This window comes from Sciurus vulgaris (assembly GCF_902686455.1).
Source record: "Sciurus vulgaris genome assembly, chromosome: 7".
Classification (NCBI taxonomy): domain Eukaryota; kingdom Metazoa; phylum Chordata; class Mammalia; order Rodentia; family Sciuridae; genus Sciurus; species Sciurus vulgaris.
The window spans coordinates 42,810,229-42,875,632 of record NC_136467.1 but is presented as its reverse complement, the minus strand read 5'-3'; the positions used below and the strand labels follow the sequence as shown (position 1 = coordinate 42,875,632).

General features: G+C 37.4%; 2 protein-coding genes across 3 annotated transcripts; both read left to right on the top strand.

Annotated features, from left to right (window-relative positions):
* Positions 1-37,189: 37,189 nt before the first annotated feature.
* FABP7 (fatty acid binding protein 7) lies at positions 37,190-41,216 on the top strand. Its single transcript, XM_079147611.1, has 4 exons — positions 37,190-37,440; positions 37,880-38,052; positions 38,655-38,756; positions 40,877-41,216. The coding sequence occupies exons 1-4, from the start codon at positions 37,368-37,370 to the stop codon at positions 40,925-40,927; spliced, it is 399 nt and encodes a 132-aa protein (XP_079003737.1). The 5' UTR covers positions 37,190-37,367; the 3' UTR covers positions 40,928-41,216.
* A 3,224-nt stretch (positions 41,217-44,440) lies between these two features.
* SMPDL3A (sphingomyelin phosphodiesterase acid like 3A) lies at positions 44,441-62,506 on the top strand. Of its 2 annotated transcripts, none has more exons than XM_079147609.1 (8): positions 44,441-44,578; positions 50,016-50,229; positions 51,349-51,493; positions 55,702-55,798; positions 57,749-57,918; positions 58,266-58,446; positions 59,990-60,114; positions 61,868-62,506. In XM_079147609.1, exons 1-8 carry the CDS (start codon positions 44,467-44,469, stop codon positions 62,183-62,185), a joined length of 1,362 nt encoding a protein of 453 aa, XP_079003735.1. In that variant the 5' UTR covers positions 44,441-44,466; the 3' UTR covers positions 62,186-62,506. The 2 variants fall into 2 exon arrangements, with proteins under 2 accessions (XP_079003735.1, XP_079003736.1); XM_079147610.1 differs by lacking the exon at positions 44,441-44,578 and adding an exon at positions 44,587-44,838.
* Positions 62,507-65,404: the final 2,898 nt, after the last annotated feature.

Here is a 65,404-nt window from a genome sequence, read left to right as displayed (position 1 = left end):
TTGCAGATTTCCTTTATTGACTTACAATGTCCCTGAAGATTTCTATATATATCCCCTCTTAGACTTCAGTAGGCTGAAGTCTTGGAGGAAGTTGATAATGCGGTGTTCCACAAGGAATCTGCCTCTCTAGGAGTGGTGGCCTTCAGGTGGGGTATATTCCCTGCTAGTGGGCAGAGGTGTATCCACTTGTTGACCAATGGTCATCCAAAGGGGAACTAGGCTGCGGGCTGAGGCAAGGTCTGTTTGGGCCTGAGTCTCTGGTTTTACTGTCCTTGTGGGGAATCCTCACCCGGCAGGGAAGACTCACCTGGTGGGGAGGTCTTGCTGGTCAGTTCCCTCCTAGAGGTTCCCCTCAATTTACAGCTACCGCCTGGGCTGGGCTGCCTTCCTCTGCAAAGTTCCCAGGGGCCCGGCCCTACCTCCTGAGCCTGGGAGCCTCACCCTTTCCAGATGAATCTCCTTAGGCTGCCCCTCCTCAGAGAATCTGCCCACAGGCCTGGAACCTTCGCTCCGCCCTAAGCCTGTCTCTGTGCGGCTCTTCCACCAAGAAGCCTCCTAGATCCTGGGACCCTGCTGTGCACCTAATCGCCTGGCTATGCGGCCCCTCCTCTGAGCAGCCACCTGGGGCCCCGTACAATCGCTCTGAGTCCCAGAGACCCGCCACACGCCTCTTCCTCTAGACAGCCGCCCAGTATTCTGGTGCGGTCACTAGGAGTCCAAGCAACTCACTGTGTGCCTCCTCCTCCCACCGACCACCCGTAGCTCGGGGCAATCAATCACTCCGAGTCAAAACAACCCTCCCTGTTCCTCCTCCTCCTCCAGGTAACCCCCCAGGTGTTCAGGAGCGGTCACTCTGAGTGGCTCTGAATCCACGTGACCCGCTGTACGCGTCCTCTGGGCAGCCGCCCGGAGCTCTGGTGCGGCCACTGGAGTCCAAGCGACCCACCACGCTTCCCCTCCAGGCAGCCCCCCTGTGTTCAGGAGCTGTCACTTTAAGTCCAAACAACTCACCACTCGCCTTCTCCTCTGAGCAGCAGCCTGGAGCGGTAATGCAGTCACTGCGAGTCCAAACGACCCACCTCGCTCCTCCTCCTCCTCCTCTTCATCCTCAGGGCAGGCCCTGGTGTTCAGAAGCGGTCGCTTAGAGTCCAAACAACTCGCTGCGCGGCTTCTCCTCTGGCAACCGTCTGTAGCTCTGGTGTAGTCACTCCGAATCCAAGCGGCCACGCTCCTCCTCCTCCTCCTCAGGGCAGGCCCTGGTGTCCTGAGTCCACACAGCCCTCCTCGCCGCTCCTCCCCTGGGCAGCCGCCGGAGCCCCAGTGGTTGCTCCGAGTCCCCGTGCTGTGCCCAGCGGCCTCCTTTACGGCGCTCCCAGTTGTCCGAGTTCACTGCTCCAGCGGGGGGGGGGAGGGGCGTCTCGCCGGCAGCTCTACTTCACAAAGTTCCCTGCATTCCGGGACTACCGCCCCATTTGGGACCCCTCCCCAATGGGAGAGACTCACCCGGCTGCTTTGAGTTGGTCCCAAGTCTCTCAATTTCTCCTCTTTTGAATTCTGAGTCCTGGAGCAACATGAAATGCAGCCACCCTCTAGGCCGCCATCTTGAACTCCTGGGGATGCTGTATTTTATCGAATGCTTTTTCTGCATCTATTGCATGTGATTCTTAACTTTTAGTCTGTTGATATGGTGAATGACATTTATTGATTTCCTGATGTTGAACCAACCTTGCATCCCTGGGATAAAACCCACTTGATCGTGGTGCACTATCTTTTTAATATGTTTTTGTATGTGATTTGCTAAAATTTTGTTGAGAATTTTTATGTCGATATTCATTAAGGATATTGGTCTGAAATTTTCTTTCCTCGATGTGTCTCTGTCTGGTTTAGGTATCAGGGTGATATTGGCTTCATAGAATGAGTTTGGGAGGGTTTCCTCCTCTTCTATTTCATGGAATACTTTAAGGAGTATTGGAATGAGCTCTTCTTTAAAGGTTTTGTAGAACTCGGCTGAGAACCCATCTGGTCCCGGACTTTTCTTTGTTGGTAGGCTTTTGATGACCTCTTCTATTTCATTGCTTGAAATGGATTTATTTACGTTGTGTATGTCCTCCTCGTTCAGTTTAGGTAGTTCATATGTCTCTAGAAACTTGTTGATGTCTTTGAGATTTTCTGTTTTGTTGGAGTATAGATTTTCAAAATAGCTTCTAATATGTTTTGTATTTCACTCGTGTCTGTTGTGATATTTCCTTGTTCATTCAGAATTCTAGTAATTTGAGTTTTCTCCCTCTTTCTCTTTGTTAGTGTGGCTAAGGGTTTATCAATTTTGTTTATTTTTTCAACGAACCAACTATTTATTTTGTTAATATTTCCAATTGTTTCTTTTGTTTCAGTTTCTTTGATTTTGGCTCTGATTTTAACTATTTCCTGTCTTCTACTACTTTTGGTTTTGGTCTGCTTTTCTTTTTCTAGGGCTTTGAGCTGTAGTGTTAAGTCGTTTATTTGTTGATTTCTACTTCTTTTGTTGAATGTGCCCCATGAAATAAATGTTCCTCTAAGTACTGCTTTCATAGTGTCCCAGAGATTTTGATATGATGTGTCTTTGTTCTTGTTTACTTCTAAGAATTTTTAAATTTCCCTCCTGATGTCTTCTGTTATCCATTCATCATATAATAGTGTATTATTTAATCTCCAGGTATTGGAGAAGTTTCTGTTTTTGTTCTGTCATTTATTTCTAATTTCAATCCATTATGATCTGATAGAGTACAAGGTAGTATCTCTATCTTCTTGTATTTGCTAACAGTAGCTTTGTGGCATAAAACATGGTCTATTTTAGAGAAGGATCCATGTGCTGCTGAGAAGAAAGTGTATTCGTTCTTTGTTGGATGGTATATTCTATATAAGTCGGTTAAGTCTAAATTGTTGATTGTGTTATTGAGATCTATGGTTTCTTTATTCAATTTTTGTTTGGACGATCTATCCATCAGTGAGAGAGGTGTGTTAAAATCACCTAGTATTATAGTGTTGTGGTCTATTTGATTTCTGGAATTGAGAAGGATTTGTTTGACGTACATGGATGAGCCAATGTTTGGGGCATAGATATTTATGATTGTTATATCTTGCTGATTTATGCTTCCCTTCAGCGGTATGTAATATCCTTCTTTATCCCTTCTGACTAGTTTTGGCTTGAAGTCCACATTATCTGAAATGAGGATGGATACTCCAGCTTTTTTGCTGTGTCCGTGTGCATGGTATGTTTTTTCCCATCCTTTCACCTTTAGTCTATGGGTATCTCTTTCAATGAGATGAATCTCTTGCAGGCAGCATATTGTTGGATTTTTCTTTTTAATCCAATCTGCCAGTCTATGTCTTTTGATTGATGAGTTCAGGCCATTAACATTCAGGGTTATTATTGAGATATGATTTGTATTCCCAGTCATTTGACTCATTTTTGTTTTTTGACATGATTTGGTTTCTCCTTTATTTGGCCATTCCTTTAGGCTAGTTCCTCCCGTTGCTGATTTGCATCGTTGTTTTTCATCTCTTCCTCATGGAATATTTTGCTGAGAATGTTCTGTAATGCCGACTTTCTTTTTGTAAATTCCTTTAGCTTTTGTTTATCATGGAAGGATCTTATTTCATCGTCAAATCTGAAAGTAAGTTTTGCTGGCTATAAGATTCTTGGTTGGCATCCGTTTTCTTTCAGGGTTGGTAAATGTTGTTCCAGGCCCTTCTAGCTTTTAGGGTCTGGATTGAAAAATCTGCTGATATCCATATTGGTTTCCCCCTGAATGTAATTTGGTTCTTTTCTCTCACAGCCTTTAAAATTCTGTCTTTATTTTGTATGTTAGGCATTTTCATTATAATATGTCTTGGGGTGGGTCTGTTGTAATTTTGTGTATTTGGAGTCCTATAAGCCTCTTGTACTTTTCCATTTCATTCTTGAGTTGGGAAATTTTCTGATATTATTTCATTGAATAGATTGTTCATTCCTTTGGTTTGTTTCTCTAAGCCTTCCTTAATCCCAATAATTCTTAAATTTGGCCTTTTCATGATATCCCATAATTCTTGTAGATTCTGTTCATGATTTTTTACCATCTTTTCTGTTTGGTCAACTTTGTTTTCAAGATTAAATATTTTGTCTTTAATGTCTGAGGTTCTGTCTTCCAGGTGTTCTATCCTATTGGTTATGCTTTCTATGGAGTTTTTAACTTGGTTTATTGTTTCCTTCATTTCAAGGATTTCTGTTTGTTTGTTTTTCAGTATCTCTAACTCTTTATTGAAATGATCTCTTGCTTCCCGTATTTGCTCCTTTAACTGTTGATTGGTGTGATCATTTAATGCCTGCATTTGCTCTTTCATCTCCTCCTTCAATGCCTGCATTTGCTCTTTCATCTCCCCATTTGCTTCCCTGATTGTTTTAATTATGTACATTCTGAACTCCCTTTCTGACATTTCTTCTGCTGTGCCGTCATTGGGTTTTATTGACATAATATCTAGGTTTGTTTGGGACATTTTCTTCCCTTGTTTTCTTATATTGGTCAGATGTCAGTGGGATTCTGTGATATTGCAGATTTCCTCTATTGGCTTATAGTGTCCCTGTAGATTTGCAGTGTATCACCTCCCAGCCTTCAGTAGCCTGAAGTCTTGGAGTAACTTGATAATGCAATACTTCCGAAGAAAGTTGCCCCTAGCCTGCTACTGGTTCCAGGGCTTGGAGCTGGCTCTGTGTGGAAAGGCTCTCACTGGGGCACCTGCTCCGAGAAGCTGCCCTTGTGGGAGGAGCCCACCGCCGGAGTGTGCAGGGCTGCCTGGGGAAGACTCTATCTCCCCTGCCCTACTCTAATAAGCCACCCGTATCCAGGCCTGCCGCCCGGGCTGAGCTTCACTGGGTGGGGGAGACTCACCCCATGGCTCTATTTTAGTCTGAGTCTCTCAATGCCTCCCCTTCTTAAATCCTGGGTTCTGGAGTGACTGGAGATGCAGTCACCCTCTAGTCTGCCATCTTGGATAACCCCATGGAAAAAGCCTAGGGCTGGAGGGGGCAGGTCCGCCTGGAGAGGTCTCTGGCTGCCCTGCCCTGGTCCCAGAGGCTGCTTGCAGGTCGGAGGTCTCCGCTGGCTTGGGGACTTGTGGCTGTCTCTGTGTAGAAAGGCTCTCACTGGGCTGTCTGCTCCGAGAAGCTAGCCTAGAAAGGTGCTTCCAGCCGGAGGGAGTCGGGCTGCTTGGGGAAGTCCCTGGCTGCCCTGTCCTGGTCCCTGAAGCAACCTGTCAGCCGGAGCTCACAGCGCTGGCTCAGGGACTTGGAGCTGGTTGTTTGCAGAAAGGCTTTCACTGGGGGGCCTGCTCCGAGAAGGTGGAGAATCTGGCCCTGTGGGAGAAGCCCACTGCTGGAGTGCGCAGGGATGCCTGGGGAAGACTCTCTCTGCCCTGCCCTACTCTAATAAGCCGCCCGTATCTGGACCTTCTGCCCAGGCCAAGCTTCACCGGGTGGGAGAGACTCACCCCATCCCTCTATTTTAGTCCAAGTCTCTCAATGCCTCCCCTTCTTGAATCCTGGGTTCTGGAGCGACTGGAGATGCAGTCACCCTCTAGTCCACCATCTTGGATCCTATATATTTTAAATTGGTGCTTTATGGATATATATAAGGATGGAATTCACTGTGGTATGTTTACACATGCACATGGCATAATTTTCTCAAATTCATTCTGTGTTCCCTCCCCTTTCCCATTTCTGTCCCCCTCAATATTCTACCACAGTAATCTTCCTTCTGTTTTTATCTTACATGCGTGTTATACTATGTTTTGCTTGGTAATGAACCTGCCCATTTCAGTGGACAGAGACCACAGACATTTCTCTCCTTTAACACTTTCAGTCTTAGAAATAATCTTCTTTACCCCATTCAGTTCCTATTCTTAGATTGCTCTAGAGTTACCATATTTGAAGGCTTCTTGGCCTTCAAATATGCTTCTGTTGGCCTTCAAATATGCAACTAGGGCCCCAAAGGGCTCTAGTTAGCTTCCCTTCTGGAGACTTTTGGTGGACTGTGTTATGTTTTTAGTGTGTATCCAGGGCTGAGAATTGGCTATGCTATGGTTAGTCAAGGCCAGAAACACTCCGATTCAGTGCATATGCTCAATATCATAAACATTAACTTGTGAGTATGTACCCCTTATGTAACCTGTTGTTAACATGCCTTCTTTGTTTGACCTGTATATAAAAAGAGCCTATGGGGGCAAAATGGAACTAGCTATGGGTTAAAGCTGAGGCTGGGGGCTGAAGGCTGTGGCCACCTCTAAATAAAGCATGTCTACTATCCTAACTGTCTTACATCCTCTTCTACCTGCTGGGATCCTGAAGCTGTTTCTTGGGGCTGAGTTCCCACATGACAGTGTCAAATATAACAAATAGTCAAAGAGAAAAGAGGAGACCATTAGTGGCTGTCTTGGTGGGGGCTCTTCTGAAGTCTTGCTCCCTCCTTGAGTGAGATGGGACATGCTTAGGTGAGATGGGACATTCTGTGAGGATGTCATGATAACGAGACATGCTAAGTGGGGGCACTTCTGGGTGTGGTTATCAGGGGTGGGGTCACAGAGGAGGAATGAACATAGGTTTTAAGGATAAAGAGATGGAAGGAATGGAGAGTTTCAGATGGGAGGAGAAACTAAAAGGAGTTAGCAATATACAAGGCCTATTTAGAGAGAAGAGCATTCCTTGTATTTCATTGAAGTGCAGAGAAGCAGAGGGAAATCGAGGTTGGAATGAGGTTCAGGGTAGATTCTAGAAACCCAAGAAAGGCTGATTAAAGCATCTGGACTTGATCCTGGAGGCAACAGAAAAATGAAAATATTATCTACCTTATTCTTAGTCAATAAATGTGAAATGGATGGCAACTTAAAACAAACAACCAACTCTGTGAAAGAGATCTCCACACCAGAGAACAGATGTGAAGCTGTAAGAAAACCTGATTCAAATTAAAAAACAAAACAATAAAACCCCTCAATTTACACAAGTGATTCTGCTGAGCCTTCACATATTCCCCTCCTGGAGGACTTCATATGTTTTCTGTATATCTTACTCGCTGTAGTTAGTAATCTAACAAAAGCAAGCTCTCCCCAGATGAAAGTTTCTTGTTCTCTATTTTTGGTATTGTTTAAGAAATACCACTTCAAATTCCCTCAGCTTTCAGAGAAAGGAGGTACAAGTGGAAATTAGATTCGGAACCATTGTTGGCTCTCCCAAAGACTTCTGCATTTGAATATGCTGGGATAAAACCAGGTCCTAGTAACAGAAGTGAGTGGAATTTCTCTATTCATGGAGGGTCTTCTGTGGATTTTTTAAAAAAGAGCAAACAGTAACCAGATGGTAGTTGACAGACCAACTCTAAAGGCAAGTGTTTGTTTGAATTTCTTTCCTAAGGAAAAGAAAGATAATTAAAAGAGGAGAACAAAAGAGAAAAGCAAGAGAATAAACACTAAAATATATAAAGAGACATGAATATGAATGGATATTGGAAACTAAGGAGCAAAATTAGCCAATTCTTGAAAAAATAGAAAATGAGGGAAAATAAAATATAACTGCACAAATTTTCCCAAATGGTTGCCTAGGATACTTAGCTAGGAGTGGTTCTCTCTCTGCTGAATAATTATTAAGGGTCACACTGAATTTAGTCTCTTGGTTCTATCAGTATCAACCAGAAAACAAACATAAATTTCAGGCATAGTAGTTATGAGCACCGTATTTTCTATATTATGCTTCTAACAGCAGAAGTGGCCAATTTCAAACAATTGTGAATGTAATTAAAAAGCATCAAAAAATGCCTTCCTGCTCCCATTTGAATTTCTTTTTCCTACAGTTTACTCTATTTGCAGAAATGTTAATATTAAGGTGTTATGAATAAATTCATTTCTAAAACTTTGTCCCCTTTGGGTTTCTCGGGCAGACTTCTTAGGTTTGTGTGTGGTGGGAATGACTGGGAGGGGACAAGGACCCCAGGAAGCAGGGGTTGTTTTCTGAAATGACTTACACCACTTCTTTTCATAAACAAAAATAGGACTTAAGAGTGTGAGAAGTTTTCTGTTGGTAGGACTAATACTTTGGTCTGTCTTTGTTTTTCTTCATGTTAAGCACAGAGAGGTTTTCTATAAGAGAGACTTGAAAGGCCATATCCTGTATAGTGGGATAGAATGAATCCTAAGATTATAAATATTTATGCTATAGACAAATTGGAGAGGCATAACATAAAACAACAAGAAGAATATCTCTGGCTTTTGGCACACATTTTGAATTTCCTCCTAGGAATTCATGTTGTTAAACATTTACTCATCCTTATACTGGCATTGTCTTGTTAGTTTCCACTATCCAAAAAAAGAAGCAAAGTCGTGGAATTTCAGGACAGAACCAGCAGCAAAGCAAATGAGATATTCGACCCCCAGCCATCTGTCTGAATCAAGGTCAAAATCATTTCCAAAATAGGAAAGGTACAGAGAAAGCCAAGAAAATCATGGTGAGTTTTCACTCTGGTTGTATTTATAGCTCCTACTGGTTGTAGGTAAAACTAAGGGAAAATACTATGTTCATATCTCTACATATTTTACATAATTTTAGCATAGTTTTTGTATGTATATATAATTTTTTTCTAGATGGTATAGTGAGCAAAACAGCTATATATTTTAATTCTAAGCAAGTCTCACAAAAGAGCAATAAAGATGTAATTCAGGAATAATGATTGTAATACTGCAAATAATTTTGGAAGTGCCAATAAAATTTGGCATTACAGTGTTAATATTTCTTACCTGGTGTCTCCCAGTATATGCTCACAGATTAACAATCAGCTGAGTGTGTGACCTTGACACTCTTAATATGTTATATGAGGGAGCTGGTCCAGATGATCTTTCACAATTTTATTCTGACATTGCTCTATAGGTTTCACTATTTAAGAATTCCTTATATAAAAATTGGGGGAAATATTTACAATTATAAAGACAATATAAGAGAGAAATTTTTTTTTAAAAAAAGCATTAGATTTCAAATTGAAAAATAATAGATAATACCAGAAAACAGTTCACAAAGAAGGAAAAACAAATGTTTGAGAAATATTAAAAATATGAATGGAACACAAGCTCTGTGTGTGTGTGTGTGTGTGTGTGTGTGTATACCCATGGTGTGTTTGTTTCCTGAGTATTAGCAAAGATGAAGCAATATGGTACAGCAGCTAAGTGCATGAACTCTGGAGGTGTAGAAAGTTAACTGGAAGCAATGTTCAACCACTTATAGGTTATTGGCCCTGGGCAAGTCTTCGTTTCCCACAGTAGATTGTGAATAACTATAGCTCCTACCTCATAGGGTGACTAATGAAGATTTAAATGAAATACTACAATATGCATAGCATAGTGACTAGCAAATATTTAAATAAATTTTGATAAATTATTGTCACTCATGCCAGTGGAAGATATTTTAATAAGCAATTGAATAAATGTATTGATGAAATATTCAGTAGTCTTTTAACATGGTTTATATAGTTTTTAAAAACACAGGCATAAATCTAGTAACTTGAGTTTATGAACCACAATGAATTAAAAGTTCCTAGATTTTTCCTCAGCAAAGGTTACTCACTTTTAAGCTGTTTTGACTCAATATCTCATTCTATAAGAATACACAAAAGTGTACACATACACACACATACATATATAGGTATAGTTTTGACTTACTATTTCATTGTATTAGATGAATGTGTACATGTGCATACAACATAGTCATGTGAATATATACAAACAATAACAACAAAAATCTAAACAATTCAGAACTTCATGTTCAGTAAAGGGGATGATTTGCCACTGTTGTATAGTAAATTCCATATGTAATTTTGAAAATGATGATATTCTATATGTGAAAATTAAGAAATTTATTAGTTATATTTTCTGGAGATGTATTAATTATTTAAAAATTTTTTGGTAATGTCCACACAATTTCTAACTGTATGTTTTTAAAATATCTAATGCTTGCAAGTTTAACTTAAATTCAATAAACTATATGATTTGTCAGCTGGTGATGGAGTGCAGTTGTCTAGCATGTGCAAGGCCCTCAGTTCAATGCCCAATATGGCAAAAAAATAAATAAATAAATAAATAAACTATATAATTTGTGAATACATTGAAACCTTCTAAAAATCTTCAAATCAAATAACTAAATGATTCCACTACAGTGTTTACTTTTTATTTAAGTATTTTGATGTTATAGCGCTGATTATTACAAGTTGAAGTTGTAGGCATTTTTTTTTTTTGACTAACACCTTATCCACAAAATGAAGGATGCACAGTAAACAAAGCTACCATCTAATAATAAACCTTTGTATAACCAATATTTATATCAGTGTCATCCATATCTAGTATCTTGCAGAATTTTTTGTATCTTGTAGAATTTTTTGACAATATATTCCCTAATAAAAGATTTCTAATTAATAAGATTTACTGAGCCTAAGCTCCATCCTAAGTTAATTTTGGGCAAGGATGACAGCATATTTTTATATTTATTTTTCTTATTAGAGCTTAATGATTATACATAGTAATTGGGTTCATCCTAATAAACTTGAACATGCATAGAAATCAATTTCAGTTCATGATTCTCCCTTTTTCCTCCTGTCCTCCCCCTCTTCTCCTTCCCTTTCCTCTACTCTCCTAGTCTTCCTTTTGTCTATTAATTTGCATTTGATTGGTTCCTTATGTAATTCCCTCCGCCTTTCCTTTCACTCTAGCTTCCACATATGAGAGAAAACATTTGACCTTTGAGTCTGAGTTTAACTAACTTCACTTAGCATATTATTCTCAATTTCCATCCATTTACCAACAAATGACATAAACTTCATTCATTTTAATGGCCAAGTAAAACTCCATTGTGTACATATACCACATTTCTTAATCCATTCATCTGTTGACGGATACCTGGGTTGATTCTATAATTCAGCTATTGCGAATTGTGCTGCTATAATCATTGCTGTGGCCTTGTCACTGTAGTATGCCATATTTAGATCTTCTGGGAAAATACCAAACAGTGGCATAGCTGGGTCATATGGTGGTTCTATTCCTACTTTTTTGAGGAATCTCCAAACTGAACAGCATATTTTTAAAAAGCTGGCTATCATAATGTTCTCTCATGTGAAAACTTTTTTTTCTAAAGATAATTCTTAATTCTTTTAAAACAGGAAAATATTTAAATCTTGGTTTCCAGTGTAATGCCTGAAAACACTTTAATCAACTTAGTATTTTTCTGTGGCTCTTTTGTAGTGGATGAATTAAAGACTTTATTGTTAAAGTTACATGGTCTCTTAGTCAACTAATTATCAGAATTTTTAAACATAATGATTTGTTCTTCTAAATTTGTTCTTTATAGTCAAGTGGATTAAAAAACCCCACAAAACCACCAAGCTCTATTCTTATCATATTTTACTACTTCATGCATACGCACTAATGTGCATACAGATTATTAAATTAAAATGGACTTTTTATAAATTTGTTAAAAGGATCTTATATGAGAAAAAAATTCTCACAGAATAACACTGATAATGATAAATAAAATAATAATAGGAAAGTTTGGGGGTCAGGAATAAGACAATAGAAGGAAATTTAGGGTAGATTTATGTTAAGAATTATCTTGGCGGCTGCTGCAGATGCCACTGCGGTCACCTGGAGGTCTTAACTCCAGACCAGGTTGTGGCCTATACCACCGACTCCGCTGCTCCCCCAAAACACCGCTGCTACTGTCACCAGGAGCACTTCTCTCCAGGAGTGGCTGTTGCCTACATGCTGCCCAGACGCTGCTGCTACCATCACCCAAATGCTTCTCTGGGTGCCCAGTCCAACAACCCACCGCCTGCTGCTGCTGACCTGCTGCTGCTACCACCCAGAGGTCCACTTCCAAGTGTCTGGGTTTGGTTACACACAGCCACTTCCATCTTGGGACACTCACTGGCCAGCGCCTGGAGGGCCAGGATGACGGCTGCTTTGCCACAGCTGCTTCTGTTTGGGGACACCTGCTGGGAATTGGAAGTCCAGTGTCAGAGTGCCTGCAGACTTGGCTGCGCCTGCTGTTCTCCTGTTGGGCTTGCTGGTGGGCTGCCATCTTGCAGCTTCTTTTCAGGGTCACTCCTCTGTGTGAGTGCATCCCTGGTGATCCCTCTGCAAATTGAAACAGCACTGAGATCTTGGAACTGCACTGTGACCAAACCTAAGGAATTTGAAACCCAGATTGGTGGTGCAGTAGACCCAGATTGGCATGGGCCAGTCTGGGTCTGATAATCCCATGAAGAATAAGAGACAGGACTGAAAATATGTTGAACTCTGAAACAAAGAGTTGTTCAGTTTTTCATAGAATTTTGAAAATTTGTTTTTTTTTTTTTTTTGTTTTTGCTTTTGTTTTAAACTATATATATATGTAGTCTTAAACTACATATATATATATATACTTAAATTTATTTATTTATTTATTTATTTATTTATTTATTTATTCTCTTCTCTAGCATCTTTACCATTTTAGGGACCCAGTATTTTTCATGCATCAGTTTGTTGAGGACTGTGGTGTGGTATTTGGCTGGTATTTTGAAGTTTTGCTATGTATTCTTATATTTTGAATTATTTATTGTATATGATTTTCCTCTTGCTTGTCTTTTTTCCTGGATTCTCCATCTCTCTCTTCACGTTTAAAACATTAGAAAAACTAGGAATAGTAGGAACATATCTCAACATTGTAAAAGTTAAACCCAAGGCTAACATCATACTAAATGGAGAAAAATTGAAAGCATTCCCTCTAAACACTGGATCAAGACAGGATGCCCTCTTTTACCACTTCTATTCAGCATAGTCCGGACTCTGGCAAGAGCAGTTGGGAGAAAGAAATTAAAGAATATGAATAGGAAAATAAGAACTCAAGACTATCACTATTTGCTGATGACATGATTCTATATTTAGAAGAGCCAAAAAATTCCACCAGAAAACTTCTAAAATTCATAAATGAATTCAGCAAAGCAGCATGTTATCAAATCAGCACCCATAAATCAAACACATTCCTATATGTTAGTGACGAATCTTCTGAAAGAGAAATTAGGAAAACTACCCCATTCAAAATAGCTTCAAAAAAATAAAATAAAATAAAATACTTGGGAATCAATTTAACAAGAGGCAAAAGACCTCTACAGTAAAACTACAGAACACTAAAAAAAGAAATTGAAGAAGAACTTAGAAGATGGAAAGACCTCCCATGTTCCCTGATAGGCAGAATTAATATTGTCACAATGGTCATACTACCAAAAGCATTATACAGATTTAATGCAATTTCAATTAAAATCCCTATGACATTCTTCATAGAACTAGAAAAGGCAATCATGAAATTCATTTGGAAAAATAAAAAATTCAGAATAGTCCAAGCACTCTTTACCAAGAAAAGTGAAGCAGGAGGCATCCCAATACCAGTCCTTAAATTATACTACGGAGCCATAGTAACAAAAACAGCATGGTATTAGCACCAAAACAGACACATAGACCAATGGTACAAAATAGAAGACACATAGTCAAACCCACATAAATACAATTATCTCATACTAGACTAAAGCACCAAAAACATATAATGGAGAAAATAAGTGGTGCTGGGAAAATTGGAAATTCACATGTAACAAAATGAAATTAAACCCCTCTCGCCCTGCACAAAACTCAACTCAAAGTGGATCAAAGACTTAGGCACTAGACCAGAGACCCTGTGCATGATAGAAGAAAAAGTAGGCCCAAATCTTCACCATGTTGGCTTAGGATGTGACTTCCTTAACAAGACTCCCAAAGCACAAGAAGTAAAATCAAGAATCAAGAATCAATAAAAGATAGATTCAAACTAAAAAGCTTCTTCTCAGTAAAGGAAACATTAAGTAATGTAAAGAGAGAGACTACAGAATGGAAGAAAATCTTTACCACATACACCTGAGGTAGAGCATTAATCTCCAGGATATATAAAGAACTCAAAATTCTTAACACCAAAAATAAAATAAAATAAAATAAAATAAAATAATCGATAAATGGGCTAAGAAACAGAAGAAGAAGATGAAGAAGAAGAAGAAGAAGAAGAAGAAGATGAAGAAGAAGAAGAAGAAGAAGAAGAAATACAATTGGTCAATAAATATAAGAAAAAATATTCAACATCTTTAGCAATTAGAAATGCAAATCAAAACTACTCTAACATTTCATCTCACCCCAACAGAATGGCAATTATCAAATACAAACAATAAATGTTGGCGAGGATGTGGGGGAAAAAGTACAGTCCTACACTGCTCGTGGGAATGCAAATTGGTGCAACCACTCTGGAAAGCAGTATGGAGATTCCTCAGAAAACTTGGAATGGAACCACCACTTTACTCAGCTAGCCCACTCCTTGGTTTATACCTAAAAGACTTAAAATCAGCATACTACAGTGATGCAGCCACATCACTGTTTAGAGCAGCTCAATTCACAATAGTTAAACTATGGAACCAATCTAGATGCCCTTCAACAGATGAATAGACAAAAAAAAAAAAAAAAGTGGTATGTGAATATTACTTAGCCTTGAAGAAGAATGAAATTATGGCATTTGCTGGTAAATGGAATGAGCTGGAGAATATCATGCTAAGTGAAATAAACTAATCCACAAAAACCAGAAGTGAAAAGTTTTCTCTGATATGCAGATGCTAATTCACAATGGGGGTGACTAGGGAAGAAGAGAGTTACTTCAGATTATGTAGAGGGGATTGAAGGGAGGGAGGAGAATGGGGGTAGGAAGGATAGTAGAATGAATCAGACATTATTACCCTGTGTACGTATATAACTATATGACCAGTGGGATTCTACATCATGTATAACCAGAAGAATGAGAAATTATACTCCATTATATATGATGAATCAAAGTGCATTCTACTATCATGTATAACTAATTAAAACAAATAGAAAAAATTTTAAAAAGAAAAAAAAATTCTCCTTACACAAAATAATGATGATGATGAAAAAGATGGTAGCAGGAAACTTTTGGAAGTCATGGATGTTTGTGGCATTAATAGTGTTCATGGCTTCATGGTATATACTTATTTCCTAATTCATCAAGTGGTCTGCATTAAAATATGTACTGCTATTTGTATATCAATCATTTCTCAACAAATTAGTTTTAAATTAGGTTTTCCCAAGTACTCAGTTTTTCTATCATTTTTCATTAAGATTAGCATTATCATTATTATTTTGGTACCAGAGATTGAACCCATAGATGATTTACCACTGACCCACATTCCCAGACAATTTATTTTTTACTTTTTATTTTGAGACAGTGTCTTGCTAAGTTGCTTAGGGCCTCACTAAACTGCTGAAACTGACTTTGAACTTGCAATCCTTGTGCTTTATCCTCCCAAGCTCCTGGGATTACGGGTGTGTGTCACCATGCCCAGCTATAATGATTATTATGTTAATAATCTTTTCATAATTTTTAAAAATGTCTCTCTCTTGAATTAATTGGAATAGTGAAACCTGCCCACAAGGCCGCATTTTGAGTTCTCTGAAAGGTGCAAACCAGTAAGAAAGTGCAGGTAGAAAAGGTAGAAGAACCAATGGTGATTTTCTCCTTTGTGTGAGGCCATGTACTTATTAGAGGTATAGTTCCATTATTTCCAACCCGTTAATCACAACTTAAGTGTCTGTTAATTGAGACACTACATCAGCTAACCTGTGCTGCACCCAGCTCTCAGTTTTACCAACCTGGCTGGAGAGTCTGTCATGCTTACTTTTTGTCAAGGTGCAGTTTGCCTAGTTCATGTCAAGACAAGATCTGAGCACGAGTTCCTGCTCCCTCTTTCTCCAGCCCTGCTTGTCATGCCTAGGTAGTGTCTGTCCTATGAATCTATGTTCAATCATCAGCTGTAGATTATACTTTAAGTGCTCTCCGACTTCAAGAGGAAGACACTCAATTCATATAACTATCTGTACGTCCAAAAGTGTAACCCACCCTGCAAAAAGGAGGTTGGGGCTTTAATAATACTGTTGGGCTTTGCCTCTGCTTCTTAGTTCTCCATGGTTTGTTTGTTTCTTTTTGTTTTGTTTTGCCTATTCACAGCTACATCCAGGAGCTTAAGCTTGTTAACAGGGCTACAGGGCTCAGATTCTTGCCCTTGTTCTGCTCATCTCTGTCTGGCTTGAGTTTTCACACCAGGGCTTGATGTGTGGCAGGCAGGATGGATACTAGCAGCCTCAAGCTCACAATTCCCAGTTTAAACACCCCACAGATGGAAGAGACTGATGCCTCCACCTCACAGAGTTCCAGCAAATAAATTCTGGGATAAATTCTGATTTGAGACCTGCTCTTGCAACTGAACTTTTGGTCTTAGAAAGAAAATATTTGGATTGGCCTTGACTGATACTTGTTCTCCCCACTGGAACGAGGAACAGATAATTGTCCCCATTTGAACCCAGTGGAATTTAGTTGAAGAAAATAAATTTTATTTCTCTACTTATCAAAGCAGTAAATCAATAAGTGGCAGACAACTTATTTCTGAATTCTGAAAATATTTTATGGTGTTGCCCATATTTATTATGGAACACATGACCATAATGATAACAATGGAAGGTAAGAGACGATTAGTATCATCTCACTGCATGACTATACATATGTGAACATTTCCATATTATTTAGGGAAAAGAATCATGTCTTTGTTTCTTAAGGTCTATTGCTCTATCCTTAGTGAGAAAGTGAAGCCGGAGGCATCACAATACCAGACCTTAAATTATACTCCAGGGCTACAGTAACAAAAACAGCATGGTATTGTCACCAAAACGGACATGAAGACCAATGGAACAGAATAGAAGACACAGAGACAAGCCACATAAATACAGTTGTCTCATACTAGACAAAGGTGCAATAAACATACATTGGAGAAAAGATAGCCTCCGCAACAAATGGTGCTAGGAAAACTGGAATAAGATGTATTCCATATTTGTATAAATATGTCAAAAAATACTCTACCATCATATATAACTACAAAGAACAAATAAAAGATCTAATGCTCTGGTGAACCAGAGGAACTTTGAACCCTCAATATCCATTCTCATGATTAATATCACGTAAGATTCAAGGAATCATTTCTCCATATATAAACTTGCCTATTGGCTATATCCTTGAAATAAAAGGCAACTCTATTTAAATTCCACAAATGTCTGTGGGTAGTTTTCCTTGCCAAGATCATAGACAAACCTTCCTTTGAGTTCAGGGAAGATTTGAGCAGGAGAGTCATTTAGCTCAGAGAAAAGACTGATTTGTCAAAGTCTTTATCACAGATAGGAAGAATACAGTATATTTTTGCATATAAAATGTCATTTTCTATAACGCCAAGCATATGGCTTTTCATTTGTCATTTGTGGTTCCAGTACTAACCACAAGTCAAAATGGCATTCACAACAGTTGCACAAAGTAGCTGAGGAACATTTTATAGTATTAAGCAATTTATATTATTTTTAGGCGTAACATGAATAGTTCCACTGGTTGAAAATTGAACCCTAGAATTGTGAGCAATTTCTATTGTTCTGCTAATTGCTGGGTCAGAGAGAACTCAACAAATTTTGCTACCTCCATTTTTACTTGGCAATTGAGGCCTAAACTCTTCATCTTTCAGATCCTTCCAAATTTATACCCAAAGGACTCAAAATTAGCATACTACAGTAATGTAGTCACATCAATGTTTATAGCAGCTCAATTCACAATAACTAGATTGTGGAATGAACCTAGATGCCCTTCAACAGATGAATGGATAAAGAAACTGTGGTATATATATTCAGCCATAAAGAAGAATAATATTAGGGCATTTGCAGATAAATGAATGGAATTGGAGAGTATCATGCTAAGTGAAATAAGCCAATCCCAAAAAACCAGACCAAATGTTTTCCCTGAAAAGTGGATGATGATATAGAATGGGGGTAGGAGGTGGAGTGTGAGAGAAGAATGGAGGAACTTTATGTAGAAGAAAATGAGAGGGAGCAGGTTATGAAAAATGGTGGAATGAGACAGACATCATTATCCATGTAGGTGTATAACTACACAAATGGTATGAATCTACATCATGCACAACCATAGAAACAAAAAGATGTACCCCATTTGTGTACAATGAATCAAAATGCAGTCTGTAAAAATAAAAAAAAAGTAAATAAAAAGTTTTAAAAATAAAAAATAATAATAAAATACACATAAACTAAAAAATAAATAAGTAAATAAGTCCTGTGTCTTGGACTCCTACCCTAAACTAAGCCTGGGGAAAAGGCAGCTGAAGGACATTGAGACTCCACAGGGACTCACTAGCTCCCAAACTCTCTGGTTTCCCCATTCATCTCTCTTCCTTCTCTCAGCCCTTTGCTCTAGCCCAGACAATCTTTATTTTCTATGGATTTTACAAAATCCAAGCTGTGGAATTGGCATTTTCTTAGACCCATTATTTATGTCCCTGAATCCCCAAACCAAATGCTTTGACCTCTGTGATAGTCACCACCCATCTCATCTTTCTGCCCCAGCCCACCTCTTGCTTTTCTCTGTTAGCAGTTTTCTGTACAGAATCTATTGCACAAGAGTAGTGACTCCCTCAATCTGGCATGAGTATGTGGTTAGATGAGTGACATTTCCTACTCTCTCTCCAGGGTGAAACCTAGACAGTGGTTTACAAATGCATTTTCTTTGACTGGGTTCCCAGTCGTTTTATAGGCACTTTCCCTCCTCTAAGTGCTGGCCTAACCCCTGTTATCCCTCCTTACCTCTCCTGAAGATATTGGCCATGATGCAGTCAGTAGATCTTTGTGAATAAAACCCAAGGAAACCTCTGGCATAAAGAGTGAAGAGTTGGCTTTCCTTATATGTAGGGTGCAATAGAGCCAGTTTCCCAGAAAAAAAGTTTTAGCCATATCTACTCCCTCTGTGTGGCTATTTCCTAGTCTTTTGCCATCAGCTACGCAATTGTAGAAAGTATTTATTTAATCTAGACTGTGTCCCTCTCTGATTTGCTGACTCCTCTAAGCCTACATGATTTAGCTTTTTAGCAGGGTTCCTTTTTAGGAGCCCAGCTAAAAACAAAATTCTGTTTTGAAGAAAGATGCTTAGACTATGCGCTAAATGGCTGTCTAAACAAAAATTCTCTCTGGCTTTACCACTGAGTTCAACCTCCTCATTCACAACAAGATCTGGCCCCCAGCATGTGCCTACACTAATAGTATTTATGTTCTGCATGATAGCTGGGGCTCTGTCTTATGTTTCTGTAGATAGATTTTTTTTTTTCAATTCAGAACTTAAACAATTGGCTTTAATTATAACTTTTACCATTCCTAAGTGTTTTCCACTTAGAGTACTGAGGCTCTGTGGCAATTCACAAGGCTCTGTGGACTCCAGTTTCTTTCCTCACGCAGATTCCCATTTCTGTACCCAGAAAATTCAGTAATTTGCAAGTTGCAGCCTCATCACTCCAGTGGTTTATCTGAAGTTGGTATTGACTTCAGAGTCAGCCTCAACTCCACATGCCAATTCTCTGTCACCTGTCACTTCAAGATTACTTGCTTCCGTGGGCACACATTTGTCATAGGCAAGCTCTTACATATAGAGGGTACTACTATTAGCCCCCAAGACTCACTTTTATAATATAAGTAACTTTATTTTTCTGAATTCAAACTTAGCTGCAATTAGAAGAGCCACAAAATGGTTTCTACTTTATCTTGGTCAATTTTAAATCATTCAAATCTAGATCATTTCAAAACATTCAAGTTTTGTCTATTAAAAGTGTAATATTTCACGGGAAAATCAGACAACTTTTCCCCATCTCCCTTTCTCAAATCCACCAGTTTCCCTTCTTAGTGCCCATAGGCTCTGACTTCCTCCCTATTTCAAATGAAGCAGTATCTCCCGTCTTAAGGAACTGCTCCCCTGCACAAGAGCTCTCAGGCGTTTTTACTCTCCTACATTCATCTTCATTTTCTTCATTTAACCTCAGACCTTCAAGGTCTTGGACTTTTGTAGTTCAAAAGTTCAGGCTTTATCAACTCAAAAGCATAAACTTCTAAAAATTCTCCCCCTCCTCTGCTTTTCAGTCATAGCATTAGGTGTCTCTAAATCTAGTTTGAAAAAGTAATAAGATAAAAAGCAATTGCCAGATGTGTTATCATATAATGGTTTTTTTTTTTTTGGGGGGGGGTGTACCATGTATTGAACTCAGGGGCACTCAGCCACTGAGTCACGTCCCTAAGACTATTTAGTATTTTATTGAGAGACAGGGTCTCACTGAGTTGCTTAGCACCTTGCTTTTGCTGAAGCTGACTTTGAATTCACAATACTCCTGCCTCAGCCTCCAGAGCTGCTGGGATTACAGGCATGTGTGCCACCGGTGGCACTTGGCTCCTACTACAGTTTTTTGGGCAGTGCTGGGTATTGAATCCAGAGCCTTGTACAGTAATTCTAAGTGTGTGCTCTACTACTGAGCAGTGTCCCCAGCCCTCAATTGCACTTAGATTTACTATGACATGACACTGTGTCTACTGCCCATACCAGGATCTAAGGCTGCCTGGGAGGGCCCAGTGCCCCTGCTGAGATCATCACAACTCCCCTAAAAAATGGGAAATGGTACCATATCTATGAAGGCCACTGGGGACCAGTAATTGACTTCTCCCTAGGACATGGTCATTAGAAATAGGCTTATCACCCCTGACATCCAAGTCTCTTGGGTTGTTATCTCTCCTAATTTATATGCTCATCTTTTATGACAATATAACTCTTTTCCAACCCTGTCTTAGTTTGGGCTGTTAACAGCAAAATAGCTGACACTGAGTAATTTCATAAAGCATATTTTTGTTTTTCTTTTTCTCATAGTTCTGGAGGCCAAGAAGCACCAGCAGGTTTGAAGTCTTGTGTAGACCTGTTCCTCAGTGGTGGTGCCATCTAGGTGTCCTCGCATGGTAGAAGAGTGGGAAAGAGTTGTTATGATTTAACTATTGGGTGTTCTCCAAAAGCTCGCGTATTAGACAATGCAGGTGAGTTTGAGGTGAGATGATTGGGTTATGAGAGTTTTAACCTAATTAATGCATTAATTCCCTGATAGGGATTAACTGCCAGGGAGGGTGTATCTGGAGATGATGGGTCATTGGGAGTACATGGAGTACTTATTGTCCTTGGAGAGGGAAAAAGTCTCTCTCTGCTTCCTGGTGCCTTGTCCTGAGCTGCTTTCCTCTGCTCTACTCCTCCACCACGATGTTCTGCTTCACCTTAGGCACAGAGCAATGGAATCAGCCATTATGGACAGAGACCTTTGAAACTGTGAGCCCCCACATAAACTTTTCCTCCTCTAGTTCTTCTTGTCAGGTCTTTTGATTACAGCAGTGAAAAAGCTGACTAAATCAACAGTGAGCCTCTTTTCTCAAGCCCTCTTATGAGGGCCCTAATCCCATTAATGAGGGTCCTACCCTTATGACCTACCTCCTTCAGCCACAACTTTAATACCATCTTCATACCATCACATTGGTAATTTTCAGCATATAAAATTTGAGGGATACACTACAACTATAGCAACTCTCCTAAAACTTCACTGTGACAGCTTACAGGACTTCACAGGCCATCATGAGCAAAACCCTCATATCCTTGATCACCAATAATTGCACCACTTAAAGATTCTCATTCCCTAACAATGACTTTCTTTCTTCTCAGTTCACTCCTTATAATAGTGCCACTCCCACAGGGCTTTGACGCCCAGAGGCCTCTCCTAACTTTACCATTTCTCTGCTGTGTCCTGTGCCTCTCACTTCCTCATTTCTATCAATGCTTGGCTTTATGCTCTATGACTCATTGCTATATGCTCTCATATACAACACGAAGTCACTTCACCCTCACTCTCTCCATTATTCTCACCTTATAAAACCTAACCTTAATAAAATCCATTCCTCTTCCATTCTGAGCTGTACTTGAATGACTTAAAAAACACAAAAACCACTGTTTTTGTATCTCGCTACGATATAATATAACAATTAGATTAATATATTTTATATAATATATTTCATAAATATATTTTAAATATATATAAATATATTTAAATATATATAAATAAATATATTTTATGAAGTATTGATTTCTAATTATAATCATGATTTTGAAGAGGGACCTGCGGTGAGTGAGCTGTTGCTAACATAGACCAAACACGTTTGTGTTTTCCATAATGTCAGAATTTACCAACCAAATGACAATAAATCCACAGGCCACACCACTTTCATCAGTGGCAGTTCACTGAACACTTGTGAGTCACCTGATAGTCATAAGCCAGGCAAACACAAGTTCTTTTATTCCAGTCTTAATTTCTAATACCTGTAATATTCAAGTCACACATAATGATATATAAACAGGTCACACAAAAACTAAGAAAGGGTTAAAGCAGCCACAGGGTTACAGGAGGCTGTGCCAAGAGCACAGGTAGAGAGAGATATGAATACAGAGTCAAAGAGTCGCTGGAGGTGGTCAGATAAGGATTTTAACGAACCAGTTCTGCAGAGTTGGCCAAGCAGAGGGTCCAGATGGATGACTATGTCAGTTTCAGAGCATCAGCTTGAGGTGTCAGCCTGGAGTGGGCTGTGCATGATCATCACAGGCAGGGGAAACTGCACTGTGCTGAAGCTTGATGGGGGAAAGAAATCAGAGGTTCTTTGCTGTGGCAATTTTTCTGGGCGAGGCTTTTGATGACCGATCAGGTGATGGGATCAAGGTGTCACCAAATAAGTCTCAGAGGGCTCCTCCTTTTATGGGTCATCTGATGGGGTGGATAAGTTCCCATATCTGCCATTTGTATAAATAGCTTCTGAGTTATTTATCAATTTGTGCCTTATGTTGGTTCTGGGCAGATGGTGGTTGTTTGCTTGTACAAACAAGATATAGAGTCATTCTACCTTGGTGCTCATACCCAAAATGGAGTTGCTTAAGACAAACTTCTTCTTACAAAATGGAATACTCAGTTTTAGGCAAAACTGCTGTTCCAGACATCAAAGAGTAACTCAAACAGGACACGACCTGCTGTCCCAGGACCTCGACACCTTCTATGCCTTCCAATACATGTCCTGAGAGAATTCCTTTCCTCATTCTTCATCTACTCAAGCACCTTCTCTTCCTTATTCTACTAATGAAGTTGCTTCCAATTTCAGTGAGAATATAGAAACAATCAGAACAGGACCTCCTCTCTCTACCATCATATTCACCAACACACACATCTGTGGCAACATAGTCAGTGTTCTATTCATATCTAACCCCTTCTACTTATATCCTGGGTCTTGTGTTCTCTTGCTCAGTATGTGCATTATGTTCATTAGCATAACACTGTGCTTTCATATCAACCAACAACAGCAACAAAAAAGCTCCATGACTCCACATAACCTTTCAACCACTGTCCCACTGCCCCAGTTTCTAAGTCCTTCCTTATGACAGAACTTCTTAAAGGACATGCCTATGCTTGCTGTCCATCCACTTTCTTTCCCTTGAGTTTCTCTCCAGCTACTCTTCCAGCCTATGGAAATCACTGTTATCAAGAGGCATCAGTGACATCTCTGGTACTTAACCTGGGGATCTACTCTCTCTTGTCTTACCCAATTTCTCACGAGCACTTGACAGCCAGCCACCCTTTCTTGGAGCACCACTTCCTTTGTCTGTCTGTATGGAACCAGTTTTCTTTTTGTCCTACCTCACTGGCCTCCTTTTCTCAGTTTTCCTATCTATATCTTTCTACATTTTCTTATTTGTGTATTAAAATATCTTATTTTAGTTGTAGGTGGACACAATACCTTTATTTTATATGTGGTGCTGAGGATAGAATCCAGGGCCTCACAAATGCTAGGTAAGTACTCTACCATTGAGCCACAACCCCAGCCCCATTTTCTGAGTTAGTAATGCTAGAGAATTACTAAGGCTCAGTCTTTGAATTGCTTTTCTGTAGGTCCAGGGTCAATCCTTGGAATCTAAATGGGTAGATGATCTAATTCAGTGCCATAGCTTTAAAGATCAATCATATAGCTGGACCGGGTGGGGCATACCTATAGTTCCAGTGACTCAGGATGCTGAGGCAGAAGGATCAAAAGTTGTAGGGCAGACTCAGCAAATTAATGAGAATCTGTCTCAAAATAAAATAAAAATAACTGAGGGTTGAGCTCACTGTTAAAGTGTTCTAGATTCAACTCTCATGTCACAAAAATAAATAAATAAGAAAATAAATAAATATATAAATGTCAATTATATGCTTCAGATTGCTACTAAATATATGTATTATTTATGTTCTTCACTCTGAATATTCTCTTATAAACTCTAGACTTCCATGTTCAAAAATCTACTTGATAGCTACCTTTAATGGATAGTAGACATCTCAAACTTATTTCCAAAAGAGAAATACTGATTAATCCCATCAAACTCAGTTTTCCCCCTAGTTTCTTTAATGCATTAAGTGGAATTACAGTGTAATTGACTGCTCTAGCCAAGAGACTTGTACTCTTTCTTGATATCCCCCTTTCTCTCAGATGGGACAGTGAAGCTCAGCCTCAGGGGATGCATGCTAAAGCCAGAGAAGATGACTGGGGATAAGACATTGTGATACTAACTTGACAATTTATGGCCCCAGGCCCTTTCAACTCATTGCCTGTCCTAGGATATTAAATGCAATGTCACAGAGATAAAGGAGGATGGGATTCTCAAAAATGAATTTATTGGAACACTCAAATTACTTAATAATCATACATTATACCTATTGTTCAGAAAAGTGACTAAATAAAATGCTATTAGGTAGAAAGGAAATTTGAGTTAGTAATTAAGTTCAGTTCCAGAAAAACAAAGAAGTACATTATTATATGGAGGTCTGGCCTGAAAATTCATACCTACTGTCTTTAGGGTTTCTCTCCTTTTCACGAGGCTTGTGAGTTTTTGTTCATGATTGTTCCCTTAGGTAGGGGAAGGGGAGAGTTAGGGCTGCAAGAATTCCAGTGACTCTGCAAATGATCTAATAAAGCATCAAAGTACTGGTTTGCTCATTAATATTTAATTCTATGCAAAATGAGATAGAACTTAATCTTTACTAAGATGTATGTATGAATTGACATTGGTCCTTTGATTCAGGCCTGTGTCATACTTTCACTCATTATGAGGTGTCCTCAGGGCAGAGAAAGTGATAGAAAGTGGAAGTCTCATTTTTCATCCCATTTCAGTTCTCTCTGACTTACTGCATTGCATGCAGGCCCCATTGGCTGAATTCATAGATAAAATATCTAGTTTATTTAAACTGAATCTTGTGAAATGAGACAAAATATTGAAAAAAGTCTAAAAATAGGATGTTGTGATTTGAATGTGAAGCCCAAAAACTCATGTGTGAGACAATGCAAGAACATTCAGAGATGAAATGATTGGGTTATGAAACCTTAACCCAGTCAGTGAATTAATCCCCTGACAGGGATTAACTGAGTGGTAACTGAAGGCAGTTAGTGTGTGGCTGGTGGAGGTGGGTCACTGGGGCATGGCTTTGGGGTATGTATTTTGTATATGGTGAGTAGATTCTCTCTCTCTGCTTCCTGATCGTCAAGTAAGCTGCCTCCCTTGGCCACACTCTTCGGCCTGATGTTCTGCCTCACCTTGAACCTGGACAAATGGAGCTGGCTGTCTTTGAACTGAGACCTCTGAAACCATGACTCCCCAAATAAACTTTCCCTCCTCTAAAGTTGTTCTTGTCAGGTTTTTTTAGTCACAGTAGCAAAAAATCTGACTAAAATATAGGATATGAAACAATATTAATATGCATACAACTTAATAAAGAATGAATGCTGATATGTGTCCTCAGTGCAAGTTTTTGTCAGTTACATTCTAAGGTATAAATTCAACCAGTATAAATTATTTTAACAAAAAAATACTGAAATTTCACAATATAAGTCATCTTGCATACAAGCATTTTATACAAGTCATTCATTATATATACCCATGGTTACTAAAAGATAACTCTCACCCTAAGTGTATATTGGACCTTGAAATAGTATCTAACAATTTGATGAGGCCATCTGCAATTAGCAGAACAATATATTAAAATTTATTTATTAATCTATGTTCATCTTATTCTTTTTTTGGTTTATATTGTTCACATTATGTTAGTTTGACAATATATGCATATAAATTATGAATAAACAAATATGCATATGTGAGTTGGACATTTTTTATTGATCATCTAAAATATAAAATAATATTTAGAGACCACTGCTCATTAGAACAGCAATTATCAGGGATGCTTCTAAATCTTAACAATAGAAAATGGTAAAGCTATACGGGCTCGGAGAAGTTACTTGAAAAAAACAAACTCTCTTGGGACCAACAGCAAATTCTGTTCTCTTCTTGGATTTTTCCTTTGTAAAGTTATAAAGCAGGAAACTAGTTTTCATATACTCAGGATGAGTCCCACACCCTCCCATGCATTAATTCATTCAAATATACTTATGAAACATATTATTTATGTAGATTATGACAGTGCAGAGCCCCGAGGATCCTCCTGGGAGATTCCAAATCAGGTAACAAGAATTCTTGGCAACAATTCTAAATTGTTCTTAGTATTTGGCCTCCATCTGCCCCCACAGGGTGTGTGCCAACTTTGCAAATTAAACTACTGGGAGAGGTTTGTCATTACTAAAGTTAAAAATCTAGACATGCAAATTAATTCTAGTTAATTCCTGGCTTAAAAACTTATTTCCAGAGGCTGGCAATGCAACTCAGTAAAATCTCTTGCCTAGTATGTACAAGGCCCTGGGTTAGATCCCCAGCACTGCAAAAACAGAAACAGAAAGCAAACAAAAAAAATCCAATAAAAAAAAAGACCATTTTTCTTCCTCTTTATTCTTTTATTTTTCTCCTTTTAATGAAATAATGTTGCAGGTTGTCATAAACATCTAAATTAGCCAGGACTAAGAGGGTATAGAAAATGATAATAGCTCACATATACTGAGTACTTGCTGTGACACTATTGTAAGTGCTTTATTTGTAATTATTCATTTAGTCCTTACATTGACCTTGTATCATGGTAATGCCCATTTTAAAAAAGACAGTAAGGCACAGAGATGTTTAACAATGTTAACTTTTATGTGGTAAGAATACACAGAGGCGGGATTTAGAGCCGAAATCACTATGCTCTAATACTACTGTAGTTTATCTATGGTTCATGAGGAAATGTCATTTTTTAAAACTTTTTAAAGATATAATTTATATGTTACATAGATTCAGTCTGACATAACTGTCACCATCTTGAGTTGTAACCACCATAACTGCCCCTGAGTAACCGTGTTTTTCCTGTATAGTTTCACAATTAATCACACACAAAAAAAAGAAATTAAAGCCAGACCCTGACTTTAGGGATGTGCCTGACTCTTCCATATTATCTTAAGACAAATAAAACACATTTGAGTCAGAATGAAGTCATTTTTGCTTTTGTTCATAAATCTCTCCTTCTTCCTGACTCAAATTGTGGGAATACATGTGGTCCTGTTGCCAACTCAGGAGCACACTTCTGTCAGCGAGTTCCCCAATAATTGGCACCCTGTGCTATTCTGGATCTGTTTGCCCTTTTCTTTGGACTCACACAAGTTGGGGCCACTCCTCATGTACTAGGACTGGGTTATTCAATAGCATATATAACAAATGAACTTATTTTAAATTATGCAGTTTGGTAGTTTTGATAAATGTATACACCCAGGTATCAAAAAAACAAAAAACAAAAAACAAAAAACAAACCCCAATCAAATGGAAAACATTTCCATCACTCTAAAAGTTCCTTCATGCCCCTTTCAAGAAATAACACTTGAATAATTGACTCTTATTATTAGAAGATGTTCTTCTTGACTGCTTCATTGTCCTGAAGTCTACCTTATTTCATAATACTGTAACTGCTTCAATTTTCTTATGATTAGCATTTACATGGTATATTTTCTATACATTTACTTTTAAGAAATGTGACTTTAAAGTAAATTTGTTATGAAAAACTTCCTTGAGATTTGTGTATGTGGTTTTTTAGTCTGACATTTTGCTCTTTGAAGCAATTTGATTTTTTAGCACTTCTTAATAGACACTTTTGGCCTATTAGCTATATTTCATTTCATTTGACTCTAAAAAATAAGGCTGAGGAATAATTTACATTCATTGCTCAACTGGTCTAATGGTTTTTTGTAGGTTGTTGTTTTTAGCTGTACTAGGCAAGCAGTCTACCACTGAGCCACACCTCCATCACTTGAACTGGTCAGTTGAGGAACAATTGATTTTTTCTAAGAGGCTTTTTTTTCCTTTGAACACACAAATGTCATAACTTATTGTAACATATTGAATTGATTGCATTTAAGTGATTTCTAAGCTAAACTTAGCATTATTTACCTGAGAACTCAAATATTACTGCTTTAGTTCTATCTCCCCTCCCCAATTCTTTTTAAAGTTTAGAAATATTTTCTATCTCAAAGAGTTAATTCAGTAGAATTGTGTTGTTTGCTTTGCCTTAGAATCATGAGGGCAGTAGGTGATCGCTTCAGGAAGGATTACGTAATGTTTTCTCACAAGGGCACTGTTAACATACATACAGGTCAAAGATCTCTTGTCAGATTAGGGTTTCCATGAGGTGAAAAATAAAAACCAATCAAATAATGCAGAAATGCCAGAGTTCTGGATATTAGAGAAAGAAGGAACCTAAGACCTGGTCCTGAGTAGCCCCATCATTTCCGAACTGAATCAAAAGGTTAGTTTGTCTAAGGATACATTCTGTGCTTTAACCAGGCATTAATCATTCAAAGTCAAAACAGGAAAATCTTCACATAATAGGATTTTAATATAGGGCAGTCAGAGATTACTATATTAATTAATCTAAGTACTAGATTTGAACAGATTTAAGATTAAAAATGCTAATCTCTAGGTTGTGGAGTTTTACTTCATATTTTTTCTGTTTAATTATTTTTGCAACCGAGGCTATCTTGAAGAGAGTAAAAGGACTGAGAACACAGACTTATCTGTGGAAAATCAACATTTATTAAAGAAGTGTGAAAGTTTTGAGACATGGAGTCACAGCTTCATGGTTGCTAAATTGGAAGACTACATATAATAATGATGAAACCTTTCCTGAAAAAATATATAATTTTTAACTCAATTGTAATCTGCTAATGTTTCGAAAAGAAAATTTTTCAAAAGAAATCTTGAAGGAGGCATTGGCTAATTATTTATTACATATCTCCTCTTTGAAAAAAAACTGTTTTCCCCTGATGTAAGTTACAACAACAGCAGTTGTGAACATGGTTTGAAAAATGAATCCAAGATTATCCCCTTTGGAAAAGGAAGTATCTGGATGTATCCTTCGTGTAAATTGAAAACCACTGCCTTAAAGTCTTTGTCATTGTTTAGAATCTGGACTTGATCCTGAGGATTTTGAAACATGACAGCAAACCTTGATCTTATCTAATGTGGAAACTAAGCTGTTATGCAATCAGACTTCACTAGAAATACAATTACTGTAAGTAAATTGGGTTATCAAGTTCATTGCTCAATGCAGTCGTCTCCTGCACCTGGTAACACAGGAACATTATAATGAGAATGTCAGTGGATTGATTTTCCATCTTGTCCTTCCTTCCTTCCCCCCACTTTCCTTCCTTCTTTCCCTCTTTCTTTCCTTTCTATTTCTTTTTACTTGTTTTTTCTTTTTGTTTCATTTTGGTTCTTTTGTGGTGCTAAGGATGGAACCTAGGGCCTTGTGCATGCTAGGCAAGTTCTTTACCTTAAGCTACATCTCCAAATTGATTTATTGATTTTCAAAAGAAAAAAATCTCTTTTACACTCAATGAAAATTGACCTTGTATGGACAAATGAGATTATAACATTAACAAAGGAGCATAACTAATCTAACTTTATAGTCCACATAATAGCCAGGTTGCACAGAATTTTCTCTTAGAGAAAGATCTCTTATTTGGAAACACTTTAAGAACTAGTTAATACCAAGATTGTGGATTAACATCATCAAGGAAATAGAAGATATGACTGAATGACTTGGGTTTGGAAATGAATAGAAATTTAATACTAGTAAAAATTATGGAAAGGAAAAAAATGTTACTATTCAAACAGAGTTTTTGCTGTATAAACTCTGTCTTCCTAAAACGTTAGAAAAATGTGCCAAAGTCACAAAAACCTCCTGTCAGCTGTTTTATCTGGGAAAATGAAGGAAAGAGAGTTCCATATCCTCTGACACGATACAGAGCAGGTTGAGCACATAAGAGCAAGGCAAACCATATTCTGAAATTTTTTAGCAGCAGCAATCTGGAAGTGACTTGTAAAAACTCACCTTATGGAATTTGAAGATATTGTGATGAAGACAAAGTTATCCAAGAGACATGGGAAGGGTTTCCAAATAATGTTATCTGTCCACCTTTAATTTCATTTTATATATTACAGATTAGGGATAAAAATAGCATAAACTCTTGAAGTCTCAGATGTTTTCCAAAATCACTTACTTATAATTTATAAATTATATTTATTTGTGATATAAATTATAATGTATAATTTATAGATTCATATATCATTTTCAGATCTATTTTTAAAAGCATGTAAATTTACAAAATGCATTCTTATATATGTTCCACCTAGAAGTTATTTCCTTAGCCGATGAATACCTTCTTATATGTACCAAAGTGTCAGAAGAAAATACATTCAGTGAATGTATCTGAATTCCAGAAACACCTTAACTGTCAATGATTTATTCATAAAATTCCTTATATTTATCTAAGTTTTTCCAAGTAGAATAAAAACTTAACATGGTGAAGAGAAAATTTATGAAGTGCTACTATTTCCTTAACAATTCCAAATACAGGTTCACCTTTGACCAAATTGCTAGGTATAAAAGTTTGTAAAGTCATTTTAATATGCTTAAAAACAACAACAAAGATAAATGCTTTCAAGTGATCGTTTCAGTTTAAAAACTGCTTTGGAAGTGAAAAAATATTAAGTTAATTGCCTTATTTTATTTTATTTTTATATCAGTAGAATTCAAGATATAATACTATGCTTTCCAGTCAGCTAATGGAGGAAAAAAATCAAATTTCAATGACCTGTTTTTAAATGTTATAATGATATTACTGTTCAAATTAGTAGTTGATAGCTGCTCCAACAAATTATCTTAAAAATAATGTATTGAAAAGACTAAAACGTCCACTGGAAAATATTTACATAAGGGTTCCATTTCTTCTGTAAAATGAGTATGAAAATACCTTATTCATCTGAAGGAACCAGATGCTCTCTAAGGGCAAGACATTCTAATGTTGTCAGAAACGTCCCCATAAAAATCAATAAAATGCTCATTGAACTTGGTGGATCCTGCAAGTTCGTGTTATGATTGTGCTCCATTGCAGCACAGAGCTTTACATGCTAACATTCGTTCAATCTTTGGAATAGTTATGGGTCATGTTTTTTCCTTGCTGAATATCACGTGGCACTTTAATACCACTTTAATACAGAGACAGCCTTATTAAAAGTCATGCACAGTTTCTGCAATCATCTGAGGGCCAAAAAATTAGTAGTATCACTAGACTTGTCCTACTTTAGTGCTTAGCATTAAAGAAATATTAAAATTCAGATATAGTATTATTATTCTGATAATTTGGAATGGACTAGTTTGCATTAAATGCATTACACACGTAGAATTTTAACCTAAGATATTGTTTTTCCAAATGCCTTAGATTTTGTTGATACAAAGACCTTAGCCACAGGCAGCCTATATGAAAATTTGTCCAGGAAAACTTGGAATTTGCATAATTATTCATCTCTGTAAGTGATTCTAATGATCACCCAATTTTAAGTACTACTGCTCTACAATATTCCTGGACATCTAAGATCTCTTCATTTCTTCATTCTCCCTCCTAATAAACACTTTTAAAATCCATCCAAATATTTCTTTCTTTTTGTGGTGCTGGGGATTGAACCCAGGGCCTTGTGCATGTGAGGCAAGCACTCTACCAACTGAGCTATATCCCCAACCCCCTATCCAAATATTTCTAAGTGATGGATGGAGTGTGGTGGATTGGCTTGTCTGACCTATGCTCCTGCTTCCTTCTGTGGTTCTCTCTGCTCTGCAGAAGTAGTGGAGATCAAACAACATCTCCAAATCCTCCCACTTGATGTAGATTTTTCCTATCAAACATACTTGTTGTGTAATATTTGAATTCAACTAAGAAGTGAGAGAGAACACATGCAAGACATCCATTTGCTGTTGAATTGGGCCCATGCGGTGTGTTTTGGAATATTTCTAAGGGAAATTCCCTCACTACCAGATGACAACTGAAGTAGGATATTCCTAAAGCCAGCTGGTGAAGAAGCACCTGCTCGATTCCTCGGCTTCCTGGGAATAGTTGAGATCACGAATGCCTTAGCAAGCCCATATCTTTGGTCATGTTCTGAGAGTATTTCTAAAAACTCAGTTTAACCTAAAATCTATTCCTTTTATTCTTACAATAGCTTTGTAAGCATCTTGGTCATGTTCAGAGAGTATTTCTAAAAGCTCAGGTTAGCTTAAAATCTATACCTTTTACTCTTCCAATAACTTTGTAAGCATCCAATTCCCTGTTTTTGGTTCTGTTTCTGTTAAAAGTAGCAGTGATTTCTTTAATCTTCAACTGATCCTAGGTTAATAACTTCCTTTAATAGATACCTGTCTGGTAAACATGACTTGAAACTTACTCCAAAGTAAGCTTTATGCCCAAATAAACAGCAGAAATCTCCAAGAACTATAAGAACAATAAAAAAATTAGTTTTTGAAGTTTTAAATTTACAAATCATAACAACTCATAATAAATGGACCAGAGGATCCATTAAAGGAGAGTTTCCATTGCAAACTCTTTGGCATCAGGTTTCCAATATGACATGGCACACAATCTTCCACTCTTGCATTAATAAATCCATCACGCATTTGAATGTTCTCACAGACTATCTATGTGCATTTACTTCAAAGAAAAACTCTAAAAATAATTCCAAATTCTTGTTTTTCTCCAAAACATTAATATGATAGGGATGAAGATGAAGCTTAGATCTCTTGCCTTGGGGTCCTACAGGTTGCAAAGGGAGGAAGTCTAGATAAAGACTTGAAAAAGACTACATGGACAGTAGTTTAAATTCTTACATTTTGAAAGCTGTTTCTCTGTGTTCTATTTTTTTTTTTTTTTATTACACTCTGTGGACTTCATATTATGCTAGACAATGGCCCTTAAGCACATTGGGGAATAAAATTGACACATACTGAAATTTGTGCTCTTATAAGGAAGAAAGATGATTAGTGATTACAAAAGTTTTTAATTCAAATTGTGATATGTATAAAAGACACACTGAAACCACGGATGACATAACCATGAGATTTGGACCAATCTTCCTCAAAGAAAGCATATTTGAGCTAACCTCTAAAAGACAAGTGGAAATTAACGAGGAACTGAAGAGGAGAGTTTTCTTGGCAGTTGTGGTTTATCGGTGGTCTGAGGAGGAAAAGTCCTGGAAGTCTTTTGTAACAAGACTGGAATAAGAACAGTTCTCTCCTGGGTTACTTCATCAGAGCTTGAAGCCAACTAAGGTCCTCCTCTATATTTCATGTTTAATAAAAAGTGGAGAATAGAACATGTAGATAATGGTAGGGAAATGGAGGAAAAACTGCAGGAAATAGAAAAAAGAGAAAATATTTCTCCCCAAATTCTTCTTTTCCAGGGTGTGACACTGGGAGTTGCATTTCTTCTCTGATGTAGTCCACATTTTTAAAAGTATAAGAGAAGAATTTCACATCACTAAGGTACAGAGAAGTCACTTGTTTTCCCCTCCATTCCTCATCGTCATGAAATTCCATCACCAATATTGCATCAAGTCCTGCTTGAAGTTTGGGATCCTCATCACTCCTCACCAGCTGGCTGAGCTGGTCGGTTGTGGGGGTGGGGATGATGAAAGGTGCATGTGGGACAGACAGGTGAGCCCCTAGGGTAGGTCTGTAGTACTGTTTCAGCCCAATGGTTTCGTCTGATCTTACCTATTATCTGCCACAGGAGAGGCTGTAGATCCAGGGTGCCTTCCTGGCATAGTCACATTTCATTTCCAAGTATAGAGATATTCCACTAGTATTTTATTCTCTATAATTTGGTAACAAAAATAACCTCAAGCACATACTTTGAATTTTATTTAATTACTCTTGATGTATACCCTTGGATTATCTTATAAGAAACAGTGTCATGACCTTGGTTGGCTTACTTTGCTCAAGAACAATGTTAAAAATTTATTAGCAATCTGTTTTCTTAAGAAGGAAAAACTTAGAAAGAAGGCACAGGCTCACTTGGAGATTTTGCCAACATCTCTCAAAGCATCTTCTCCCTCTTTTTTCCTTCTATTTCAAAACTTACAATGGATTCCTTAGAGTTCTTATTCCATTAGTTAACACACAAAGGAAATGACTTTGGGAGAGGGATCCAACCTTCTCTTCTTAAGCTTGAGGATGCATGTGTATTATGAAAGTCACATTAAAACCACACAGTGCTCCCAGGTTTAGTAAACTTGGAAATATATTTGTTAAATCCTCCTTAGTACAACAGTCTCTGTTCTTTGACTTTCTCTTCTATTTAAACCCTCAATAACTAGAGCAAATAAGCTCTTGTTTGAAAGCAATCATTCTTAAGTTTAAATACATTATACAGTAATTTTTAAACCTAATTTACATTAGGTTAAAAATGTCAGTTTAGGGAGTCACAAAATAGTCAAGTGGCTATTCCTAAAACTTCTACTACAGACATTGGTATAACAATATTCTTAGTTTGAGAAACTTTTCCATAGAGAATGGTTCACATAGATAATTATTCTTCTGACTTTTCACAAAAAAAGACAAAGGTGATTTATGAAAAGCATGACTCAGGCTACTGCAGGCACATGGGTCAACGACTCAAATGATGTCGGAGGGTTTGACTGTATGAGCTTTGTTTCCTCTGGGATGGTTTTCAGGCCTTTCATGACTGCTGAGGGCAATTTCGAGCTCAGAACACCACAACACTAAGTTCATGTGCCTCTCAGGTTTAGGAAGTTCTAGTCACTGCTGGAAACTCTGGGCTCCTGACCAGCTTTTGCCTGGTCTGCCCACTTGCTGCTGCTCAGGTTTGACAATATCTGCTCTGTGACCTGGGGGTGGGCTGTGAGTCCTGGCTGGGGCACTACCTATTGTAGGCATTGTCTTATCTATAGCATTCATTGCTTAGATATATGGTATGTGAGCCTCCATTTGAATTCTTACCCTAATTCCTTCAAACATCAGGGACAGAGTTGGTATAGACAACTTCAATAATTTTGATCTTTAACCTGAGAGCAGGAAGAATCCATCTTAAGGAGTTTAAGTAACAGAAGAACAAGATCAAGTTTAGATTTTTTTTTCGAAACACATATTCAATAAATGACATTTACCTAGAATATAGTTACATAAAGAACACTCACAATTTGGTGGTAAGAAAAGAAAAAAATCAATTTAAAATAGGTAAGAGTTTTGAGTAGTCACTTTATCAGAGAATATGTACACAAGGCAGAGAAGCACATACAAAGATGCTCAACAGTCTTTGTCACCACAGAGATGTAGATCTGTACTTTGAAAGGTCACTTGGGCTCCAGTGTGGTGAAAGGACTATAAACCAGGAGTAGCTGCAAGGACAGTGAAGAGGTAATTGTCATAGAACTAGTGAAAGCCAGTGGCTGCTGCAATTAGATGGTGGTTATGGAGATGGGAGGAAAATGACAGAGAAATAGTCAAGAAGCGAAATGAGGCAGGCCTCGACATTGAGATCCCCCTGAGAGACTGAAGTCTTAGAAATGATTTGCATATTTTTGGTGGGCATAGTTGGGTGGATGATGGGACTATTCACAAGTACAGTTCAAATTGGAAGAAGAACAGGTGTGGTGAAGGTCTCTGAGCTTCTGGTAAGCAGCTCAGAGAGAGCCAAGTAGAAGCATGTAGCCTAGCCATTTGCTACATGTTAATCATTTGCTGTATTTGGTGAAGACAGAAGCAGGAATGTAGTGGGCTGTGGTTTAAGTGGTAGTGGGTGAAGAGCAGGAATTGCCAAATCAAATTCCTTGAGGGGCTGGAAAGGTGGTTTTCATCTTTGGCCTATACGTGTAAAGCAGGGAGAATATCTGGGTGAAGGGGAAATTCAGCAACCTCCTCTAACTACTCAGTTAGAAACTTTGAGGTATTTTGCCATTCTTGGGGTATCCTGAGATAGGACAAACTGAAACTCAATTTCTCCTGGTTCCCACCACTCTTCCCCTCATTGCTCATTAATTCCCCTTATTACTAACTCCTAACATGGACACAGATTGTATTTATGTAGATGTAGTCTCAGGAAATCAGAAGGTCTTATAGTGCATGTCATTTAAGATCTTACTAAATGATCTTCTGTTCAGTTCTTCCCCAAGCATTCTATAATCTGTTAAAGGAGGGGGAAAAAGAACACTCTCTTCTTTATTTTTGTACCTCATTAATGAATCCTAACCATACTCTTCCTTAGGTCGCTTTTCCATTCCAGTCTGGTTCTCACATTCTTAGAAGGAACAATGAGATCTTTAAATTCACTCAGTTTGTGTTGCAAAGGGGCCAAATTTGGTTAGCTTCCATTGATACTCAGCGTAGCTTTTGAGCAGTACATCCAGGGAAAGACTTACACCTCCTCCCTGGCCTCTTTACCCAGTTTGGCATATTCTAGTCTGCGTTTTGCTCTCCCTGTAAATATAAGAGAAAATAAAGTGCACTATTCAGACTCTTTTGTCTGAAAAGTCTGGCATTTCAGTGGTTTTCTGTAAGGGGGTCCTCATTTGTAACCAGCTTTGCCATTAACGGAAATCAATCTGAATGTCCTATTGTGCATCTTTTTTCTTTCCTCACAGTTGGAAATTGCCTTTGCCAAGTTTTTTCTGAACCTGAAAGACCCTCTCTCATTTTCTCTTTCCCCTGCCTCCAGTTCCACTGAAACCCTGCAGAGCTTTTTCAGGCATAAGCGCTGCCCTGTGTCCACTGGGTGGAACTTGACCTACTCTGCTAACCCAGTGGCCTGAGCCAATCACAAAGAGGATTGGAGTCTTCCTTCCCATGCCCTCCCCCTGCAATAGCCTACTGGAAAAAGACACACTGGAGGAGTGAGTTTGCAATTCAGATCATTGGCTTTTTGCCTGCCTATTTTCTAGATAAGACAGAAAGAGTTGCTGCTGAGGTGCAAAGGGGTCTTCTGAATTGCAGTGGCAGGAAGACCTGAGACCCTCTGTCTCTTAGCTGCTTTCAAAGTTAAAGGGGGAAAAGGTAAGGATGGTGGAGGCTTTCTGTGCTACCTGGAAGCTGACGGACAGTCAGAACTTTGATGAATACATGAAGGCTCTAGGTAGGTAAAAATAAGACTTGTTATTCTCCTTTCAACCTGCAGCTTCTGACACTTGCAGATTCCTCTCTTCATCCATCTGGTCAGCAAGAGACAGAGAGATCCCAGTGCCCTAATTGCATGCCAGACTATGCGTTTTCCACTGCATGGATTTTTTAATGTGGCACTCGCCTGCTTTCTTGCTTAGGGCCAAATAACAGAACATTTGATGTTTTTTGAAGGACGTGAAGCTTTTGTGACTTTTTTGGGTTTTCTTCAGCATTCATTAATTATAATTTGTGCCCAGTAGTTGTATGATTAATGGACTAATCATTAATCATTAATCACCCTCTAATGCTGTTCACACTTTAGAACCTAGATTCTAGGATTGGAAAACAGATTTCAGCTTTCTGAGCTATTTTGGAATTGCTGCTAACTGTACTGGTTCCTTTTGCTATTTTAGGTGTGGGCTTTGCCACTAGGCAGGTGGGAAATGTGACCAAACCAACGGTGATTATAAGTCAGGAAGGAGACAAAGTGGTGATCAGGACTCAATGCACATTCAAGAACACAGAGATTAGTTTCCACCTGGGAGAAGAATTTGATGAAATCAGTGCAGATGACAGAAGCTGTAAGGTAAGAGGCTGTTGCTTCTCAGGGTGGGTATGGGGAGATGGTCATAAAAGATAGATTCTCAAAGCCTCTTTGTTTTCTGAAGTTGGAAAGTGGAGAATGTTTCAGGAAGAAGAACATCAAAGGTAGCATTCTAGTGTGCATAGGTGGTATCCTGCAGCCCACATGGCAAACCTGTTTGTCTAAAATGTTTTTGACATTTTGTATCAAACTAGTATTTCAGAAAGTATGGAATAATGTTCATCTAAAAGAAAGACTGTGCTTCATTTACTCTCTCTGATTGCCTCAGGTCAGCTAACTAGTTCGTCTCATTCTAAGGCTTTGCTTAAACTGAAGTGGTGATCATTGGAAAGCACTAATTCAGAATTTTTCTTTCTAATGTGAAGTTTTTACGTCTAGATGTATATGTTTTGACCAAATTATAAATAAAGTTTTCATAATAATGAGTCTAGGAATAACAGAGGATAAACAACTAAAAGATAATTAGTTGATGACAATTTACTCAATTATATGACTTTTTCAAATATCCTGCTGTCATTTGACTTCTGTATCAGAAATCTGACCTGCATCTATTGCTATACTCTGCATTTTGTTGTTGGTCTCAGTCTGTCATTAACCTGGATGGAGACAAACTCATTCATGTACAGAAATGGGATGGCAAAGAAACAAATTTTGTAAGAGAAATTAAGGATGGCAAAATGGTTGTGGTAAGTGATAAGTGATAAACCTCCATTTTCCATTTCTATCACCTCTTCCCACCCTTCATCCTTCCTCCCGTCCTTCCCTTTATTCTCTTTTTCCTCTCCTTCTCTCCCTTCCTTCCTTTCACTTCTTCCTTCTCTCTCTTTTTTTTCAAAATATTATGTCACTATCAATGACAATGTGTAAATAGAAGTGAAAAGATCCTATCTAATTGTTTCCTCTTTGAAGAAAAAGAGTTCATTTGGTGTACATTAAAAAAAACAACAAATATACCATTGTTTTACCCAACACTGTGTGTCAAAACAAAATTTTTTGTAGGACTGCTATGAACATCTGACCCGCAAATATAATTGAAATATAAACTAATAATTATGAAAATACATACAAATGATTTATGTTATAAAACATCAAACATGCTGAATCTTGAAAAAGTTAATAACTCCACAATAAATGAGAACTTTAAGCATTTTATATTTTAGTTTTTAAAGATTATAGAAATCCAGTGTATATAATTTAGTGTCTAATAGAAAAGTATAATGAAAAAATTAGAAATCTCTTTAATTCCTTATCAGAGAACTATTTTGCTGTTACTTCTTTTGTTCTTTTTGTAAAATTCATAAGGTGCTTTTAAAACATATATGTTCAATACTAGGTAGGCATGTAAACATTATACAACAGGAAATAATTTACAAAGAAGTTCCTAATGATAGAGTAGCATCAGAAACTAATCTTTTATTGGTTATGCCTTGGTCCAGCCTTTCTCAGGCCTTTTACTGCAAACTGAATAATGGTATTTTGATGATACTGACATATGAAGTTGATTCATTCCTTTGTATATGTGTGTGGGGGGCATTGTTTTACATGTCCCTATTAAGTTAATAACAGAAAGGTTTTTTGTTGTTGCTATTTAAGAAAACTGACTCTCTTCCCCTTGGCTATTATAGTCAGAGCTGTTCTAGTAATGAACTATAGAAATGATCCGTGAAAGTATAGCTTCTGACCTATTCATATTTTGTTACATGCATAGAATTAAGGGTGACAAGCAGGGGACAGTTTTGCTAAAATGAAAAAGGATGTTTGCCCACATTTTTCTGCAATAACCACCATCACCACCAACAAAAAATGATTCATTTCTTAAAGATCCAAATGGAAGTTATCCTTTATGCTTTTACCACAATTTTTACCCTGACTATAGAAAGGAAAGAACTGAACTCTGGCACATTTGACTGCGATCAGGCAAGACTGAGTTGAGAAATGTAGATTCAAAGCAATGGATGACCAGAGCATTGCTATATCTTTCAAAATCAGGTCAATACTGGAAAATTATGAGCACAACATCTTCTTTTCCCAAATTTTATCAAGTTATGTTATGGCTTTTCTTCAGAGCAGTAGAGTCAATGGTTCACATCATACCCAAATGACTACCTAGGTTCATATGGGCTAAATAAAACCCCACAAAGTAATGAGAACAGTTGTATAGTCACATTTTCCTGCTGATTTTTGGAACAAGTCGTTCTGAATACAATTAGTGCAAATGATTGGATTTTCTTAAAAAATGATCTAGGTATGAACTGAAAACTTCTATGAAAACCTATCATAAATCTTATTCACTTTTGACCCAGAGAGGCAAGAAGAAAGTGAACACACTCCATTCCTTACCCAGTATCCTTCCTCCCCTCCCCAACTTCATCCCCCTCTCTTCTTTCCCTCCTTCCCTCCTTCTTTAATATTATTATGTCACTTCCAAGGTTCTTTAACAATATGTCAAGCAGAAGAAAGAATCCTAGCTAATTGTTTTCTTAGCTCAGCTTCTTTGATTGCTCCAGTTACTCTGCTAACTTAAAACTGAAAGTATTCTTTTGTCCTGAATTTAGATTGTGAACTCAGTGTTTTGCTCCTTTTTCCTTCTGGAGATGTGAAAAATGTCTACATGTTATTCACTTATTGAACATCAAGGTTTCGTTCTGCTTGTTTTAAGAAATGAAGAGCTTATGCAGTATTTAATATTTGTAAATGTCATTATTCTTTTGTGTAGTAGTTAAATCGTATACATGATAATCTTTAAAAATTCAACTATGAAAGTTCCTGTGTAAAAAAAGATTTGATTATCCTTTGAATCTTTCAGACTCTTACTTTTGGTGATGTTGTTGCTGTTCGTTACTATGAGAAGGCATAGAAAATTTCCTGCTCTGGACTGGAGAAGCTGGTTCCTTACATCTCTGTGCTATCTTGCTATTGCAGCAAGCTGATCACTAATTAGAAAGTCATCCTTGGTGTGAAGGCAGAAAATAGTGACTTAAAAACTTGATACTTCAAGCAACTAGCCCAATTTTGATATGTAAATTTATCATGGTTTATAATTTCCATTACAATTTTATAACAATTTTTTTTATAAACTAGTGAATACATTTTATGATTTCCTTTGGAATGCAAATCAAATTGAAATAAAAATCTTACTTATAAAATTTTTTTGTTTTTAATGTCATTAATCTGTCTAGGAAGTGTGTATTAGAGAGTTTAAATAAATTAGCTATTCTTGTGGCATAAAGTAAGGCTGGAAAAGTTGGCAACTTGTATAAAATACTAATTTAAAAAAATAAGTAGAATCCTCAGGAAATGTGGAAATGCCACACATATTTGTTTGAGACTTTCATGAACAATTTATGATTGGATTTATTTGGCCAGGACCTAAAGAAGTTTTGTCATAGTGAGTTGAGCTATAAAAATGACTTTTGCTAGTAGAAACACATAATCTGAAGAAACAAAGTTATATACTTAAAAATGTCTTGTAAAAAGGTAAATATAATCGAAACACCATTTAATCAAAATGCCAACAACGGACGTTTCTTATTGGAAGATAAATATATGTAAAGGAAGTAGAGTTTACCTTAGGTTATTAAAAGGAGTCTCCAGACAACTAAATTGAACTGTACTGATTCAACAGAAGTGCTGAAATGAAGTGTGTAAAGAATGTGCACAAAGGTATTCAAATTCCTCTTTATTTTAATCCTGGCACTGGGAGGAACTGGGTGATTGGAACTGAGTTGACCAAACCAAAATAAGTATCTGTTTGTAACTGGCTATGGGCTTACATTTGCAATGTACAAACAAACAAATATTGTTTTTTATTTTATCACTTACAATTTGTTTTTTGCATTTTGTCAATCCAAAATGTGAAGAAAGTAAGGCAAGTATTTCTTTTACTTTACTATTGAGGAAACGGAAGATTAGCTTTGCATGTTCAAGTTCTCATGGCTCATGAAGCTACTGAAAACTACAAACTTTGCGACATTCAACATTGCAATCCTAAAAATTAATATTTCTGTGAGCTTTTCTTCTGAAAAAAAAAAAAATCCAAGATTTTATTTTCTCTGAGTGTTCCTTACATAATCTGTTCACTGTTAGCTCCTGTGGTAATGGGGCAGACAGAGGTAAATACTTTTTAAGAAAATATGCCATATTCATTTTTAATCAATCTAGTGATTTCAGTAAGTTTTCATGTTAATTCAAGGTCCAATTAGCTTATAGATAGAAACTTCCTTTAACTTACACAATTCACCATATTGATACTATTATCTGACTGTGGTATTACAGATTGAGTATCCCTTATCTGATGCTCAGGAGCAGAAATATGTTGGATTTGTGGATTTTAGAATATTCACATATACATAACGAGATGTCTTGGGGATGGAACCCAAGTTTAAACACAAAATTGGTTGTTTTATATATACCTTTAACATAGAGGCTATGGGTATTTTTATGCAATATTTTTCATGGACCTATTTTGACTGGTAACTATCACATGAGTCAGTTGTGGAGTTTTTCATTTGTGGTGTCATGTCAGTGCTCAAAATGTATGGGACTTTGGAGTATTTTGGATTTTAGGAGTAGAGATGCTCAACGTGTATTTTACTCTGGCATATGTTACAAAAATATAAGGTACAGCTTTAGGATTTAACATTTGATTGCATAATGATTACTGTCAAGATAATCTAGCTAAGGTTTCCAGTCCTACAGAGTCTACTGCTGTCTTGAAAAACATGAAACTGAACATTGAGAGGGTGTTTGCTCCAATTACCCTGACAACCATGGTCTTTACTTCTGGTAAGAGTTACTGATTCCTGGTGATTTCAGTTTGTGCTCTAGGAACATGGATTCTGGCTTATTATTAAAGGTACAACACCAAAGATGGAGAATTCCCTTCAACTCTTATGATGAGGGCAATCACATTCTATTGCTTTTAATTTCCAACAGAGGGAAGTATGGAAAGATGTTGGGGTTAGCCTAAATGGTCACCATGTCACCATGGGTAAAGATCAGTGTGGCAGTAGTAGATCACATGCATATTTCTAGAAAGATCATTAACAGATATTTTTTCTTCCTAATTTTTTATAGGATAGTTGCAAATTCTTTTTCTTCAAGCCAAATTCTATCTCTGATAGTAATCTGTCAATGTGCTAACTTCTCTGGTTCGTTGCCTGCCCCCCTTCCACTTAACATAGTTAAAAGAAAGGAAAAGACCAAAGGTAATTTGACCAACAGGCCTGGGAAGAACATTTCTGAAATTCTGTCTCAAAGATATAAATTAGTTTAAAAGTTGCTTTTTGAAGCCCAGTCATGCTACTGACAGTGAGTTACCAGAAGCTTCTGCCCTTCTTTCACAAGTTTACTAACTGAACTATTTCATAACCAATTTGCTTCAAGTGTATTGAAATTTGGAGAAAAATGAGCAAAAATAAATGTGTTTACAATTTGTCTTTTTCCTATCTTTCAAAATGTTTGAACTAGAAACTAGGTATTTTGCTAATCTTAAAGCTGTTCTCTCACAAGCTCACCATTTTTCCCCCTGCTCCATGTCCCCCCATGCTCTATAGGATGAAAACTGAGAAACTGCAAGGACCATTTTGTCACTGGGAAGTACACTGGTTCTTGCACTGCTTTTTGAATCTTCTGGAAGCTGAAGCTGGGTTTGGGCTACCCTGACCAAACTTGAAACAGAATAATGAGGTGCCCTGGTTCCCATTTCAAGACTCTTTGAGATACACTTCCATTAAATCACACAGGATACAAAATAAGGTTTTCTCTGGTGGGAAACAAACACACTGTACAATATCTTTTATGAGGTTAGTAATTCTGAAAGTATTTTCCTATCCAAAGAAATTTCATGACTTATAAACTATCAGCATTTTCTTAGAGAGACCAGCACCCTCAAAAATGGTAAGAGGATGTATGCCTCTGCACAGTTGGCAGATTCTGACTTCTTTGCCAAAGTGTCTTTAAAAAGTCCTTGGAAATGTAAGATCAACTGCCTCTGTCCATACTTTCCATACAGCTCCAGAATGCAGACAGCACGATTCAGAGACAATGTTGTCACTTGCAAAATAAAATATAAAAATAAAAAGTAAATAAAACAATCCAACCTAGAATCTTTGAGCAGTGTTTTTCAAGCATCATAGACAATTATTACCTGGAAGGCTTGTGAAAACACGCTTTGCTGGACTCTATTCCCAGAGTCCCTAATTCATTAAGTCCGGGGTGGGGCCTGGAAATTTGCATCTCTAACCAGACTTCTCAGGAGCTACTACTCATACTGCTGATCCAGAAACTGCATTTTGAGATCTACTGCGCTATCCCAAACTTCTGCTGGCCTAGATGATCAAAGTACACTTCAGGGCTCTCTGAAAGGCCTTTGCTAAGGCGCCTATTTACGGCCTGATGGCATTTAAGGAAGACGACGTGTGTGGGACTGGCCCAAGAGCATTCTTTCCCAGTCCAGTCACTGACGCTAAGAAACAAGACGCACATAATCACTACACAGCAGCTGAAGGTCAGGCAAACCGACTCGCTGGGCATTAGCCTATGCACGTGATCGGCTGGGCGTCTACACCCGCGCCCTCTTCTGCCTCCTCCCCACCCCCAGGCCTGCTGGTCCCAGTGGAGCCGCAAGACACGACAGCCCGAGCCTCCCGGGTCCGCGGCCCGCCATGGCGCTGCTGGGCGCATTCCTCTACTGCCTGACGGCCGCCTGGTACGGCCGCCCGGGCTTCGGGCTGCCCACTGGCGGCGGGTGTCCCGCTGCGGCGGTGGGTGAGTCGTCCGGGAGCTGCGGAGGGCGCTGGGCCGAAGGGCCCGCGCAAAGTTGGGAAAAAAGGCGGGGCGGCCGAGCGCCTCGGCGAGGCGCAGGCAACCCCGGCTGGCCCGACAGCGCTGACCCGGCCGCGGGGCGCACAAGGGCAGCGCAGGGCAGGGCGGCAGAAATCGGGAGCCAGGTCCCGGGCCGGCGAGCCGGGGCTGGCGGGGAAATGCCCGCGCCGGCGGAGGCGCTCCTACTGGCGCGTCGGGTTCCGCCCGCAGGGCATTTGTTTACATCCTGCGTCTTGGTTGCTCGGCTCCAGGGAAGGCTGCAAAAGTCACCGGCAGCGGGGCGTCTGTCCTCCTAGCGTCCCTGAACAGCCCAGAGCGGAGGAGGCCCTGCAGTGTCCCCCTCCTCTCAGGGGCACACGTTTCAGTCGGACACAGAGTACCGTCTGTCCAGCTCAGTGAGGTTCGTGGCTTTTTCTGTCACGCTCTCAGCCAGAGAGACACTACCCTCTTGGTGCTGCACACCCCTTGCTTGGTCTACCAGAGAAGCGCTTGGCCTGTCATTTCACCAGATGCCCACAGGCTTCCTGCTGCGGGCCCAGTTTTATTCTTTTCCAACACTGAATAAGGTGCCTGTTACAGCAGATTTCTCAAAGTGTGGTCCCCGACCAGCAGCAGCAGCAGCAGCAGCAGCACCTCACCGTTTTAGAAATGTAAAATTTCAGCCTCACGCCAGACCTACTGAAACTGAAACAGCTACGATGGGGCTCAACAGTGTTCAACAAACTATCTAGGTGATTCTGATGACCCTAAGGTTTAAGAATCACTGGTCTAGACTAAATAAAGGGTGAGAGATTTTACAATGCTTTCTGAGTCCTCAGTTTCAAACATCAAGGAGCCTGACCTCCCTGACTCCCTTTAAAAATAATTGCTCTGTTGGGGAAAAAAATAGGCAGGTGTTCTGTTTTGGGGTTAGCAGTCCCTGAGACTCAGTAGCAGCCTTAGTGCTCAACATCCGGTCCTCCCCCTTCTCTCTGTGCCACTCTTGTTTGCTCTCTCCACTCACGCACAGAACTTCAGGAACACTCTGGTTCTGGGGGAAGTGCCTTCTCTTTGTCCCAGAGCCAAGTGCTTGACTCTGCTGTCAGGCAGTTTGAAGTTAAGAACTGTAAATCGTTTTCTCTGATTGACAAATGTCAGTCATAGCCAGAAATCGTCCCCAAAATGTTGATGTATGATGATGACTTCAGCTTTGATTATAGTTGGAGTTGTGTTATGTTAACTATGTGGCTGTTTGGGATTTTGAGATAAAATGTCTCAGGTTGAACCCTACCAATGGTAAATTCTCCTTTGGTGTTTTTTTGTTTGTTTGTTTGTTTGTTTGTTTTTTGTACCAGGGATTGAACTTAGGGGCATTCGACCCCTGAGCCACACCCCCAGCCCTATTTTATATTTTATTTAGAGACAGGGCCTCACTGAGTTGCTTAGCACCTTGCTTTGGCCAAGGCTGGCTTTGAACTGGAGATCCTCCTGCCTCAGCCTCCAAGCCTCTGAGATTACAGGTGTGGGTCACTGTGCAGGGCTCACCTTTTGGTTTTAATGATTGATGCCCAAGATTTCCAAGAAAAACTTTCTGGACATGCTATGAAGCTTCTCTTCACTTCTCCTTGTTTTGGAAGAAGCTGCAGAGGAAAGGAAGAGGTAACTGGAATCCAAAGGCCAGAGAAGTGTTGACTTAGGGTTTCACTGTGCATATAGTATTTTACATGTTTTCCACTTGATGTGACCATGTGTCCTCCTTCCACCTCTGAGCCCCCATTGCATGAACTTCCTGAACAATTTCCACCATGCCTGTCTCCTGCTTGTTTTGTGTTTGTAGTACTAAATTCACAGTCTTGGTTTCTGCTCTGCTGAGTCCAGGTCATCCAAGCACAGCAGCTCTGGGAAGCTTCACCTGGGTGTGTTTGGCACCAATTCTTTTGATTCAGCAGACTGGGGCCCTGTTGCCGTGTTTAGTTACAGAGGAACTGACTTATAAACAATGACCACGTGTCCAAACTCTGAGCTAAGGTTCAGTGGGTTCTTTAGAATAAATGGTAACATTTTCTTTGACAAAAGACTTTCTGGTATGATTTTGAGCATTTTTCTAGGTATGTTGAACACACACACACATACACATACACATAATTTTTGCAATTTTATTATAAACATTATAGAACAAGAAAGTAATAGTGGTGTGAAGAATCTGGACTTTGATTCAGGGAACCTGGATTGGAGTGTGTGTGGGCTCTGCCACAGGCCAAATCCATGTTTTAGACAGACAGATACACACACACACACACACACACACACACACACACACACACACACACACAAGCATGCCTGCATATACAGAACACATTTTAAATGCAATTTTATTAGGGGTGGGATGTGAGGTCTCCAGAAGCATAAATCTCAGGTTAAGAATTTGTAAGAGATCTGTTCTTGGCGTCTATTTAAAGACATTGTTTAGTGAATCTAAATAATTAGCCCCTCATTTATCTGTCTGGCAATGCCATGTAGTAGAAAGAGCAGTGGAGTCTGGAGAGTCTGGCTCGGTTCAGATTTCATTACTAAATCATCATGTGATCTTGAATAAATCCCCAAATTGGCCCTGACCTAAAATGTCATCAGATACAAAGAATATTTGTTGAGAACTGGGGTTGGTCAAACATATTCTAGATGCTGGAGGTATATAAGCCAGACACTTGATTAAATCGAAAGGATGTTCCCTTAATGCATTTCAAGTCTTGGGTTACACAAATTTAATAAATTCATTATCTCCTTGGCCTTAATCTTCACAGTATCTCAGATGCTATTACCTATTTTCTTGTGAGGCAAGTGAGAGGATGTTTGACTGAACACACACAGGGAGGCAATGTGTGCGGTGCTGAAGGGTGGGATTCCTGAATTCATGTCTTAGCTCTGTTCTGTAAGATCTGTGACTTGGATTTAATCTCTGTATACTTTAGTACCCTATTGGTAAAATGGAGAATAATGAATTAATACATGTAAAATGTTAAAAAGCATAAACATGAGAGAAACAGTTAGTACTCCATAAGTTTTAACTTGCTTGCAAACAGGCAAGTTCAATTTCAAATTCCAGGTTTGGAATTATAAAGTAGTAACAGTCAAACTAAAGGTGGAGCTTACTAGGTGCCATGTGCCTCCTAAGGGCTTTACTTCTGCCAAGTCACTCTGCCCTCACAGCAGGCACTATTATTATTCCCACTTTACAAATGAAACCAGCCAAGATCACTCAACTAGATTAGTAGGTGGTGGAGGTTGTGCTAGAAGTCAGGTGGTCTGACTGGTGTTCTAGCTCTCCACCACAGCACTCCAACTTGTGTACAGTTTGCTCTACCTTAATGTTCTCCAAATAATACAAATATATGTTTACACAAGAATGAGGTGCTCAAGGAAAGGCAACCTCTAGGATGATTGTGAGTTCTTTGTCATCTCTATGTACAGGATAAAGTAAATCTGGAAATATAGGGTAAGGTATTTTCTGCATTATGGAATAAAATAAATTACTCAGCAGATGTTTTCACAAATGGTGACTAAGTACTGAGTAATTGACCATAAGGACTATTTCATGTCTATGTTCATCTAAGTCTGTCGTCTGGCACTTCTGAGTTGTGAATTTGTTATGAAATTATAACAGCATTGGCGAGAAGCAACCAAAAAGATTACTCATCTTTTCCACCTTAAAAGATCAATTTTTCACTTTATTTTTCCAGCTTTGGGTTTCATTATGTTTGCATAAATAAAAGTTTACATTCTTGTTTGCTTCTGGTTTAGTACATGCTATTATGTCACTTCTGTTGTGTTTCTGACCTAAATTAATTGGAATCATAGTGAACTCCAAAACCCTATGTTCGCGTGTATGTGTTGAAAATTTATTTTGAAAGTCATTTTAAAAGCAAAGTTAAAGATAATATGAGAAAAAAGTGCATGGAATATGCTCAGTAAATAAGTATAGAGACTAAATCAAAATAAAGAAAACATTTTCTTTTGCAACTCTAGAAATCAGTTGTTATCGTGAAGGTTTTTATATTTAGCCACATTGGGGGAAATCATGGCCATTAAAGGTGCCTCTTAATCATGTAAACCTATAAGAAAGTATTAAAAAAAAAACTCTCAATGTTAAAACAAGTTAAAAATAATACATAAGAAAGCAGAAAAGTCACTGAATTTACACATTAATTATGTAGAAGCAAGGTTGGGGGTCCTTCAAATACGGTTTCAGATTAGCTTTGTGTACATGAGCAAATTTCTAGTACATGATTTCCTATTTAATAGAATACTTTTGAGAATGAAATAACTTAGTATATTTAAATTACTTATCATAGTGCCTAGCACATAATAAACTTAATAAAGAAAGGTAACCACTGTGACTGTTTGTTCTTATATGTCCTTCAATGAAGTAATCTTTCTTATGATGATTTCCAAGCAGGAATGCTATCAAATGGATTTGGCTTCTCCCTGAAAATCCAATGGGAGCATTGTCTTTAACTGCTGCTTCCTATAATACTATAAATGCTTTGCACAAATATATAATAGAAGGTGTACCTCTATTAAATAGCTTTTAAGAACCTATGGGAATTTCTGTTTGGAGCATAAGTCTACAGTTTAAGATTTATGCTCTTTCCTTTAATGTTGAAAAGCAAGGTTATATAAAAAATTTACTGAGGTATACTTTTCTTGATTCTGCAGTCTATCTACTTGTGCGACCCTGAGAAACCACATATTTGTGCGTCAACTTTTTTGCAAGATGAATGTAAATAATTTCCCCAACCTTAAATTCTTTAAGGAGACATGCTATTAAGACGCAGTATGATATTATCATTGACCTTCCAGAAGGATGTCCCCTAAAATTTCATTATGCAAACTCATATTCATTACATAGTCTTTGTTAGGTAGTTGTGCTAATAAACTCATTAGTTCTGATATATGTAAGTTGTATATTTTTCTTGCTGTCCTTTGAATATTCATCTTCTCACAGGGAAGTATTATATTTACTTCATGATGTAAGAACATTTAAATTATTAAAACTTTTTCTCATGTTTCTAGTCTTAGCATGAATATTTGTGTGGGAATTCCAAAAGAGAAGTATTTATCAGTATTTCTTTTCTGATCAACAGGACAGTTTTGGCATGTGACTGATTTACACTTAGACCCTAGTTACCACATCACAGATGACCACACCAAAGTGTGCTCTTCATCCAAAGGCGCAAATGCCTCCAACCCTGGCCCTTTTGGAGATGTCCTATGTGATTCTCCATATCAACTTATTTTGTCAGCATTTGATTTTATTAAGAACTCAGGACAAGAAGCATCTTTCATGATATGGACAGGGTAAGTGAGCATATAGATATCATTAATTCCTTAGTACTTATTTATAGTATCCTAAGCTTCATGTGAATATTGACTTCCATAAGAAGAATAAATAGGTTTTAAGAACCATTTAAGTTAAAAAATACTAGATCAAGTTAATCAACACTGTGAGATAAGAACTATTTTTTTTTTTTTTTTTTTTTTTTTTTTGCAGTACTGGGGATTGAACCCAGGGCCTTGTGCTTGCGAGGCAAACACTTTACCAACTGAGGTATATCCCCAGCCTGAGATAAGAACTATTTTTGAAGTCCTGTTTTCCATTTTACAATACATACTTTAGAAATATGTCAGTGCTAAATTATGACTCCATAAACAGCACTCTTGCATGAATATTTTAAGGTATTAATTAATGTGATTATTGGTCTTGATTAAATAATCAAGGACAAAAGGCAACATGGGAGTTAGCATGCAATGATAATTTTGTCAAGTCTCATTTTCTGCTGGGACAATTAACTAGTTCCATCCATCATAACAGAGTGAAGAGGCCTAGATTTCTAGTACCTTGAATAATGAATGACCTTGGATAATCCTTGTAGTGTGTTTGCTTTGTGCTTGGGACTGTTTTGATTAGTTTATACATTGAAACTTATTTGATTTTTACCATAGATATCATTATTATTCTTATTTTACAGTTAAGAAAATGAAGGCACTGGCATCTAAATACTTTGTCCAAGTGTACATATCTAGGCCATTTGGCTCCAGAATCTGCTTTACAGATACTGTAGTTTTTTTTTTTTTTTTTTCCCTCTCACATTATATTTTTGTTAGTTTTCTTTTTATAGAATTCTCTGTGGGGGAGAGGTATGTGAAGAGTTTATCAACTCCCCGTTTTGTTTTGTTTTTTTGAGATGGTATCTTTCTGTGTTGCTCTAGTAGGCTTGAGTTCCTGGCTTAAGTGATCTTGTTCTAGTTTCCCGAGTAGATGGGATTCAGGTGCATGCCACCTTGCACCTCACCTGGCATCAACTCTTTAACTGTGATCTGCTATTTGAAAGTGGAAGTCTGCAAGGTATTGTGCCTCAGTCTAGTGACTCTTAGTAAAAGTAGATTTTGTTCTTTACCACTCCTTCTCCTTTTCAGGGATAGTCCACCTCATGTTCCAGTACCTGAACTCTCAACAGACACTGTTATTAAGGTGATCACTAACATGACAATGACCGTCCAGAGTCTCTTTCCAAATCTCCAGGTTTTCCCTGCCTTGGGCAATCATGACTACTGGCCACAGGTAAATGTGACATCAATTTCCAGAAATATTTAGAGGATTTTTCCCATCATTAGTTTCAAAATTATGGTGATTGCTAGCTAGGAGTAGGGCACAGGAATAGGTCTTATGGAAGCAGAATTTATCCTTTGTGATAATCATCAAAAGAAAGCAAGACAAATGCTTTGGGAACTTTAAGAGAATATTTTAAATAATTCATAAAAAGTTATATCAATACTGAGTTTTTCAGAAGCAAATTACCCAGTTTGTAGATGATTAACTCCTGTTTTCCTTTACAATATTCTCTAGATTCTCCTTTTTTTTCAATAACTTTCTTATTCATTTGCATTCCCATGGCAGAGTTAGAAAAGAAAATTAATGTTGACATTAATTTTCCAGAATTTCTATTAGGCATACAAAGGTCTGCAATCTCTGATTGTGATTAAAAACAAAACAAAAATAAAACATAAAATGCTATAATAACCAAAGAGGGAGTCTATGTTCAAATCCATTTTATCTAATTAAGATGTGATTCACAGCAGAAACTGTGTTCAGAATATTATTGTCTGATGTAGCCCTGGCCCCAACCACTCAGAATGACTATTTGTTAAGGTACCTGTGCATAGCAGCTGGTACCAGTTGTGGTTACAAGGTCCTGGTTGTAGTATTGTAGAACTGTAGATTTGTATAGATGCAAGAGATCTCTGAGATTACTGTGTAGTCCAGGGTTTGGCAAACTGTGGCCTGTGATTCAAACTTTGTTCATTGCAATTGCATTTATTTCATAAATAAAATTTTATTGGAACACACTGTGTTTCCATTCTTTTTTTTTTTTTTTTAATTGTCTGTGGGTGATTTTGTACTATAACAGCAGAACAGAATAGTTATCATAGATGCCATATAGATAAGCCTGGTGGATATACCATCCTTCCCTTTATAGAACCGTGTGCTGTCCCTGGTCTGGATCAGCCCTCCATTTATACAGATGAGAAAACTGAGGCTCAGAAATGTGGAGTTGCTTTTCCAAGTGCTCACAAGCACTTAGTGGCAGATCCCACGTTCTGGATCTTTTTACCCTAGTCCTGTGTCTATTTGGAGCAACATCCTTTCATGCATCCCTTGCTTTTGCCAGACTGCCACAACCAGTATTTCCTAAATATAATATTTACTTTGTCCACTTTACCCCCTTTACTTAGAATATCTTTTCCATCTGCGTCAAATGGATGGTGAGTGGTAGTCTTGATTAATTTAGCTAAACTAACCTCAGTAGAGTGATTTTGAAAAGTTATACTCTAGGACAAGCTTCAGTTTCAAGTGACTTCTTGGCTTTGGCCTGCAAGCTTGAGCTAACAGCATGTGAGTCTTTGTGAACCAGCCTCTCAGCCAGCAGTCAACTATTATTACTATTGGGATGTTAAAACTACACGGTGCAAGAGCTTGGGGATAAACAATGTCCAGAAGCCCAAGGTTACATGCATTGTTTTTATATGCCTTAGGTGACAGGCACATTGTAAAATAGGGAGTTCAGATAATATTCACTAAAATTTAAATCTCTATCCTGCCCTGCTTCTAAGAGCTTGACTTTGCATAATTCCCATAATATCCCTCATCACTAGGTCACTCATTTGCAAATAGGAGCGATAATACTTGCCTTGCAAAGTTTTTATGAGAATTAGTGATACATACGAAAAGAAAACATCTTGCTTCCTGGGACATAAGTGTGGTGGTGGTTTTTGTAGCACAGAGGAGTGGCACAGGATGCAATTTTTTCTGACTCCTTTGAAGATTTGTTTCATTTTATCTTTATTTTTCTCTTCTTTTCATCAAATCAAACTTAAAATAATCCAAAGATATAGATTTTAACTTACAAAACTTATTCTATTATATGTACAGCTAAGATAAATGGGGTGCATCCACACCTTAAATAGTTCATTCTTTTTCTTTCTAGCTTTTTTTTTGGGGGGGGGGACAGGGAGGGTTGTTGAACTCAGAGCCTCTCATGTCCCAAGCCTATGTTTTGTCACTGAGTTATATGCACAACTCCTAGCTTATGATTTTTTTCTTTGTACAGTTGCCATCTTTCTACCTCACAGTTTTAGAAATGTCAAATGTCACAGGAAAGCTCCTCAACACACTTTCCTAAAGACTGACATCTGGGATCTAATTTTGAAGAATATAAAGAATAAATAAATTTGAAAAGTGTGAGTTTTCCATTAAGATCCCATACAGATCACCATAGCTCCATAAACTTGCATGGATCCTTCCTGTTACTGTCTGATTGTGGTCCCCATTTACCCCACACTGGCAAGACTGGTGCTACCAAGCTTATCACTTGCTGTTATGCTTCATTTCTCTGTAGTGGGCAGTCAAAACCCAAAAGAATTGAGAAGGTTGCAAGGTTCAAGAGACAACTGGACCTAAGAGTGACGGTGGGAAGTCCTGGGGATTAAAAACCTCCTCTGGGACTTATCAACTGCCAGGATAAACTATTCAGTTTCTCTGGTGCTCATATTTCTCATATTTAAAATACCAAAATCTAGAATGATTTTTATATACAGTCCTATGTAAATATAGCTCTGCATCCTCATATTAAACCAATTCTCAGAAAATATTTTCAAAAACTACTTTTGTACCGAACATGTGCATGCCTTTTTCTTGCCATTATTCACTGGACAGCATAGCATAATGGCTATTTACATGACATTTAGAATGGATTAGGTATTATAAGTAGTCTGGATATGATTTAAAGTATACATGGGAATGTATAGGTTTTATGCAAATTATATTCCATTTTATATATAGGACTTGAGCATCCCCAAGATTTTAGGGGAATCCTGAAACCAATCCCCTGTGGATCCTGAAGGATGGATTGTTACATGTCCTGAATTAACCTGAAAAAACAACAACAACAACAAAAAAAAAAAAAACAAGATTTTGATTATTTTTGTATTGGTTCATCATAGTTATATATACAGTAGGTTCATTTTGACATAATTATAAATGCATGGAATATAATATGCTCTAGTTAAGCATATTACTGATACTTACCATCTCTTTCCCACTATTCCCTTTCCTTTACTCCACTCCTCTTTTTTTAAAAAAATTAGGGTCTTGTGGATATACATAATGGTGAGATTCACTCTAGTGTATTCATATATGAGCATTGGAAAGTTAGGTCAGATTCATTCCATTATTTTCCCCTTATCTCATCCCCCTTCTCTCCCTCTCAATCCCCTTTAACTCCCCTATTGATCAATGTTGACAGAGAAACTCCTCTAAGATATAGTTTTATTTAGCCTGTAGATGTGGGGAAATGATGAGTTAAGAAAAGGGCTTTAGTTTTTCATATTTCTTTAAAGTAGAAATTATTGTCCAGTTTCACAGATGATTTGTGGGGTTTTATTTAGCATTTTTAAAAGTTCTTTCTTCCTAGAGTTTCTGTCACTATTAATAAAATTTCATGAAAACAAAGGTACTTTATGATAATGTAATAAAATTGGTATAATACAAGGACACTTTTTGATGAAAATGCTTTATATTTTATAAAGTATTATTTAAAAAATCAAAACATGTTGATTTATAACTTAGATGGCCATAAAGACACTTCTTCAAGTCAAAAGCTTGTGGTTGAAAATCTTTATTCAATGAGTTCAGAAACTCCATAGTAATTGTAGCATTTGGAGGACTTGTTAAATTCTTAAATCATGTTCTTCCAGTTCCCACGGTATGCTAGACCAGGTCCTGCATGTCAGCTCCGACCTGTCTTCAGTAGCTGTTTCATGAGCACACTCCCACGTCCATGCTATACCCTGACCACATGAAAACAGGAGCTTTTCTCTGTTCGTGGCACTGCCCACTGTGCTTTTGGGTCCGTGTCTGGGCCATTTCTTTTGTTTGGGTGGCCTTTCTTGTCAACCTGATGAAGTCACCTAAGACTGAACGTGATCGCTCTCTTTGCTCTCCTCCCTGACTTGACTGTCTCTGCTTCTCTGCTCCCAGGACCTCTGTGGTAGGACAATGTCTCATAGTTTATTACATTTTGCCCTCCTTCCCCCAACTAAGTTAGCAATTCCTTGAAGATGAAATCTGTCTAGAGTTCAGTCTTGTGTCTACAGATGCCCCACATGGTAATCAGCACTCAAATAATATATAAATTAATTAATCCTTTAAAGTTTAATTAATTAATTAATATCTTCAAAGTTTCAATGGTGGATTATATTGTTTGTGGCCAGGATCAGCTGCCTATAGTCACCAGTAAAGTGTACAATGCAGTGGCCAACCTCTGGAAACCATGGCTAGATGAAGAAGCTATTAGTACTTTAAGGAAAGGTAAGTGAAGAAGGATCCCCATTTTGTCTCCTTTTTTACTCATGTTGCGTAGTATTAAGTCTTGAGTGTTTGCTTGGATAAGCCAGGGATGGTGAGTAGTTACATTGCCATGTGACACACACTGTGAACCTGTTAATCATAAGGAAGCTCTCTCCCTTTCTTTCCACTCTCAATTAGTATGGTCCACAAGAAGCTAAAGCTGAATTTAAAATTGGAATATAAATAAAGTATATGTTTTCAATTTGGAAAATTGAGAAGAGAGAAAGGACCCTAACATTTAGCCAGCAAGCACAATCTTACAGAACTAGCAACTAGCAAAGTGAGAATAACGAAGTTTTTCACATGAACCTCAAGTTGCTTGGAAAAGTCACGTGGAGCCAGTGCCTGGTAAAGCCTTTCTGGTGTTTTCTTGAAGGCCCCTTCTTCACTGACTCCCAACACATAAGGATGTAAACCCTGATATTTTCTGAGCTTCGCTGGAGTGGTGATCTGTTAAACTAAACTTTTAGTTTTTTAAACTTTTGAGACAATTATTAACTTAATGGTGGACTTCTCTCAGTTCGAAGTCTCTTTTTCACTATTTTCTTTAAACCTTCTGCCACTATTTTTTTTTGCTAATGCTCAACAAATCACAGGATGTATGACTTTGAGCTCTATTAGCTTAGAATTAGGTCATGGACCAGAGTCATCTAGGGAACTGTATCTAGTCCTATACCCCCAAACTGAAACACCTTCAGAGAGCTTGTGCATGTTGAAAGAGCCATAAGGAACAATCAAGAATCCTAAAGAGACGTTCTGGATTATAAAAGGGCTCAACTCAGTGCAGTGAAAGGAGGGCAAAAATAAGCTGACATGGAATGCTGGTCCTAAGAAAGAGCCATATGAGTTGTATATCCACTCCAACCATGTTTATCCAACTTCCACTTAAAGATTAATGTTGAGAGCTGGGGTTGTGGCTCAGGAGTAGAGCGCTTGCCTCACATGTGTGAGCTACTGGGTTCGAGTCTCAGTACTGCATATAAATAAATGAATATTCTAAAAAAAAAAAAGACTAAAGTTGAAAATCATAAAAGGCTTTCAGTGAAAGTCTTTTTTTTTTTGTGGTGCTAGGGATTGAATCCAGGGCCTTGTGCTTGTGAGGCAAGCACTCTACCAACTGAGCTATCTCCCCAGGCCCTTGGTAAAAGTCTTAAAAGCAAAAATGATTTGAAAGACTTTAAGCTTTATCATCTTAAGAGCTCCAAGTGAGAGCTGTTTCTCATCTTCTAGTACTAGGAAATAAGGGACAGCTTTTAAAAACAACCTGGCTACTACCATAGTAAAAATCATAAAGTGTTCTGGCTATAGATAAGAAGAAATTAAAGAGGTAGGGATCAGTCATTGAAAGCTTGTGAGTGGGTAAGGAAATTAGGCCCAAGCCCTTAGTACCTAACTCTGGAAGCAACAGACCCTTGGGTGTGGATAGCCAGTAGATCAGAGGCCTGAATGGGATCAAACCTTTAAGCTTCTCCTCCACTGGGGTCCGTAACAGCTCTGGTTTATCTGACATTTTTTTCCTCTGTGGTCCCTAGCAAGATCTTTGTATATTCTCATTCTTTAGATTTTATATTTCACCATCTTTCATTTTAACTCCTTCATCCTATTGAAGTAGGGGTTGATAAATAAATCTTTCTTTTATAAAATTTAGCCTTATTGCTTAATGCCCAAACATTTAATTACTTTTTTCATCTGAATATTGTCTACAACTGTCATTTCCTCAGTATGGACACATCGAGTCTGGCACATACCAGGTTTTCAATAAACGTTTGTTAAATCTGATTGTTATTTAAAGAGGGAGAGGCAAGTCCAAGCTTCCTGACTGCATTGTAAATCTTCAGAATTTGCTTTCACAAAGTCTGCATATATATGTGTCCGTATTTCTAAGATGTATTTTTTAAATTGTTTTTACAGGTGGCTTTTATTCACAGAAAGTTACAAATAATCCAAACCTTAGGATCATCAGTCTAAACACAAACTTGTACTATGGTCCAAATGTCGTGACCCTGAACAAGACTGACCCAGCAAGTCAATTTGAATGGCTAGAAGATACTCTGAAAAGCTCTCAGCAAAATAAAGAAAAGGTAGATCCCATAAAGTCAAATCATCAGGGAGAAACAAAAGGCTAAATTTGTTTCTTTATTGAACTTGTCCAGACACAGGTATGAAGGATGATATTAAAATTTGAAGATTTAAAACATTATGATCAAGGTCATAGTTACCATATATCATCAACAGTGGAGTATAAATGAGACAAGTGCAGATGTAGTGACCTTAATAGTTTTATCTCTCCTTTTGTCATAAAAAAGAGAGTTGGCATATTTGCTTTCTGAATTTTAATTAATATACTTTCACTCTTGCATATCCAAATGTTTAGTTATGATAAATGTGCAAAAAGAATCTCATGAGGCCTTTCTTATATTTTTTCCAGGTGTACATCATTGCACATATTCCAGTGGGATATCTGCCTTTTTCTAGGGGCATCACAGCAGTGAGACAATACTACAATGAGAAATTGATAGACATTTTTAGAAGATATAGCAATATCATTGCAGGACAATTCTATGGACATACTCACAGAGATAGCATTATGGTTCTTTCTGATAAAAAAGGTAGTGTGACATTCTGGGTTTTTTTGTTTGTTTTGTTTTAATTTGGTTCCAGGAATTGAACTGAAGGTGCTTTTTATTTTTTATTTTGAGACAAGGTCTTGCTAAATTGCTTACGGATTATTAAGTTGCTGAGGCTGACTTTGTGATCCTCCTGCCTCAGCCTCTGGAACCATTGGAATTCCAGGCATGCACAGCTGCACCTGGCTACATCTCACCTGTACAAGATAACTGGATCAAAGCAATGAATATTCAGTAAATTTACTGATTCAGGAACTCAGAACCTTTGATAAAAAATATGTCAGCACTGTCCTTTTCTGAATTTACTTAAATGGATATTTGATGAGTGTCCAAATCAAAAGACTAGGCAGGTAATTGGATTTCTGCACTATAAGCTCCCATTAAATGCACAGAGAGCATCATTTGTTTGGCGTCCACATAAAACTCCTGAAATGCTTAGCTCACTCCAATTTTCTTTCAGATCCTTGAGTTTAGAGAGATATTACTGTTTGTTATTTACCTCAAGTTTCTTTTTATATGACATGTTTTGTCTTTTACAGAATTTAGAAAGCAGAGACAATTTACACAATGACTTAAAATATACATAGCTCTTACCTGTAGGTGCTTAACTGCTATTCTCACCTATTCAGCAGTAAAAGAAAAGAAAAGGGAAGAGCTCTAGCAGTAGCTGAGAGTTAAAACATCAGAATTCGTATTTAATGCTAGATTTGAGGAAGATCAATGCATTTTCTTTCGTGATTGGGGAACAGTTTTCAAATACCTCTCATCTAAAATGAATTGGCTTGATAAAAATGACCATTTTCCAGCATTTGGGAAATTTTTTAACTCAGAAAAAAATTTACTCTTTTAACAGATAATAAAACAGGTGACACTTTGGTCAAATTCTTAGTATGTAATTATTGGAATATGGTTTTAGGTAGAGGCAACAGAATGAATGAGTTAAAAAATTTTTTTGTGTATTCCTATGATAGACCTGAACATTTTTATTATAAAAATTTTATATATAATGGTAGAGAAAATGATACAACAGACATATGTATTAATCATTTCATGATTCATATTCAACATCTATCAAGATTTTGCCACGTTTGCTTTTTATATATATATCTGAAATATATATCTATACATACATACATGAATACATACACATATGTATGTATGTTTGTATGTATGTGCATATGTATACTTTAGTATTTAAAAATGAAGTACCAAAAAGTGAATCTTCAAACATCAGATCTTATATCAGCCCTACATACTTCTGAATTCATTGCAAAAATATATAGATAATTTATATAACCACAATTTATATAACTACAATTATATAATCATATTACCAACAGTAATTCTTTGGTATTGATATTATGCATTTTCCTACTTTCTCAAAAGTGTTTCCATAATTGTTTCAAGTCAGGATTCATCAATATTTGGCTGTTATGTCTGTTAATCTCTTAATCTGGAAGCTATTCCTACTTTTAATATAGTTGAACTCAATTTAAAAGAAAATTTACTTATTTTTTTTCTCCAGGAAGTCCAGTAAATTCTTTGTTTGTGGCTCCTGCTGTTACACCAGTAAAGGGTGTTTTAGAAAAAGAAACCAATAATCCTGGTGTCCGACTATTTCAGTATAAGACTTGTGATTATACATTATTGGTAAGTTGGCATGATTTAGAGCTGACCCCATATTTATGCATGTCTTTGCAGTTTTTTTTTTTTTTTAATTTTAGTTGGATGTGTTTCAGCACAGCCTTGTGAGATGTATTTTATGCTGCAATCTCATGATGTTCATCCTTTTTATGTTTGGAATGTCTGTCAGCACTTTCTAAGTGTGGGCCGGTGAGGTTAGCCTTGGGGAACTGTATCTGCCCTCTAAGGATTTCACACTTATTTAGATGAAGATTTCATTGGATGGTGCCTTATTTATGTACTTGGATACAAATGGAATTTTTTTGCTAAGCCATATTAATTACTCTTTTCCAAAGCATAACTATTAAGGGGTATAGCCTCTGGGATCATATTCTTCTCTTGGGCTGTATTAGTGAACTTCTTTCTATCCTAGTCTATTTCTCCCTGAAGTGGGAATTAAAATAGGATAAATTTATTGAGTAGCTGTGAGGATTCCACAAACAAATCTATGTAAAACATCTAGAGAGATGCTTGACTCATACTAAGTGCTCAATACATGTTTTCATCAAATCTTTTATAAAGAAAAAAAAATCAAACTGGACAATTGCTTTTCAGAAAGAGTTCTCTGGAGCATATTCATGACTCTATGCTTTAGAAAATATAGCACCAAAAGGCTGGCCATTTAGGTTACAGGTACTTTAGCTTGGGTAACTGCCTCTTTCTACAAATATAATTTGGAAGATTTTTCTACAGTTAAAGGAATTATTTATATAATTGCATGTTTTCTAAATAAATTTATATAAGAGATGACTCTGTTATTCCCTAGACTAACAAGGAAATAGGGCAATAAAAATCTGGTTTCATCCATAAACATTAAGTGGGGAATAAAACAATTGATAAACTTGTTCAAATAAATTCTTTCACAACTGTTAGTTGCCTGCTTTTGGATTTGAACCTCAGCTATATATATATATACACACACACACACACCCATGCATGTCTATGCTTGTATATAGATGAATATATATATGATATATATAGAACTTATATAAGAATATATATACATATATTATATAGATATATGGATGTGTATGAGTGTGTATAAGTGTATATGTGTGTGTGTATACTCACATGGAATGATTCCCCTTAAATAGCTCTAAATAATTTTAAAAGTACAAAATTATAGTTTATATAGTATGACTCCATTTTTTTGAGAAAGCAACAGGGACACATATTTCCTAAATATTTATCTTTGTTTTGTACATAAAATATAGAACAACACATGTACACAGCAGTGCTGATAAATATTTAGCTATTGGTTCATTGGGGAAAATAGTGCCTTGATTTGTAGTGTTTGCTGATTTCCAAGATAGAAATATACCTGTCATGGACAATTTCAAGCTACTAAAGTGACATCATCTGACTTCCAATATTTCTGAACACTTCAGTCAGCTTTTGTGAGCTGGCTTGAGCAGCCTCTAGCACATTATTGATCTACACACAGCTGTTAGCAGTAGTCACCTTCGAATTGTATGAATTGAAGGGTGTTTATTTTGTACATCTCTCTTTATATTTTGGTTTATTTACTGTTACATCCTTTTATAATTTCTAAAATTAAAAAAGTGATGACAGATTTTATTGAGGTTCTTTTTCTTTAAAACCAATTTTAATGTCAACAACTTTAAAGATGTCATATAAATCTTAATAAGCACTCTTCATATTGTGCAGTGCTTTATGTGCCAAAAAAATGAACCAAGTTTGATACTGTCTTTAATTTTAGGATATGCTTCAGTATTATCTGAATCTGACAGATGCAAATCTAAAGGGAGACGCCAACTGGAAACTGGAATATATCCTGACTCAAACCTATGACGTTGAGGATTTGCAGCCAAAAAGTTTATATGGATTAGCTAAACAATTTGCAATTCTAGACAGTAAGAAGTTCATAAAATACTACAATTACTTCTTTGTGAGTTATGACAGTAGTGTAATTTGTGATAAGAAATGTAAGTCCTTGCAAATTTGTGCAATTATGAATCTTGATTATATTTCCTATGTTGATTGCCTCAAGCAACATTATATAAAGCATAACCAATAGAATTTCCCAGTTTGTGTTCATGGAAAATATAACATTTCTCTGTTTTTGAGATCAATTGTGGGGATTGTTATGTAAATCTTTGTGAATCACTGAATGGGCAAACAGAATCATTGTCTTTACTTTCTCTGTTGTGATACCCATATGTAGAGGTCCATAACAATCTAAATTTTATTTTATTGAATATATTTAAACTGCCCATTAATAGAGTGATGTTTGGATGTAAATATCCTATTTTCTAGTTTGTGTAATTATATCTATTATATATCCTTGTTGAAATTCATAAAATTTATTCATAAAATAAAGCAAATTACTTTTCTCTAAGCATGAAGTGTTTTTAATATAATTTTCAGCTTTGAATTCACTTGTTAAAAACTCATATCTAAATCGATGTTCAAACTGTTTTACATCTCATGTGTAAATTGATGCTAATATTTTTCTCCATGCACTGTCTACTCTTGGGGAGACACCACTGTCTCATTAGAGCCATCTCTGAATCTAAGAACATCATGGGACATATACTGCCCAGGTTTCTTCATTCTGTGCTTTTGGCTTTGTACAAAAAGCACAAAGCTGGCTTTTTGCTAAAAGTGGAGTTGGCTAACAGTGGAGCCATTTGGCTAACAGTGGAGTTGATGTGGCCCTTTCTGAACCTTTTGCTGAATAAAACCTGTGATACTGGCTATCATTGTTAATCCCATCAGATGACAAAGTTGTGAGACAGTCTCTCTAAAAGGCAATACCTCTGGTGGTCCTCTAACTATACTAACCTATAAGTACTGTAAAAACTGAATCACTGCAAATAATCACTCAGTCAGTTCTCTAAGACCAACTTGGAAGACGAAATTCTCTATTGCTTGGAAACTTGTTCTAGAGGTATACTTAAGAGTTAACTCTCAAAAATAAATGGTAAGAGTCATGTACAAAACATGTAAAAAACAATACTGTAGGATAGTATGTTTAAAAATAACAATAAACCAAACCTATAAATTATTTAGATATACATCAATAGGAAAAAGGATAAATGAAATATGGTTTATTATGGAATATTATATAGAAGTAAAAACAAATTTGAATAGATATTAAGCATAATGATGTTTTAAAATAGTAAATACAATATATAGTATTACCATTTAAGCCAAACTTAAAGTTTGACTTTTAAACTTAAGGTTTTGCATTTAAAAAAAAATGCAATAGTAGCATTTGTGGCTTAGAAATACATGAAGTAGAAAAAAACAGGTGCATTAGTAAAATAAATATGAAATAAAGGATAGATGGGGTACAGAAAATGGGAGAGTTGTTTGAAAAGAGAAAATAGCTGTATAGATAATGCTCTATTTTTCTACATCTTAATACTTATTAAAGTTATAATATATAATGTACTTTTTATAAAGAGAGATAGAAGTTAAGCCTTTAAGCATGATGATCTGGCTTTTCCATAGAGAATGACTTACGGTGAACACACCAGAGCATTGAAGTCTAGCTGAGAGGGGATCATTGAACTCGGGTGGTAGTGGAGAAGGATAGCCCGGGTCACAATATATTTTGGAAGTAGAAGAAGCAGGATTTATGGATGATGTGGATGTAAGAGACAAAGTACAAAGATTTTTTCCTGGAGCAACTGGTAGATGGTGTATTTTGAGGGACTTGGGATTGTTAGAAAAGAAGGATAATGGGGAGGGCATGAGGACAGAGCAACAGGTTATTATTGCACGCAATTGTTAGCTGGAACTACCTCAGGATTCCTCCGGCTCATTGAATGCTTTGCCATTACAATTATTTCTTGATTGAGGACATTAAAGTTTCTTTTAAAAAATAAATTGGTATCCTAAGAAAGAAGTCAAACCAACTCAAACTCACTTTATTACTATGATTGTTCCTACGATATTTAAAACTTGTTAGGAATAAATACAATTTTCTTATACAAGTGTGTCATCTGCCCATGTCCTTGCTGGTACAGTGGTATCTGAATCGTTCTAGAAAAATGTGGCAGGGATTTAAGGAAAGGGGAGATAGCACCAATTCAATTACTGATGAGCTATCTACTCTGTGGTGGAGAAAGGATTCTCTTGCATAGAATCCCCTAATTGAATTACTCTTTCTTGAGGCAATTCTGTGTATAAGCATAGTGTAGGTAAACCACACAATGGAACATTGGAAAAAATAATGAAAAAATAAGGATCATTATCTAGATTGTAACTTCAGTTTCCCAAGATACACCTGAAATTTGTTTACAAAATTATCCTCATTAAACGTAGCATCATTCTGTAACCTTACTTATTAATAAAATGAATTTCCTTCTTTAATGTGTATCTGCTTCTTAATTTTTAAATTTTAAATCAGTATAAAACTCTTTTATCTTTTATTGTAAAAATTCAGTCTTGTGCATTCTATTCCATATACAATACATTCCCTTTGGAAAGTTTTATGTCCTCAAACTTTAAATAATGGTGACAAGGGAAATGACTGTGAATGTCCCCTGACCTGTAGCTCATAGGCTGGAGACATCTTTACATGCAGGACCAGGAATGAATGTGCCCTGCTGATTTCTGAGGCCCTTTTGCTGCTTCCGTGCACATTCCTACATCTTGCATCACCACCTCATTTTCTAACTATTTGGAATGGACAGTCAGTTTCTAAACACAAATGCAATTGCCTGTATCTTTAACTTTGCTCATATCATTGCTTTTCCAGTCTAAACTACTCCATTTCTTCCTCTCCCAAACTATTTTCTAAAAGCTTCAGTGTATAAGTTACCTTTGTGGTTAAAACTTCTAACTTTTCCCTGAGGTTATCATCAGAGCACCTCAGTTCATATGTCCCATTCTCTATTTCCCTTATCCCCATTAGCTGAGAGAAAAAGAGCTCTGCTTTACTCAAATTTGTATTCTTGTTGCCTAACAAGGTGCTTAACAAATAGGTAAGTGTGCTAGTCGGCTGGACTGCCATAACAAAATACTACACGGAATGCCTTAAACAGCAGAAACTTATCTTCCCACACTTTTGGAGGTAGGAAGTCAAGACCCCAGTAGGATTGGTTTCTGGTTTCTGGTGAGCCATTGCTTCCTTGTCTCCTCTCTCAGACGACTGCTCTCTCTTGATTTTCTCACTGGGATTTTCCTCTCTGTATTTGGAGAGGGATGGATGGAAAGTTATAGTTATAACTTTCCCAGGTGTCCCCCCCCCCCCCCAATTCATGTGTGAGACAATGTAAGAAAATTT

Bases quoted from the DNA above. Each gene is read 5' to 3' on its own strand.
- FABP7 (XM_079147611.1), top strand. From the start codon at position 37,368: ATGGTGGAGGCTTTCTGTGCTACCTGGAAGCTGACGGACAGTCAGAAC. The intron at 37,441-37,879 runs GTAGGTAAAAAT...TTGCTATTTTAG, and splicing joins TGAATACATGAAGGCTCTAG to GTGTGGGCTTTGCCACTAGG. The intron at 38,757-40,876 runs GTAAGTGATAAG...TGAATCTTTCAG, and splicing joins AGGATGGCAAAATGGTTGTG to ACTCTTACTTTTGGTGATGT.
- SMPDL3A (XM_079147609.1), top strand. From the start codon at position 44,467: ATGGCATTTAAGGAAGACGACGTGTGTGGGACTGGCCCAAGAGCATTC. The intron at 51,494-55,701 runs GTAAATGTGACA...GTTTGTGGCCAG, and splicing joins ATCATGACTACTGGCCACAG to GATCAGCTGCCTATAGTCAC. The intron at 60,115-61,867 runs GTAAGTTGGCAT...CTTTAATTTTAG, and splicing joins CTTGTGATTATACATTATTG to GATATGCTTCAGTATTATCT.